We start from the raw sequence: 60,948 nt of genomic DNA on the forward strand, positions 1-60,948 counted from the left end.
CAGTGGTGGTGGTGGTGGTGGTGCAGCATCAGGGGTCAGACATGTGATAAGAACTGTGAACTTCCATTAACAGAGCGGTCACTGTGTGAACAGGGTCACCTCGCCTGCTCACAGATATCTATGGATCTCCCCTGACAGATTGATCAGGCTCAGCGGTGTCAATGAGCTACCGGAGCCAAACAAACAGCGCTCCCACTTCTTGTGTGTAAAATTGCCCGCGAGAGAAATGTGGAAATACTGTACTGGAGGAGCGGCGGCGACCTTTGTCCGTCCGGCCGGCGAAGGTCAAACGCAGCGGTGTTACTGGAGCATCATTAGACGGGGGGGGGGGGACCGTGTAAAAGGCCACCGTCGTAATTAAGACCCGAGACCTGCGCTTAACATTGGCACACTTGGGGTCTGGAGAGTGATAAGTGCTTGATCCTGATCAATAAGATGCACGGCCCCATTGCCACTTGCAAAATCAATATTGTTTTATTTGCTGTTACAATAGGCTTGTCTGGTTGCAAATGAGGTCTGAGCTGCAGAGTTACTTTGGAAGTGGAGACCTGAGCTGAGACTTCTGCCCCCAGTCCTCTTTAATGAATAGGCCAATAAGTGGCTGCACTGGTGACCTCGCCGCTCGCATGCCTGCGGGAACCCTGCAGGAGAAATCCCCAGCGGTGGATGTCATTATCTTTACGTACACACGGTCGAATCTGCATGCAGCCTCCTCAAATTGACAATTTTCCCCAGTATATTTGTTTATTAGTGCAGTGTTCGGCATCGCGGCGCACAGCTGGAGTGATACGAGCGATGGGAGATTTATTTTTTTTTTTTTTAATGTCAGGGTGGAAAAACAATGTCACCTTCTAACCGCAGCGATTAAGGTCTCTCATGTTAATTCCTTCTGACGCGAGGCCGTCTCCAATATAATGGAGCACATTGCAGCCATTAATCCTCCTCGTATGTTCCATAGATACAGAGGTGGGACGACTTAATCTGGATTTGGCAAACATGAACCCGAGCATTGAGCCTAATTGTCACGATGGAGCAAAAGATGGGGGTGGGGGGGGTGGGTACTGGAGCGATGATTTATAAGATAGGATTCAGCGGAGTTATGGATAGAGAGCGGGGCAGTTAGGGGGGGAAAAGGTCTAGAATAGAAAGGTCATTAATAGACTCAACGAATCCATTCATTCAGACAAAATGTACTGTGTCCTTCCACCGGTGGAATCATAGATCATGCTGACGCTCTGGCAGATTTCACCTCCGCTCGTCGCTGTTTCATTTGGGATGATCCCGCTGACTCTTACATGTGTCGATTTCTGATTTGGCTTTGTTTTTGTTTTTTTTGTCCTGTTGTTGATGTTCAGGCTGCTGTCACGTGAGGAGCGTCGCCAGAGTTTTGTCACTAATGATTCATTAGAGCAATAAGTCCCTCGAGGCTGTGGTTTATGGTGATTTTAGCACAGCTAAAGGGGGGGGGGGGCAACCTGTGCAGCTGATGTAAAAATCACTGTCAACCGCGGCCTCAGAGATCTTAGCGAATGAATTAATGACACACTCAAACGGATGTAATGTGGTGTTGCTTTATAGAGTATTTTACAATGGTTTCAAATGAAGTTCAGTCAGTCAAGTAGTGGAACTGATTTATAATAACACCCCTGACATTACTGTTCATCAATGAATGCAAATTTCCCCTGACAGTGTTGCCGCTGTAATTTGATTTGATCCGTCAAATGTCCGTCTAAGCACTTAAGTTTATGATTTATGGTCACCGCATATGTGCGCCCCGTCGCCACCGTGCGTACTCTTGGTTGTTTGCTGGTCCTAATGTGTCGTTCTGCACTTACCCGGCCACATCCGCTGGTTGGCAACGGCAACATACACTGTAGTGTTTCTGTCAATTTGAGCCTCTGGATGCTTCCCCTCCATTTTTTGTGCCAGTGTCTGTGAGGATGCAAGCGTATTTGTTCACGTCAGCCTAATAATCAATGTAGATTCTTCCTTTTTGTAACTTTTGCCTCTTGATCTGCAGCTTCTGAGCGAGTCATGAAGGATAAAGTATTTTTGCCAGATTGATATTCGCGATGATGTTCCATTTTAGCAGCGGTGCTAAACCCCTGCGAGTGAATCTGTGAAACGCGCTCATTTTAATACCGCCACATTTCTGTGGTCATCGTCTCCTCGATTTGACCCATCCTTTGTTTATCTCAATTCAGGCAGGCAGCAGGATGTGCGCTGGAGGCTATACGAAGTCATCAATCACCGCCCGCTGTGGTCAGTGTCACTGCAACACGTAGTGGCGCTTCTGGAGAGTTCCATATTGCCCACGCGCGAGGGCTCCGTGTAGGAACAATGCAGGGCCATAAATCAGGTTTTAAAATATCATATTTGATGTAATCCCACAGATATTCAGGGAGCTAAAGCTGCTGTTCGTGGCTGACAATGAGAGGCTTTATTTTATTATGTCGGTGACTGCTGACTAATGCCGGCTCGCACTCTCACCGTGATCCAGCAAAACCAGAAAAGGATGGTCAAGGTCAAGATTATTTATATTAAAGGACATTTAAAAACAAACCCCTGTTGCCCGAAAGTAAATGCCAAATGTAGTGAGACATGCGGATTGTGTTGCAACGGTTTTATTGTTGTGTTCAACCTCTTTATGTCAGCGCGCTTGTATGTGTACCATACATGCTGTGCAGTATCTGCGGTCTGTAACCGGAGATGATATCTCCAGTATCTCACAGGTGTCGGACTCACCTTGCACTGAACTCCTGACGCGCGCCGCTCCAGGAAAAGGTCAAACACGAGACAGACGGCAGACAGACGGCTATACTGACCGGCGGCGTGTCTCATTATGAGGGGCCTCCTGTTATTCTCCAATCACTAGCATCGCCCGGTGAAATCAATAACGTTGTGCCTAAGACTCACTCCCTGAAGATTTAAACACCCCCCCCCCCCCGCTCTACATCCACACAGCCAAAAATATATTTGCCACCGCTGCTGTAACACTGCTCCTCCTCCTCCCCGACATAATTCACCTCCGCTTCACCTACTGGGCGCCATTTTGTCTCAGGGAAACAGCAGTGCTAATAAGGCTCCATAGCTCTCTGTGATTATTATCAGTGACAGGTGCGGTCAGGGACCAGTAGCTCTCTACTGCCCCTCATGTACATCAGATCCTGTAACCCACTTGCCCTACAGCTCCAACTGAAACACCCTCTTGCCCCTCTGACACACCAGTGTGCCGCGTGAACTTGTGGAGGGACGGGGACAGAGGGGGGGGGGGCAGTGCAGAGGTTAGCTGCTGCTGCTGGTACCCACAACACTGCCTGCCGCAGCCAGTCAGGCAGCCAGGCCCTCTATGGCCCTGAGGCTGTTCTGTCTGTTCAGCATCTCACTTTAACCTTCATCTAGGAAACAATAAAACAAGAACAGAGAGAAGGGAGGAGGAGAGGGAGGAGGGGAGAGAGACAGGGTGTGAATGTGTGTGTGTGTGCGTGCGTGCTCCGAGTATCTGTGTGTGGGGGGGGGAGATAGAGAGAGATGCTGTGGACATTTGACACATCTCCTTAAGCCAATGTCTACTTTATTATCTTTGGCAGTCCTTATTGGTCGCACTAATCAAGTGGAAGGCAGTAGCTCTGTGTTTGGGGGGGGCTGACACTCTGCGTGTGACAAATATATTATTAACTGGAGGGAGACGGGCGACCTTGGCCGTGTCACCTGAGGACCCCGCCGGCACTCGCTCTGCCAGCAGGAAACGACCTTCATATTAAATCCCCGCAGAGGTCAATAAACTAAATAATTCACAAAGGTTGTATGCTTTGCAATGAAATCTGCTGAAAGAAAAGAGAGATAGGGCGTCGAGAGGAGGGAGGAGAGATAGCAAATCTTTAACTTGTAAGCAGCTAAACAAGGACCAGTGTCCTTGTCAGTGTGTAGCCTCTTTATCATTGGGGGGTTGGGGGGGGGGCGGCGTTTATATGAGCATGTCAGAGGACGATGTAAATCCTGAATCTCTCTCTATTTCCTCAGTACTGTCACTCCTCAATCGATCCGTCATTCTGTGGCAGCGGTGGGGATGGTGGGGGCTGGCAACAGGGGTTGGGGAGGAGTGGAGGAGGGGGTGGGGGGTGTCAGTGTTCTCTAATAACACCATACACTTTTTTTTTTTTTTTTTTTATTAAACATAGCAGCACACGCAGTGCCATTTGTAACCACGATGACAACCCTCTAGTCCAGGGGTGTCAAACTCAAATGACCTGTGGGCCAATGAGCATCTAGTCTGGTCAAGGGGGGGCCGGACTACAGGAGAAAATCATCATCATCATCATCATCATATCGCCCGTTAAGATATTCATGGTGCTATTTCACAGAATTTCAAAGTAAGAGCGCTTGTTTTGATATACGTCACAATAAAAACAAACAAAAAAATTTTTATGTCGAGTGTAATACATTTAATAATGCGATAGTTACTTATTGTTAAGACATATTGCTAGCAAATATATTTAGTGTTATATTGTGTTTAAATGGGGGGGGGGCGCATGTGACCTCTGCTCTAGTCTAGTTCGTGAAACACTTTTGTTTCTTTATTGAATGTTATTTCCAACATAGACTTTACAGCTAAGACGTATTTAAGTAGCTTTCTTGGTTTGAAAAGTGAAGCCTAGCAAATAGGGTGGAAGTGGCAGTTAGCCACCAGGGGGCCACTTCACTGATTGCAAACTAACTGATTGAATGGAAGTATGGAGGAAAGGAGACTACTTCTCACTTGATTTACTAAATGTGTTCTTGATGAGTTACAGTCTCAATCACTAGTTCCAGGTCTTCTTCAGTCGCACATGATGATGATTGTGTGTAATATGTTCCCGTTTAGAGGAAAACAGATTTTAAAATACGCCACATATGAGTGGACGCCGGTGTGTTTGACAGCTGTAGCGCTGCCAATAGGTGCCTGGTTACAGGTGACGTCTGCTAGCTTCCAGTGTCAAAAAAGTGACGTGTCGTCAGTCAGCTTACAAATTCCAGGAGTTCATTTTGCAGCCAGAAAGACTGCTTCCATTCTTATGCACCGTTTACAGCTGTAACGCATACCTGCTCTTTGTTTGCGTCTCATCCTGTGCCTCCGTGCGGCAACACCAGACGCTGGAGGCTCCATGTTGAAAGGTTGTCCGCCCGACACAACGTCTCAGGAATGTCTCGCGTGGTACTCACTTCACGTTTGGCACGGACGTTGACTTTTTGTGTGGATTTTTGGACCCGGGGATGAAACTGTTTGATTTTCGGTGGCCCAATGTCACCGTGACCTCACGTCCATAGCATTTGCATATCTCGGGGACACGTTTGGAGAATTTAATTAAACCTGGCACTAAACGTCCACTTTGGAATCAGGGGTGAAGTGATTTGATTTTGGTGGTCAGAGATCAAGGTCAATTTGACCTCGTAAAACGTAGGAATAATTATAATTGTTTAATGTTTGGCCTCATGTAAAAAAAAAAAAAAGAAAAAACACTCTCACTCTCTTCTCGGGTAAAAAATAAAAAAGTCTGATATGATGAGGTGATGACATTTCATATCCAAAAAGGCAAAGGGCAGCTTCACTCTGACACCATATCACTTTTCCAGCCGTTACTCAGTGCCATGACTCAGAGGCAGAAGGTGAAATTGTGACCATGTTTCATACTGAACTGGTGACACTAATGTTGCACGGCCATCTCGAAACACTGGTAACTCTATAGATCCTTTGTTCTGCGAGGTCGAAGATGTATGAAAAGTGTCCATGTTTTGGACTCTCTATTGTCTAACGGCGTCCGTGTTTGAAGCACTGTGCGTCGTATCACAATCGGCTGTCCACTGTGTGTGTATTCTACGAGTCCGGGTGTAAACTGTAACTTGACTGGTTGGCAGAGGCATAAAAAGGCGAGGCGGTGTATACAGTCGTAGCCGTGTTGTGAATTTTCCCCTGAGTGATGGATGCCCTCTGTTTTGTAATAGTCCACACACAGGGTTATTCTTGTGGGCAGGAGGCAGACCCGACATAGCTAAAGGTCACGGTCAGAAAAAGAAACGCCTGTCCCTGCGTCAGTGCCAGCCGGGGACCAAGAGGGAGGCTGTGACTAATCTAATCTGTGATAAAGTCATTGGTGTCACCACCAAATGGGTGGAAATGTGTTTGCAGGAACAAAGGTTTACAAAGTATTCCACTAGATGATCAGAACTCTTTAACTTTTGGTTGATTTAGACTTTTTTTTTTTTAATCATTTTTATTGTAGTTCTATTGTTTGTTATTGTATTTTCCCCACTAATCCAAACATATAGTAACAGTATCAGCTTGTATGCACGATTATCATGCAATTGACAGACAGTGTTGGATTTTGGCTGTACCTTGCACAGTATTGAGTATTGAACGCACAATAACAAGGTGCGTTTATACCCAGTTTGATATAAAAAACAATTGTTTTCAAAAGATATATATAGTAGGGGGTCCGTGCTCCATCGCTTACCCCTGCTGTACAACATTTTAGACAAATCTGCGACATTTTCATCACACCAAGTATGTTTCTATGTACAGATCAGCGAGACTAAGCCGTTTAAACAAAGAAAGGTACACGGGACAAGGTGTGTCAACCTCTGCTACACGACAGACAACGACATCTTTAGCTGGCGGTTACTCATTCTATGTCTTTCCACTATCTATTATCTTCAAAAACATTTAATTCTTAAGTCTCCTCCTGAGTCCAAAAACTCACCAGGAAGTGTGAAGCATGCGTCGTGCTCCTAAGCCAGCGTGAGTCCAATTGAGAGTATACGGCACAGTAGTAATTTGACTCCTAAGTGCATTATCTGGGTGTGTTTCATACAATACGATACAATAGTCTCTATTTAGTCAAACAAACACAATAATTCGTTTTTTTGCTGGGAGGTAAACATACTGAGGGACATTCAGTTCATGTCACCTGACCAGTAAACAGGTCAAGTACACGCTGACCATACCACTTAGAGCTCCACGGATTATCTACTGTGTTGCACGACAGTGATTTCCATCCACCTGGTGCGTCTCTGGCAGTTTATACCATAAGAGATAAGCAGCAGTAAGGTATGCTAATGTTCCTCCATTGTCTGGAGATTAATTTCACCCTGGTTAACCTGTGGTAAATCTTCCTGTTCTGAACTGAACTGAACTGTACTGTACTGTACTATGTAACACTGCAGGTTTGTTCCCAGTCTAGATTTCATCATCTCAGTGGGGGGGGGGGGGGGGAGAAAAACACTTGCGCTGTTGCTGATCGGTTCACAGTTGTTGTTTCATTCTCACAGCATCTACACTAGTAGATTAAAAACAAAAGACAGCAGGTGAATGAGATTTCAGGATGGTGAACTCCGTGACATGAATGCAGTGTTAATTCCTGCAGCAGGTTACTTAGTATAAGCTTCATAATGTAGGCTTCTTCTTTTTTTTTTAAAGCAAAGGTCAGCAATTTGTTTACATCCTGATTCTGAACAATTAAAGGAATACTTCACTGATTAGCATTTAGCTATGTATTACTAGAATAGGGCTAGTATTTTAGAAAAATTGTGCTTTCCCACCTCAGTTTCCCCTGAGTTGAGAAATATCTTCATTGTTTTCTTTGTTACGTGTCCACCAGCGACACTTGGTCCTGTTAGCGTAAGTGTTTGCAAAGATGGCGGACACTGTTTACATTCTGGGAATGAGGTCCCTAAAAAAGTGCAGTTTCAAGCCTCGGAGCACGTAACAAAGAAAAGAATGAAGATAGAAAAAGAAAGAAATAAACCCGGTGTCTCTATCTCGCCCCCGCATTATACATGACCAGTGATTACACGGACCACATGGATCGTTAGTCTGTCACGAGCTGACCCTCGTATCTGTGCTTTTGCAGCATGTGATCCGAGAGGCAAACACAGCTGAAGCGGCGATGATAGACACCGGTGGTGATGCAGCCAACATTTTTCATTTCAATCATTTCGACGACGGACAATCAGTACGTTTACATTTTGTTTACAAAACAAAAAAAAAATGAATTATTGTGGCAGTGCGACTAAAACCAGCACTTTTAAAGACACGTGTAAACATGTTAATCCGATCTGATCTGAAATTGTACTAAATTGAATTTCTGAAAGTCGGATTAGCACACCCAGATCATGTGATTGCGCGTGGAATTACAACTACATGTAGTGTTTACATTCGGTCAAACTCAAGCTGGCCTGGGCGCTCTGCACACGCTCTGTCAACTCTAAGAATTCAATATTTTTAGTTAGTGGATGGTAGAAAGGGGTAGTGTTGTGGTTAGCACTCAGTCCTAGTGCCCTTTCTCCGTGTTCTCCGGTTTCCTCTCACAGTCAGAGGGTTAGTCCCAGGGACAGGCAGATTTGGGGATCAGGTAAATTGGACACTCTAAATTGACCGTAGGTGTGAGTGTGAGGTTGTTTGTCTCTATGTGGGCCTGTGATGGACTGGTGAACTGTCCAGGGTGTCAGCTGAGATTGGCACAGCGCCCCCCGCGACCCTCATGAGGAGGATAAAGAGGCAGAAGATGGATGGATGGAAGGATGGTAGAAAGACAAAGAATGGTTTTCGATATGCCAGCTGAATTTTGTCCGGAGGTGCAAGAAACCTGGTGAATGCCACCGATACTTCATAATGTCTCGCGTGTGGCACTTGAGGATAAATGTGTTCATACGACGGGCTATTGCATGAGGCCAAACGACTCGTGAAGGTCGGACGGTGAAGAAATATTCAAGCGCGGTGGAAACAATTTACAGTAAAAGGAAACCAACAGCACTGAGGAGATGGTCTTCACTATATGTATGCAATCCTTCATTTTAGATGCAAGAAAATCCATTACGTGTACATATGTCGGCGTGGTTGTGCGTCAGGAGTCGGAGCGGGTGATTTTCTAACCAGAGGGTTGGTGGTCTGATCGCTGTTTCCTATCCTCTCTGTGCACAAGTGTCCTTGAGCAAGACCCTGAAGCCCAAAGTGCTTGCAATGGATGTGCCAGCAGTGTGTAAATGGGTGTGAATAATGAGTGATAGAAAGTAGTGCTGCATATAGATGTGCTGCATGTGCATGTGAATGAGCGTGAATGGCAAAGCTGTAGAGTAAAGCGCTGTGTGTGTGTGTGTGTGAGCGGCTCTCAGAACTAGAAAAGACTAAATGAATAACGAGCATTTGTTATTTGAACGAAGAAAAAGACACTTTTTCTGGGTTAAACAACACTGCATAGCAGACCATGTCAGTTTGAATGCAGCAACTCTGGAGATATAGTATACTGTCCATGAAGGGATGAGCCCAGGTGGAGCCGCGGCACTCTCCTGGCAAACCTATGCTCGCTGTATTCACACAACGTGAGACATTTCACTGGTGGGAAATCTTTGATACGGCTCGAAAAGTAGTCTCCGCTGCCGCCTTCGCGTCTCGCTCTTCTGCCTTTGAGGCATTACAGCGGCGGATCACACACCATCAGTGCTATCGCTGCTCGTCAAGCGGGAACAATCGCGTCTTGAGAAATAACACAAACTGCCTGCTGCTCAAAGATCAGACATGAGACGATGACACGCATATCAGGAGTTCTGGCTGTGTTTTCGCGGCGGTGGAGAATAAAAGGGGGGGGGAATAAAGTTTTACCTAAGGTGCAGCGAAATGGGGGATTTAGTGTGAATTCAAGTGCTGTAGAAGAAAGGGGAGAGAGAGGGAGAGAGGGATGGATGGAGGAGGGAAGAGTGAGACTGGCAGGGGGAGGGAGGGGATGAGAAGGATAGACTTTAACTGTCTGAAGGACAAAGCTACTGACCCGCGGATCATTCAGAGGATTGCCTTTCAGTTTCAGAGCAAGGTCAGGCTGCTTATTTTACCTCGGTGTTTTCGCTAATCTGTTTTTTGTGTCACACAAACAAACGCTGAGGCCGTGTACACACGCACGCACACGCAGACACACACAGAGACATTGAAACTAAGCCTTCCCATACTGCCCTGAAATAATAACAGCCTGTGTAGGCTTTGCCATCAATAAACGTTAGATGTGCTGGCTTTGTGTCATACATGAGTATCACGCCGCCTCGTTACCTGCCGTGAATTTGAATCGTTGGAAGAGGGTCATCACAGACTACACGTGTTCTGAGGTGTTTTTCAAGTGTGCGCGCATCAACGCTTTGATCTATTGTTAGATATAATGAGCTAAAATCAGACACTCTCTCTCTCTCTGCTATTGACAGGACTTAAGGGGGCTGTGACGGTGGTTGTCGGTTGGCAGCTCATTAGGAGCCACACTACATTTATGTCAACACATTTAGTGACGATCAGCGGGGGGATGCTGGGAAGCGGTGGCCGTCCCGCGGGACCCACCAGCATCTGTGGAGGAGATGCACCAATAGGTGTATAGTAGCTCCGGCACTCGACTGAAACACAATAACACCGAAGAGTGATGGTTTGGACTAACTCGGTGGCCTACTGTGGGTTCTGCTGCGTGTCATGTGTCATTTACAAGCGTGCCTTTACTGGGTCACAGCTTTAAAGTGTTTCTCACAGTTTTTATTTCACATTATATAATCACTTATTACGACCATTGTTTAATTCCGTTGTCATTGTGTGAAGCACTTTCTTAGTAAAAGTGTGATATCAGTGAAGTCGTGAGAGTGGAGTAATCTGCAGCCACTGTGTGTGTGTGTGTGTGTGATAGTACATGTGGTGATTGTGTACACACAGTGTGGGTTAAAGTGCCCCAGCAGCGTGTTCTATGCTGATCTGATAATGAGGGAGCAGTGTCAATAGAATGTACGGCCCGTGGGAATGGCTGCTGGTGGATGGGGTGGAAGAAGAAGGCAATGAGCCCAGGGACACTGAGCTGTGTTTTCACTGTCCTCACTCATCATCACGTCTGTGTGTGTGTAGCAGGGGGGGGGCCCAGTAAGGTGCCTCTGTCCCTGATATCTGACACTTTCACTCAGCCCCAGCTGTGTCCTGGCAGTGAAACCTCAGCCCAGCAAAGCGTTTCATCCTGTTTAAAACCAGGAATGGACAAAACCAGTTCATACTAGTGCTATTAACGGCGTTAACACGTCAATTTTTTTTATCGCAAGATTAACGTTCTTTTTGGACGTTCTTACCCCGAACCGTAGTAAGGAGACCACCGAAGACCACCTAGCTCCTTTAGCTCGGATTAGCTCATTACGGCAACGACACATTAAACCACGGGACGTGGTTCGCGTTGAAGAACGGCGAGTTAACTATGACATTAACGTGATTAATCACGATAAAATATTTTAATCGTTTGACAGCACTAGTTCGTATACATATCATAATTATATCAAAATGTAAGAATGTTTTTAAAACTACCGCTACGTGCAACAACAACAGCAGCAGCAGCAGCAGCACGTCTGTGACTCATTGTGCTTGCAAATGGACTGAATGAGTGTGTTAGCAGAGCCATAAACCACAAGGTGAAAGAGTAATTGGATCGGCCAAACATAAGTTATAAAACCTCATACAAGAAGACAGCGTGTCAGCCGAGTGTCAGTGAGAAAACTCTGGTTACATGTGTAAACCGAGAGGCCCAGCACTGATAGCTGTGGATGGCTATATGATCACACACGCACACACACACACACACACACACACACACGCACGCACGCTTACATGTACAAACACAATGAAAGTATCGGTGTCGCTTTGAACTTTACCGGGTCAATATGGGCCAAAAAAAATATGGATGCCTTTAATGTGTGACAAGTGGATGAAAGAGGAAGACCCATGAAAGAGAGACAGGAGGGGGTGGTGCAGGCAGTGCTATAAAAACATTGCGTGTTGTGTTGGCAGGCGTTCCAGTCAAATCCCTCAGCAGTTCAGAGCTTTTTTTTTTTTTTTTTTTTTTTCTCTTCTTCAATGCCCCGCCTTTGCCATCTGATATTCAAATGCAGAGGAAACTGGAGGAGAGCTCCACCCAGACCACCCGCAGAATCATCAGGGATTAGTCAAAGAGCACCAACTAGGTCAACAAGATGCAGGGCCAGAGCATGTTACAAGGGGACGTAAAGCAACTCATCCACACAGGAGCCGGCCTAGTCTTGCCTGTGATCCAGTTCCTCACGTGAACTCTCTCTCTCTCTCTCTCTCCCTCCCTCCCTCCCTCTCCCTCACTCACTCTCTGCTCTCACACATGGGTGGCGGCGCTTACGCAGTGACCTGTTTTCCCACTTTGACAGTTATCCAAAAACAACTTGGAAATTCCACTTGATTTTTTTTTTTTTTGCTATTTCAGAGCGAGCGTGTATGGGTTCAGCATTAGAAGCAAGGACAGGTGAAGGGAGACGTAAACATTCCCACCGCTGTCAGCCGCCGACGCACAATTGATTCTCTGGCCCGACGTTTGCTTTTCTGATGAAATGAACAGTGCTTATAACAAGAGAACGTTGTGTCCTTTTTCACTTCTGAACTAGTGCTGTCAAACGATTAAAATATTTAATCGCGATTAATCGCATTAATGTCATAGTTAACTCGCAATTAATCGCACGTTTTTTATCTATTCTAAATGTCTCTTGATTTCTTTCTGTCCCATTATTTTTTTCTCATTTTAATGCTCTTATCAACATAGAGAAGTGGATCAGCTGGCTTTGTGCAAATGTTTTTTTTATTGAGACGCACAATAATAAGAGAGGCTGTGTATCAGCCTGCAGTGCTGTGAATAAAGTGCCGTTCTTTAACGCAGACCGAGTCCCGTAGTTCAAGGTGTTGTTGCTGTAACAAGCTAATCCGAGCTAAAGGAGCTAGCGGTCTTCAGAGGTCTCCTTACTATAGTTCGGGGGTCTGCCAGCTTGGTTGCGTTGGATACAGAGAGCCCGCTTGGAGGCGGAGAAGCGCACAGCGCTAGCCATCCACTCAAAATGTTACGCTAGCCTACTACTCTTTGGCCGGCTCGCAAGCCCAAACAAGTGTGTGACACGTGCCTGTTGTTTTGTTTCCAGTCTAGCTAGATGAAAAAACTGTAAAAAAATATTTGCTAGGTCAAAAAGAACATTAATCTCACAATAAAAAATGGGTTTGCTTTAACGCCGCTAATGGCGCGTTTAACTGACAGCACTATTCTAAACTTTTACGTGTCGTGTGAGTTCAGGTCATGTAAGCTATCGAATGCCGTCTCTGCGGTTTCGCACCGAAACAAAAGCATGATGCCTTGGAGTTTGTTTGTGGTTTTTTTTTGTGTCTTGGAACCGTAGGGTTGTTTATGAAGCCTATTTCTCTCTGTACCAGTAGCAGACTGTTGAAACTGTTGAATGGGAAAGCAGACACCATCCCCATTGTGAGGCTAACATCATGATATCCCTTCACTGTGTGCTGCGCTGAGCGTGGATCCTTTCAGGCAGCTCACTGGCTCTGCGGAGAAACTCAACACGGAGCTGTTGCACTAAATAACACAGACATACCTGAACAGTGACCGTAGTATCAACTGTCTGGGCATCAATACCCCAGAAGACATTTGTCAGTCTCCCATGCATGGTGACCTCAGTCGGATATAGTGTTGCCACCTGGAGCACTTTTCCCGGCTGTGCAAATTAAAATAAGTCCCAGAATGAACTTTATTGTGAGGTTGGTGGAAGAAAAAAAAAAGTAAGAAATAATGTGACGATGAGGAGATGGGGGTCATTGTGTGTAGTACTTTCAGCACCTTGTGACGGTGGCAGCTGTGACTTTCGTGTATCTCCTCTCTGAGCGCAGCGCTGCGCCGTAGCCGGAGTTATCTCTCTTGTCGATCAGACACAGTTTCATCTCCCTGACACACTTCAAGGACAAAAGTGGAATATTTACCGAGATGACAGAAACGGCTGCTTAGCATGTCTGCCATAATCCACTCATAATCACTCTTGTCTTGTTTATTTTGAACAGAGGTCACGAGGTTTTTCCTCGCCGTCCGTAGTTTGTTGCACCAATAAAGACAGTTTCCCCGCGTTAATGAGTAATCCGCCCATCATAAGGCCAGTGTTGAGGCTGTTCGGGAAACTGACCTTGTTGAAATTGCTTCAATGGTTAAATGCAGATTATAATTTCGCCCATGGTTTACGCCACAGAGTAATTTAATTGGACTTAACGCTTACATGTGAACGTAAACAAGACTATGGATAACAAGATGGTAACGACTATTTACTGAGTCCACATTAAAGCTACAGTAGGCAGATTGATTGGTGAGGTCATTAAAGGGGCAACAGACAATTTTCCTATCCCTAGTCGTTCCTATGTGGTCACTGTTGTAAAGAAGCAGCAGTAGCAAGACTCCTGTAAGGATACAGGGTCTTTCCACCCATCTTGTGGTGTTATGTCATAATTATCCTCCTCAGCTGATTGTGCGATTTCTCCAAGGCTGTAAATAGAACCGAGATCACTGATCACATTTTTATAAATGGACTCTGTGCCTACACCAGCAGTTAGAGTCAATCATTTTAACTAGAAGTTGATTTTTTTACAACGCACAAGACATTGTGGTGAATGTGACAGACGATTGAACTATTGATTTAACAACAGCATGTGGCCTCTGCAAGGTTTTATTCAACGCCTCATCTGGTTCCTCCGCGGGCACGCTTCTTTTTTTTTTCCCGTCAAACCTTCCTTGCAGCTGTATACGTGGGGAATGTCACAACCACCCAATACTCATTCCAGTTCAAAGGTCACAGTGTGGTGTGACTTCCAGCGGGCCCTCCCACTGCAGCTCGCACCTGCCTCCTCCCCAAGAGGGCACTCCTTCACTCCGAAACCTTGGGAGAAGACCGTGGCTGAAATTTGGGGAGCAGAGGTCGAAGGTATCGGGGGGTTAATGTCTCCTGACACTGCGTCTCCCTCCCTCAGAGACAATCAGAGGCATCTGAATGTGAACTCTCTTCTGTTTGCACGGCTCAGCCAGGAGAAAACCCTGCTGCACAGCTGACCTTTGCCCACGCAATCATATGTTTTCTATTTCTCTTCAACTAGAAATATTCAGCGGAGAACCGAGTGACTGTACAGAGGAATGATTTTAAAAGAGGGCCGGGGGTCAGTTAACTTTATTCCCGGATGTGGAGGCACGGATCAAATCTGCATATCCATACCCATCTTTAGACATGAATGATAATCTGTAAGCACTCGTACTAAAGCGTGAGGTGAATTGAAAATTGATTGCCTGTATTATAATATGATAATATGAAAATATGATATAATACTTTCACGTTCCCAGCGTTGTCTGGTCACTTTTGAAAAGATGGAGTGGATATAAACAAGGATTGTTTTCCCTAAAACCTGGTGTTTTCTACACCTGCACGACTTTATTTTGTGCATCGACTCTGTTCCTGTTCACACAATGGTGCCGACTCTGTTTTGAAAGGCTGTGTTTGAGTCTAGATGGGGAGAAAAGCAGATCTCTGACAATGATGAAGTAATACTAATAATGGTGTGTGTGTGTGTGTGTGTGCGCACGAATGACTAATTCTAAACGCTAATTTGACTGTTGTTCTGTCATTTAGAAACACAATGGAAATCACCCGATATGCGTCTACGTCCTTTTGGATACTTCCTTTTTCTGCGAAGATAACAAAGCAATGTTTAGAGGCAACCCAATAGGAACATGGTGTTATTTTCCTATTACCATTCCTTTGTGCCTTGATTTTTAACATTTGTGATCATGACAAATCTGAGCCAAAAAGTTGTCTATTTCAGCCACAGTTAAAGAAAAGAGGCAGTATTTTTACATCAGTGTTTCACACAATGTGCAGTATACATCTTGACAGTTGCAGATTTGTATGTATATGACTATATATATACAGTATATGGGGTTTTGTTTACCACACACCTAGGTAAACCTGCCATTTCAAGAAGCACTGTATGGATTATTTAAATGAATCACGGCTTGATATATGCAAATCTTAAGTAAACGGCTTGAAAAGCTTCTGCTAATTTCTTTGGCAACCCCCCATCTGTGGGTCCTGGCCCCTGGAAAGACAGTTTTATACCTTAAGATATGACATGTGTGTCTTGGATAATGTCTTTCACTTGTCCTCTCTCACTTAAAAATGTATCTGCACTTTCCCTCGATTTGATTATTTTGCAAAAAATCCTCTTGGGAAAAAAAAGAGATCCTAACCCAGTCCCATTTTTACACACTCGGTGCGACATAGTGTTAACGGGATTGTAAAAAGTCGTCTTGTAAAACATCAGTCTGTGTACTCATGATGTTTTTTTTTAACGCTTGTTGACCTTTCCCTCTTATAATGTGCCACACTTTTTCCATTGACTTTACTCCTTTTGTCCCTGGCTACAGCTGCACCGAGCCCAACGCTGCGACCAGCACGTTAACATCTGTATTCAAGCATCTTTCCTTCGCTCCCGGGCGAAATCTGTTCAATAATGTACATAAATAAAGTCGTGACAAAAGGCTCTCAAAAAAAAAAGAAGAAAAAAAAAGGCCCCAGACTTTGTTTCTTAGCCACAATCTGTCCCTATACTTCAGGTCAAAGGACAGAGTTTGCTGAGCCACATTTATGTGAAAGGCTTCAAGGGTAAAGTTCAGCATGTTCTGGTTGGAGGGGGAAGGAATGAAAGGGAGGACATTGTATCTCCATTTATGTGGCGTCCGGGGGGTCAGAGTTCAAAGATTAGAGGTCACGGCGGTTCAAAGGTCACAAGTTGAGATACCATCGAAATTACCAGGCCGCTCTGCTCATCTGACTTAAGGCCGATGTTAATGGCTGAACACGTAAATAAAGTCCCGAGCAGCGCTTGTGGTGTGATTACACGACAACAATAAACACAGCGGCATCAACTTTTTATGAATAGCACTTTGGTGAGGACTTTGATCAGACTTTTAACTGCTGTTGTACTCAAAATGCAAATGGCAGGTAACACCTACTGTGAACAACAGCCTTGTAAAAGAAAACTATCCAATTTACCTGAATGACACATTGAGTGCCACCTCTGTTTATACTACTGGCAATGAACTGAATTACTGTTTAAACGCCACGCTGGGGTTACGGCAGGTTAGGAGGCATGACATGCAACTGGACCCGATAAGAGTGGCCAATAACACCGCACGATGTGACGACGGGTCAGAAGAAGGAGGAGCACCTCTCTCCCACACACACACACACACACACACACTACATGATCTATTGTGCATTTGAAAAGGGAAGCACAAAGCAGAATGGGAAGAGATGGCTGGAAATGGGTTATGTTGTTGTGTTCCCGTTCACGAGAACACTGATGTTCCCCAGGTCCTCGGAGACATTTTGTTCAAGGCCGCGTTGAGATGACAGACTGCAGGCCAGCAGACCTGATAGCATAGATCAGTGCAAGATGTCAGAAAAGAAAGAGAAGGGGGGGAGGAGTTTTTTCTTTTCTTTTCTTTGTAGAAGAATTTGGAGCACACTGTGTTCGGAGTTGCACGGCTCTAGAAACTATTTCGCCCTAACAAACCCAACGAGGAACAGACGTGGCCGCAACACTATAAGTAAATTAAGAAGTCTCTGTGAGTGCATCTGCTGTTTGTGAATGACACCCCGCTTCACACTTTAGTGACACATTCTCACCTGGGAGCTGCCTCGGTGCCTTGTTCAAGGGCACCTCCAAGACATTTATGTTGTTCATTTTCTCCACTTGGACTCTGTGCCGCTAAGGCCCACAGTAAATCTCTGCCACCGAGGCAGATATATTCTTTTAACGCTCATATTCTGGACCCCGTCCAAGGAGAAGCCTAATGATTTGTTCACACTTTGACTTAAAAGGTTTGCTGGGGCACATCTTAGTTAATTTTGCATTTAAGATATACTTCTTTGATATCCGGAAGAGAGGTTGAGGAATTATTATTATTATGCATTAAAATTTCTCCTCTCGGTTCTGCCACTGTTTGGTGACGTGGTAAACAAAGTGTACTCTATTTGTGTCTATTCAACTTTACGCTGGCAAATCAATGGGAAAGTCTTTATTCCCAAAATCGGAATGTTTAGATAAAGGGGCACTCCACTGATTTACTACTGCACCTCTATTACCTAAGTACTTTTACATTTGCTTAGCTGGGGAAAAAAAAAGGAGATGATGAATGGAGATGCACATTTAACAATAACTAGGTGCTAGACATAGGGGATGGAAAAACAGAAAATCAGAAGTGTCCACACACCAGTCTGAACCTTTTATGACTCCCGAGGTAACATTTCATGCTCCAGTCTGAAGGAGGGCTGGGCATTGAGAAGAAAATGTCCTCCTTTTCACATCAGGCTTAGCAGAGGCTAATGTGAAGAGAGAAATAAGACATTATTTCGCTGATATGCCAGCCAATCCCTATATATAAGCACATTTAACACACTAACTAGACGTGGGTACATCAGTTAATGTACTTCCTGCTTTCTATAACTATCTGTTTGGTTTAGATTAGTTACAAACGTGTCACCGCTCATCTAAGAGGCTTCTTCAGTTTTGACTTTGTGGTGGGAACTTCCAGGTATTTAACCTCTGTGGGGTGGTTACCTGTCTAGAGAATGCAGGTTGTTCGTTCCCTATCCCAGTTTACTGATAGACGTCTTTGTAGAAGAAGAGGGGGATGGTGACGGGTGATCGGATTGGCAATTGGATCTAGATGTGGACACCAGGGGGCCAAGGTGTGAAGGGTCATTATTTGCGTTTGTGTGAGTGTCGAAGTCTCCCGGGTGAAAACGACTTGAAACTAGGTGAGGGGGGTCAACGACCCGTATTGTTTAGCATAACAACACCATCATGTAGCCGCTAAACGACCACAAAAGTGCTGCTAGTACTGCTAGACGAATTTCAGACTTCACTAAACGTTACTCGCTAACATTTTAGCGCTGCTGCTGTCCTTAAGCCTGTGGTATACTTCCACGCACATGCCGCCATGCTGAAGTGCGCGTCGCATATCGCGGACCCTGGTATACTCGCACTTCAGGGTCCTGTAGTATCCCACTTCACCATCGGATGGCAGTACATGTCGATGAAGGGAATAGGACGCGTCCCTAACAAAGGAATACAATGCTCCAGCTCCACATCTGGTTTCAGCTGGTTTGAGGGTCCCCAGGCTCACTGACAGTATTTGGTATTGAACAGTTACGCGTCTTCAATATTAGATATTACAGAGGATAGTTGAAAAAAGTAAATACAAAGTCGAAATTGTGGAATGGCTTTAAGACGTCTGTATACAGCAGTAGCGGCGTCATCACACGGCACCGTGTTTCAGACTCATGGACTCTCAACTTCTTTTTTTAATGTTCAGGATATGTGTGGCTTCTATTTTGTTCACGTATGATAAAGTAGCAGGCGTACAACTGGGGTTTATCAAGTTTGAGTATTGCTTATGTTAAATAAATGGCCAGCAATTGTTGAACATCCCCAAATATGTGTGGCTGTGTGTGTTTGAGTAGCCTGAACTGTTATGTGGACATTTCTTGTTTTGTTAGCTGGTCAGAGCCATTGTCTTTTTGCTTCTGTGGTCCAGGCCTGATGTTAAAAATAAATCTCCGATTGCAAGCCAAGTAAACTTTGATCATAGTATCGGGGTTAGAAAACTTCTCCCAGAAACACACAAAACATTACACAACAATCTTGTTATTACTTCCTGTTTTAACAATAAAGGACTATCCCGGCTTGTGGTTCTGTTCTGGGGTTTTTGCAACGGTGACGATAAAGGAGGCAATTAGTTGTGGCCCTGAGCTGAGAGGGAGTTCCTGGGAACTGCTTGATTTTTAGTTAATAGTATAAATTACAGTGAATGCACCTGGTGTGATCATCTGCTGCTGTGGCCCATCTGCTTCAAGGGCCGATGAGCTGTGCGCTCAGATACCGTCTTCTGTATAGATTGGTTTTAATGAGTGATTATTTGAGTTTATGTTGTTTTTATATTCTAATCAAACCAGTCTGGTCACTCTCCTCTGACCTTTCGCAGCAACAAGGCATTTTCTCCCAGAGAACTCCTTCTTATTGGATATTTTCTCCATCTCGCCCAGTTTTAACTCTGTAAACCCTTGAGATGTTCAGGGGGTTGAAGCTCATGTGCCCCCCCCCCCCACCAGATTATTAGAGTTTGACTCCCCTGCTCTGAATACTCCTCAAACAACAATGCATTCAGGGAACTGAAACGCTTGAGTGCTATTACTGTGAAAGAGGAACAGGACGCGTTGTGTTTGTGACATATGGGAAGGATATAGATGCAGAAATGGTTTTAAAAGATCATTTTAAAGGTCTGCGTTGCTGTGAGATGAGTGCCGCTTTCTTAAAAAAATATTGTCTGTAGGTCTGTTTCCAAAAAAAGCCTTCAGGCTCAATGTTCGGATGATCTTATTAGTTAACATTTGTGCCTAAATGAAAAGGCTTTCCATGAACCCGGCCTTGCTTTGTTTCTATATAATGCCATGTTTCCATCATGGTACGGTTCGGTTTGGAATGATAAAGACCTGGGTCAAGCTTGCGTTTCGACTGAGAACAGTACCTTTATGCGGGGTTTGGGCTGGGCCCGATGGCCGCATAGCACGACGACGACGACAACAACAAACGGCGGCATAGGCTTCTATGGGATATTTAGACAGATCGCAAGGGAGTTGCGCTTTTCTGTCACCCAATCAGCTTACTATTGTGGGTGGAGCAATTACTTTGGTACTATTTCAAATGGAAAGGGGGGGACACAAAATAAAATAATATTATAAAATATATATCAGGGGTTTCAAACTCATATGAGTTAGAAGGGGGCCAGTCAAGTAAAAAAAAGAGTCTAACTGTGTAGGGGTGAGCGATATTAGCTTAATATTAACTTAAAGTTTTGATATAGTAATAACATTTGTGACGCTATTTTTCATAATTTCAAAATAAAGGCGTTTGTTTTGATGCGTAAGGATACATAATTCAGAAAAAAACAAACATATTTATTATGACAGAAATTGAATATATAAAAATCACATTTGATTGACATCATTGGCAGCAGAATGTGAGTTTAAGATCTTGGGCTAATATGATTTAGTGTTGGGCCCCCTGGAGCCTCAAACTCTTTTTGGTCGCCCCTGTTTACAGTTGAGTTATAAATAAAGCGCGCACAGACAGTTGAGTAAGGGTAACAAATGCACATTAAAGCGCGTTTTAATACATTAATGAATGTATTATTAGTGTGCAGTGGGAGTGAGTGAGTGAGTGAGTGAATGAGTGAGCGAGTGAGTGAGTGAGTGGGTCTTGTTCCTTTAAGGGTGGTGTCAGCGGCAGCAGAGGAGGAGCAGTGTGGCTGTCTCCGCTCACTTCTCCACAGCACGGCACAGCACAGCTCAGCAGAGCAGACTCCGAGAATAAACAATTCACACAGACCGACTACACGCTGCTGCCGCCGCCGCTGCCGCTGCGCACCTAAACCCGAGCTCCTAAAAGACGAGGCGTCTATTATTTTTGTTGTTGTTGTTTTCGGACTAACACATCGATTCGTATGTATGTTTTTTTTTTTCCTCCAAGTATCATTGTCAAAGGCTGCGTCGCCGCTTCTGTTTCGCTGCCTGAGGTGTCAAGACTAGATGCGACCGTTTTCAATGGATTTGCCTGTCGAATAATAACGATGCGTCTCTCCGGCTGACTGTGGGGTGGACAACGCAGGTAGGCGCTCCACACACACACACACACACACAGACACACACACTGCCATTTTATCACTATAATATTGTATTATGATGAGCTAGTGGTGGTGAACTGGAATCGGGTGGTTTACATACAGGGCGCGGTGTCGATGACTGTATTTGCGTGTTTTTGTCGCGTGTGTGGAAGACTGTGTGTGTGTGTGATGAGGCGCATATGGATATAGCGCCGAAAACGCTGGATAAAGAAGATCGAGGGGTAATAAAACGTGTGCGTGCGTGCGCGCGCGTGCAGTTACAGCCTTCTGATTCAATTCAGCAATAACAGCCTCTCTGTGTGTGTGTCTGTCTGTGTGTGTGTGTGTGTTGACATCATGACCAGCACATTAGGCCCACAATAGACGTATTTCTCCAATTTGTCAATGGTTAATTCATCACCAGGAGAGAAATAACAAGAGCCCGAACTGAGACCATTCTGCTACTATTTCCTTGCTGCTGCTGCTGCGTTTCATGTGTCACAGCTGTGTGAATGAATGCTGCCACCATTTCATGTCAACACACACACACACACACAGACCTACACATACACACACAGGCAGTTCCGCCACAGAAGTTGTAATGTAATGTCAGAACACTTGATCTCATTGAGTCGTCAGACTGTTAGCACCACCAATGGGAGACCCTTCACAGTTGCACTATTGTGTGAGTCACTGCTGATTGAGTCCTGCACCCTTTAAAGACCTTGAGGTGGGTTTTTGAGTGGGACCCAAGGCCTTGAGAAGATTGAGCAGCTCCTACTGTACTGTACGTTGAGCCTGAGTCATCAGAAGGCTTGCAGAGGTGTTAAATTATAGCTTTGTCCTGGATGCATTAGTCTACTTAATGAGAAATCTCCACAGCTGCCAAGAAATACTTCCCTGCAAGGTTTTCATTCTTATTTTTCCTGCTTTTTTTTTTTTAACCTCTTTTCGGAGGTTAAATTGATTGAAACTGGGATTATTGCCTGAGACAGTCTCAAAAATTTGTCTTGCATGCATTAGTATATTCCCCCGTAGTGTCATTTTCATGATTTCGCATTGCATAACCACTCAAGCGGGGGCAGCGAAAGTGGCACTAAGCTCCCAGAGTACGTCCTGTAAATACAGTTTAAGGGGAGAATGGTTAAAATGTTACAGAGCAATGTTGCTACAACAGGCCTATAACATCGTCAGTATCAAGGTAACATTTGGCCCTTAAATGCACTCCAAAAAGCCATGGTATGGATTCAATGGCTTAGTTAATGATCCCCATTAATGGTCATTTTGTTTTGCCTCGTTACCCAAATAGGGGAGAAAAAAAAAATCTGGTCCTTCTCAGCTTCACTCCAGTGAGTGGATTCAAATGCAGCTGGTTGAATTTGGTCGCTTGCAGCCTGTCACATCACCATGTCGTCATGTGTGATACGTTTTGAAAGGGTTGTTTTTCAGCCACATGGGCCTTTCTGAATGGGCCTGTGTGTGTGTGTGTGTGTGTGTGTGTGTGTGTAGGTGTTCCTTTTTCCGGAAATGTCTCATTGCTCTGTTGGACTTTGGAGCAGCACGGAGGCAAAAGGTCAGGGACTGAAGTTTGCTGCAAGTTACAGGAAAGAGGGCAAAGTCCATCTTCAGTTTATGTTATAAAAGGGCAGTTTACAAAGAGGGCTGCTGTAAGTAGACTGAACACGAAAAGTATTTAGCATAGAAAACTTTTTTAAAGCCTTCTAAACACTGTGTGTGTCTGGGGGTCTGCCTTTTTAGCCTTTTCTTTGTTAAGCATTTAAGCTGCTTAATTATTTGACCTGAACTTTCACAAGATGTTCAAGGTAGCTCAGCGTGTCCTCTGTTGCCATAGATAAGTAAAACCTCCACATTTATAGCCTTAACTTTTAAAAGGTGCACCTCAGAAGTCGGCGTGTGTCGGCGGGGCATGAGACTCAAAATAATTATTGGATGCTTCTTGATTTGCCTCTGTCGTCTCTGCTGTTGTCCAGGGTGCTGCTGTTGAGTGATGTGCAGTAAGCGTGCAACAGAACCAGAGGACATTCAAATGGCCAAATGCAAATGAAGCTGCCGAGCAGTCACAAGAGTGGACTCTGCACTCTTCACTCTTTGTCCCCCCCCCCGGCTGCTGCCTTTCATCTGCTGCAAATCTTATCGTGCCATCGAAACACCACAGCTGCCGTAAGAAAGTGGCATGTTTTGATGCGCGTGTTTCCCCGCGCAGGTGATGCTCCGCTCGTCCCCTCCTCTTGCACATGTGTGTGTGTGTGTGATGTTTTTCCACTCGTTGCAGTAGTCAGCGACTTTGCTTTCTCCTCTAAATAATTTGATGTAATAGTATATTTTTATACAGGACGATGCCACAGATACGGGAGCACATGCCCGGGCACTTATCTCTGCTAACAGCCTCTCTAACTGCCGTCACCGTGCCAACTCTGGGCCCACTGTTTGTAAATCTGTCAGTCACAATAGCAAAGACACACACAAACAGACACACGGGAAGAGGGAAAAATTGAGGGTGGCATGGTGCTTTTTGATTGCCGAGATACTCTGCGAATAAACAAACTAATGTGCAATCTAGCAGAACAAGTGTCATGCATTTACTGCAGAGGTTTTGATTTATTATAGACCTGGGAGCTGCCCAGCACTTGTGTTGTTGGCCACTGAACATTGTTCAAGGGCACTTTGACAGTAGATGTTGAAGAAGAGAGGTGCATTTCTCATCCACTTACTGGCCTGCACTTTGTCAGTCCACCAAGGAATCAAACCTGAGACCCATTGGCCACAAGCTCATTCCTCTAATTGTCCCGGGGCTCTGTAATATCTGTGCAGAGCATGCATTAAGCCAAATCACTTTATTGTTCTTTTTACTGTTTGTTTATCCGGGAGACACTTTCTGCTAATGACAATACTCAGTGCCACAGCGGCGAAGATTTACGCCGCCACAATCGTGCCGTAAATCTCCTCGCCGGGGGCCTAAGACGTATATCAGTTACAGCGACGAGGCAAAAGCACAAAAGTACAAGATGTTGAATTTAGCGTCTTACTATTGAAGAGAACGTTGCCCACCCGTGACTCTGCGCCTCCTCCGCAGTTCTTATCTGTCGAAGGATTTCACGATCGCGCGATGTTACGTCTCTATATCACAACAATAAGCTAAGATGAAGAGAATGTCGAGGCTTTAGTCTGAAGTCTGATCATAAATTAGTCAGCGGCGATGATACACTTAAAAAAAACAACAACACGGAAATCACTTTGTTATCTATGTGTATGATTGATTTATTTTTATGGATTAATCCTGGGATTATTTAGCAAAGAACATTTAACAATCCTATTTTTGTTTATTATATTGAAAAAATAAAACTGAAACTGATTCCTTGACTCTCACAACAGCTGGTGATCAAGGTATTAGTTGATGATGAACTGATTGTGGCCGCTCTATTGAGAATATTAAAGGTGCAGCATTTAAGTGCACTCAGACGTAATTATTCCACCTGAAAGTTAATTTGACAACGTCCGATGACCTGTTACATGTATTTAATATTCAGTTTATGTGTTATTTGTATGTATTTAAGAGCAGCGCAGTGCAGACGGACCATTGGTGTGATTTAATTTCGATTTAAGTGCGGCAATTTGTTCTTAAATCGGTCAAAGATATTCTGTGTTGTTTATCAGCCCCGTTTTCTAAAGATTGTGTCGGCATTGGCTGTAAAAAACAACAACAACAACAACACATCAGAATAGTGTGTCATTATATACGTTACCCGCTAAATGAAACCACTTTTGAAAACCCAGCACAACAAATGTTGGGGCTCCGCAACAAAGATCCCTTGTGTGGGCAGTTTGAGATTCTCCCCCACTGAACGCCGGGCTCTTAGTGTGGAGGCTCTCGCAGTTATAGCAGCACTGTCTCATTCAGAGGCAATCACTCCAGCTCCTGTTGGTGCTTCTGTCATAAACAGAAGGCAGCCAAAGTCAATGGGACTCATTTTGATGACGAGGCAGGAACGGCTAAATGCGCCTTTACAGCCATCGCTCGCGTATGCACGAGGAAGAAAGATGGACGCCTGAGAGCTACACTGAGCCCGAGCTCATCTGTTGAATGACTCCCCCCTCCCACCGCCGTCACCCTCACCTCCAGCTCTCCACTCCTCTGCCTCCGCGCTTCACCTTGGCCTCGGCGCAATGACAGGCCCCTCAATTATCTCCACCGATTGATCGCCGCTGATTGCAATTACTGTGAATTATTTAAACTTCACTGAAAGCTGCTCATGAAACGGGGAGGAGGAGGAGGTGGTGGTGGTGGTGGTGGTGGTGGGGGCAAAGCCACCGAAAGAGGAAAGATAGCGCGCGTTGCCCACGTGAAGCATCGGCCTGCTCGGAAAACAACAGCTGTGAGAAGCCTAATTGTGACGATCAGTGAAGCAGAGCCGGGTAACGGCATCAAGCTACTTTGCGCCGTGGTAATGGAGCCGCCAGCTCAACGGCGACTCGCTTCTGTCGCTCTCTCTCTCTGATTCGATAAGTAAAGACTGAGGAGATGTAGCATGGAGCAGGACACCTCCTGGGTGATGTGAGAGGGGCTGACTCTTCTCCTGGCCAGACTGGTGGTCACAGCAGAGGAGCCGAGTGGAACCGACTTCCTTCCTTTCGCCCCCTCCCTCCCTCCCTCCCTCTCTCTCTTGCTCCTGTAGCAGAGCTGCTGCCCCAGGCTGTGGAGGTGCAGTAGGACACTTTCTCCACCATTGTGGTGAGCACGCTGCCAGGATGCTGCAGTCAGACGAGAGAGGAAGGTCTCTGCTTGTTGCCACAAGCAGGCCAATGTCACACGAGTGGGTGGGGGGGAATGAGGACAGACAGTCGTAGATCGGAGGCATGCTCGGCCTGCGCGTGCACACACCTTGTTTTATTTACGGCGAGAGGATAGTGATGGCGGGCGCCTCTCTGCATATTTCGGTGCTGTTGTGTTTGAATTGTTGAGTCGCAGCAGCCAGAAGACGCTGGTAATTAAGTCTGATAATGCAGTTGTTGATCCCAAAGATCACAGTAAACACGGATCGCTCCACGCCTCGGTCAAACACACGCCAGACTGTGTACCAAACGCTACCTGCGCTGCCTCGAAATGCGTCTTTGCGCGCGTCCCTTAGCGCGGTCTAAGAAGCCTAAGGGTTGAAGGCTAGAACAAGCGGGTCAGCGCGGCCGGAGACGGAGGTCGGCTGTTATTCAGCCGTGTCTTATTTTAACCAGGTTATGTGGCAGGAGTGCAGGGCAGACGCTGGGGCTAAGTGAAAATGCCACTCATTCCTGAAGAGTCCCTGGCCTCGTCAAGGTTAGTGGCTTGTCTTTGTAAGTTGAGGGATTGATGCATGAGCCTGTCTGGCGCTGAATTCAAAGTCCAAGGCTGTCACAGGCAGCAGCTCTCTCTCTCTCTCTCTCTCACCCCTTCCTACCTTCCCACTCTCCCTCCCTCCCTCCCTCCCCTTGCAGGCTATCACAAGGCCCCGTCCTTCCCAACTTCTTAGCAGCCTGTCCTTTTGGGAACCTTGAGCAGCCTAGGCAAGGACACAGCGTCTGGTGCAGTAAGCCTGTGCAGAGGGGGAGGCTTTACGTAACACTCTGCTTTAAACATGGGTGCATGACTTCTCTGACATGGAGCGGTGCAGAGCTGCACAGCTCAGAGCACATGCCCCCCCCCCCCCCCCGTCCGCCCCTGATAAGGAGGGGGCAGAGAAATCCCTGCAACTTAATTATATCTTTCTCTTTTAAAAGCTTTCTTTTGAAATTAAATTTTCCCAGGCAATTAACTAAAGAGGAGTTTTCAGAATTTATGAATGAATGATGGATATATTGCACAGGACGACAGGGAGGGAGGAGAGGGAGGAGAGGGTGGCAGTGGGAGATGCATATGCAGTATATGTTTCGAGGTTGAGTCCCTGAGATTTATTTCCATAGCACACACACACACACACACACACAGAAAGGGTGAAGTTTGGGGGAAATTCAGGCGTCATTAAACTTTGTACCTATGAGCTGCTTCTGTGTGCCACCAGCACAGCAACACTTCAGAGTGCAGACGACACCATTTCACTGTCGATGTTTGGGCAATTTTATTTTTATTTTTTTTTCCTCCGTGCAAATGCAGCGAACACTCACATTCTTTCACATCACTTGGCTCCGCAGGATATGTGGAAAATGCAAGAGTCGGGGGTTTCCCCGCTTCCTCATTCATTCACACTTGCGTCTTATAGGAGTTGGATATAACGCGCTGAATGGTGTTATGTGCCGCACTCCCCCTCAACCCCACCCCCCACAAATCCTTTTTTGGCTGGAACTGTAATTGTGTAACTTTTTGGCTTCTAGTGATGAGCTGAATTGTTGCTGGGCAACAAGGGACCTGTGCGGGTGGCTGTGGAGAGTTGGAGCTGCGCGGGCTCACATAGATCTGTGGCACATTACGTGGGCATTCAATAGGAAGGAATTTCAGTGAATCCCCATGGAAACGCCTTATTTTATTCAGATTAGTCAAAGGTTGTCGCTTGTGTAAAATCAATTAGTGTCTGCTGAGATTCACAAAGAGCTGTCGTGTAATGACTCTGACATTTCAGATCTCGTTTTATTTTTTTTACATGTATATATATATATATTTGTCAATGAATGAATGTATAAGAAATAATATCTCCTGACTGCGAATGTGGCTAAATAAGTAGCACACATCATCCGAATCAGAGAAAATGAATGTACTCCCACACAGCCGAGGAGGGAACGAGGACAGCTGGCAAAATTCCAAACCCCTTCTCTCCCTGAAAGTGGTCTCTTGAATTTCTGAAACATGCCGTCCTTTCGCGAACCTCCAGCCCACTTGTAAATCCATTAGCGAGGTGGCGTTATTCAGTACATCCTCACTAGAGCAGACTAAACAGACCGAAAGACTGTGGTTCAGAAGTGCAGCTGTCTCATAACTGTGTTAGAAGGCTCCCAGAGAGCAGAAAAGGCCATTTGAGAGAAGATGTAGCGCGCTGGGCTGATGACTTGAGGCAGCCGTATGACCTATTACTTAGGGAAAATGGACCGGTGACCAGAAGATTGCTGGCTCATACTCCGCTCACCCTCTGCCCTTGAGCAAAGGCAATTAACCTGGATTTTTCCAGTAAATATTCGGCTGTGGAAGTGGGAAGAGATGCACGCGAGTGATAATTGTGTAAGTGACTTTGAATAAAAGTGTCCACTAAGCAGGGAGATTAATACGACTAATGGAATCATAGCGCTTGTTTTTGGAGTTATAGTGGAAGCAGAACATGGGCAGGAACATGCAGACACGCCTGCTCCCACCCACCCGTCCTTGTGCGCTCTTTAAACACACAGACGACTTCTCTCTTTTGCTTTGGCATTAAGGCTAGGGCACGACCTTGACCTGATTGCACAGGAGGCTTTTTAAGTAACTCTCCAGAAGGAGATCCAATCATGTGACACCCCTTCACCCATCCTCACCCCCCTCAGTCCTCCTCTCCCGACCTTGTATGTCTATTCGGACGAGGGGGTGGAGACACTCGCCACATGCAGCCGCAGGGACTGTCACTCAATTGGTCATTCACTCCCAAGGTCAGAGAGGGGTCGAGGTCGTGTCGGAGCAAGCGGGGCAGCTCCGGTGATCCCCGGCCCTCGTCTGAATTTGGGAATCGCCCGCCCCCGCTGTGACGAGCGGAGCAGGTTTAGTCATCTGTTCAGTTCTCAATCACCGGTACCAGCATATGTCAGGGAGCGGTTGCTTCATGTCCACAGTGATTCATGTCCAGGGTGAGCTCGCCGCATGGACTCGTGTTATTGCAGTTGCCTTCACTCACTCCCTACAGCTGCCCCGCTGTTAAAAACCACACTGGCTCACAGTCTCCCCCTTTTAGCGTAAGCTCCTGAGTATTTCCATGCTAGAACGTCAACATTTCGGCCCCCTGGATGTGTTTACCATATGGCAGGATTTGTTTAGACTGCATTTGTACGCGCAAGTTAACGAGATTTAAGTTTTTTTTTTAGGATATTTAGGTCTGCTTTGAGGATATTTGGACACAGCCTTGTGTGATTGTTTCCATTCAGCACATTATGAGTTCTCCGTCTAGGGCTAGTGAAAGACAAGAACGTCCTCAAATGTCTTGGAGGAGCACAGCGATCGTTCAGCTGCGTTCTCTTCAATGTTACTTTTATTTCTGAACTAATGACCAGCTATGATTCATCCTGTGTTTTTTTTCCAGTCAACTTCTTTTTCTTTCAACTTTGTTATTTTTGTTGCCGTCATCGCCTCAGGCTAAACTTCTTCTTGTAGATATGAGTCAAATAGTTGTGAGGAATAGTAGCGGGACAGGCTAATGTCTATTTTGTGCACATTTTGAATGCAACAGCAGATTGATTTTAAAATGAACAAAAGAAACCAACATTTTGTCAAAGCGTAGCTATATATTTTTTAAACCGGAAGCACAAACAACTCAATCCGATGACTTGTGAAGCTCTTTTACAAACTGTTACGAATATGCTACTGGCGACTATATGAAGAAGCTCAGGGACTAATTTCCCCTGTCTTCTTTCCACAGAAATCTGCTCTTTCTCTTTCTGTTCTCCATCTGGAGCCAAGTGTCACAAATCCTCCTAAGAGGTGCTTCCTCACTTGTTAGAACGCAGGCCGAGACATACCATGTTCGGCAGCTTTGATAAAAAGAAACTCATCATGTGGTGGAGGGCGTGAGGCGTCACACGACACTGTTGCGTCGGTTGCTACAGGCCACAATTTGTCTGGATGAAAGGACTGAGGCTTTAGGAAGAAAAGAGCAAAGACGAGCATATGTTTCCCTGTATCTGCTCCATGTATATACACATATGTGTGTGTATATATATATATATATATATATATATATATATATATATATATATATATATATACATACATACACATATATACATATATATGTATACATATACACATATGTATATATATATACATACATACACATATATACATATATATGTATACATATACACATATGTATATATGTGTGTGTATATATATATATACATTACATATATACATATATGTGTATGTGTATATATGTATATATATATATACACGTGTGTATATATATACATATATGTATATATGTGTATGTATGTGTATATGTGTGTATATATGTATACATATATATATGTATATATATATATATATATATATATACCTTAGCAATCTTAGCAATATATATTGCTTTATTTTCCCAGCTTCTCAAATGTGAATGTTTTGTTTTTGTTTATTCCTCTGACTGCAAACTCAATGTCTTTCAGATTTGTGGACAAAACTTGACATTTGAGTTCTGTACAACACCAATCAGCACTTTATGGACAAAGCAACTGAAAATAATAGTTTGTTGCGTCTCTAAATGAATGTACGCCTGCTCCTGTGTTAATCAATCATTCTTGGATACAGACTCCCCACCTGGAGACACCTGTAGCTCACACAGTGGAGCAGCGTACAGTAGGGCGAACCTGTCGCTTCATGTTTTTATATGTATTCCGCCCCCGGTTGTCTGAGGTGCACCTTTTGTGTTACGTCAATAGAACGCACCCCGGCACAAGTGCTGCTAACTTATGTGCAAGTTAAGCCTTGTTTGGATAATAAAAGGGTAACAGGAGCCGCAGTAAAACTTGTATAACATGTATGATTTCACACCTGAGAGTAGCACACAGTGTGCTTGTGTAACTGTGTTTACATGTCCGTGGCTGGCCCTGGCACCAGAGCCAGACGCATGTGGTTTATCCGGGGCCGTCTTTCTCTCTAAGCCACCTTTCCTTCCATTCAGCGTTGACCTTGGTGCTTACGAGGAGGCAGGGCTTGACCTACATCCAAACCCTGTTTAACTGGAACTGGAACCTCTACCAGCAATGGAGATATTATACTCTCTTCTCTGTTGTTGTTGTTGTTGTTTGTATTTCCGCTGTTTTCTGCATGTTGGAAAGTGGAGCTTTACTGTATGACTGGTCTCCGAGGCACCGCCATGTCTGTGTGCATGTGTGCACTAGGTCAGCACTGGCACACAGGGGCTTAGTTAGCGTCATGCTGGTGAGAGTTTAGCGCCAGATAAATCCTCCTCTGGTTTTTTTTTTTTTTTTTTTTTTTTTCCCCCGAGTGTCAAACTGTGGCCGATGCAAATGAGTACACATGTGGAAAAACACACGCACAGTCAGTCGGCAGCATCTGGAGAGGCTAATGTTCTTGTATTGTGTGACACCGGGCTGCTAGCATAAGTCACGCTAATGTCCAAAGAGCTTTTCTGACAGGCTTTATTTAAGTAAATTTAAACACTGTACTCTCGCAAGTCGTGTGTGTGCTGTGGCATTAGAAAAGCCCTGGAAGTGTAAAATCATTACAATGCACAGAGAGTGGATTACTTCTGCTGCCGCCGCTGCTGCTGCTGTAAAAAAAAAGTGCTAGCGCATTATAGATGAAGTAGAATACTTAAGTTCCATAAAGACTGATTTATATTCTTATTGCTCGGCTTAAAGAAACTTAGAGTCAGGCAACATTTTTTGAAATGAATGCTTCGGCGAAAGGTTACAGTCACGTCCACCGTAACCGCTCACGATATACTTCTATTTAATTGTGTCTATAAATGTGTGAGGCGAAGAGGAAGAGATTTAAAGTCACTCTTACCTTAGATTTTTCCATCAAAATAACAAAAAAAAAGAGTCATTTCATATATTTGATCCATTTTGTACAGTCTTTTTTTTTCAAATTCATAGAAATGCGTCATCTGTGACGTCATCAGCTTCGCCCCGTCTCTGCTCTAACTTCAAAGGCAAACTGCCCTATGAAATATTGGCTGATACTAGTCTCTTGTTTTGTTTCTTCATTTTTATTATTGTGTATGTATTTGTCCCTCGTGGATTGCTGCGTGCGGCGCGTCCTCCCAGTGTCCTCCCAGTAAAGTGCAGTCACACAGGTAAAGACAAAACGACGACAGTTCCCGTGATCCTGACGTCACAACGTAAGAGAAAGAGCAGCTGGAGAATGTGTCCAGACGCATCGCGTGACAAAATATGATGGCGACGCGATATAAGACTGTCTGTACTTTGTCATTTTTTGTCTTTCAACGCGCACAAAGCGACATAATATAAATCAGGCTCGAGTCTCCATGGAAAGACAAAGTGATTTTTAAAAGGTAATGATTAAGTGTCGCTTTCATTCCGACATACAGCCACTGGAGCTATACAAAGGTTGCTAAGCAACACCGAGGCACCACCAGGATGAGTGATGAGTGATAATCTTTGGTGGGCACACTAATATTCAAATGAGTAGTCAAAGGTGTGCATTGATTAGTCTTTTCACAGTGTGTACAAACGGGAAGCCGACACCGATACAAAGGGCACTGCGGAATGAACGATCAGTTCTGTAAATGGATGAATGAATGAATGAATGAAACTCCAAGGAGCGGCGTGCCTGGCGGAGGGAGAGGGATTACAAACGCGACGCACGAGCGAGCCGCGGCTTAATGAAGGGACGGGCTTTGCATGAGAACGCCGTGGCGTGATCTGAGAGATATCATGAGGTTGTCCTGTCCCACGCAGAGGCACTCGAAAGGGGTCGGTGTCATGCTACCCAGGCATTAGAGCAGCTCCCGGGCTCAGTTAGCCCCCGTAATATCTCCACGAGCCAAGAAATGCTCGTAATTTTTCTGGCTGCGTGACATGTCATAGCTCCGTGGGTGTTGGATTACTGCAGAAAGAAGTGTGTACGTCTGTGTTTAAATAAGGCAGAGTATCCCATTTAGCATTCTAAGTAAGACATGGTATAATGGCCGGCCAACTAGAAGAGGAGATGTAGAGGGGGGGTGCGCAGTGTTTAACCTCAGGAACATTTGTTGTATCAAGGCGTGGGAGGCTTTTTTTTTCTTTCTGCCAAACATACAACAGGCCAGCTGATAAAGGTCGCCTGTATTCCAAAGGCCACAGGAAAGTGTTGCCAGAATTCAGGTTTTCATCACAGAGAAAATCTCTCAGTCTGTTTTGTTTTTTTTTAAACTTCCCGTCTTCCTTTGTTTTCCCCTCTCTATCTCGCTCCCTTTTACTGTCTCCCTTGATCATGCTCGGCAGAACTCCTTGCACGATCTTAGGGAGGGGAGGGGAAAAAAAAGTGGGTCAGGGCGACCTATTTTTTTTTTTTTTTCTTTCTTTCTTTTTCTCCACAGTTCATAGAGGCAGAGGGTGGCAGTGTTATCGTCAGTTAGACGAGGCGCAGGGCCTGATGGGGAGGCAGGGCCTTGTCGCGCGACGCAGCCACTCAGAACTGGGTCAGCAGCAGAGGCTACGTCTTGTAAACGGCTTGTCATACTGGGGAGAAAAGCTGCAAATGAACCATAGATTATACGCCCCAAGCTGAGTACTGAGGTCTCTCCGCACTCCCCAGCCCCTCACACTTCAAAAAACACACGCACATATAAGCCGCACTGTAGTGCAGGAGTCTCTGATGCACTGCCACCTTCTATGAGTTCCTCTCCTCCCCTCTCAGTCTCTGGTAATAGCGTTTGATTACTGCAGTCAGTCCTGACAAGCTCAAAGCCCCTCGCCACACTTGCTTTAAAGGCTCTTTTTCGCAATTCTTTTTCCTCTTTAACACGCGGGCGCTGTTTTCTAAATATAGCTCGCTTTCTGCCAGATTTGCTTAACTTTATTCAGGTCAGGTTATTTACTGTATGAGGTTCATCGGTGGTTTAGAAATGAGCAATAGCACCGATGCTGCTGTTGTCATGACGAGGAGGATGCGGTGACCTGTGCATGTGAACGGCTCCGTTAGATGTGATCAGATAATTTGCTCGTGTCAGATTTTAAGAGATATTATTATCATTTCTGGCAAATGAAAAAAAGTATTCCGTCAGTTTTATTAGCACTTGTAATGCCCCTCAGAGCCTAATAATTATATAGCTTAGTTAGCTTAGTCGCCATGGTTCTCAAACTGTGGTACATGTACCACCAGTGTCACACAGGCTTCCTCTGGTGGTACTTGGAGGAGAATCAGAAATACTGGAGCTGAAATTAAACAAATAACAAAATAATAATAATAATAATGTATTAATCCACTTATGACCATCATGATTATCAGGCCTAGATTTACTTAACAAAAAATGTTCAATGAGTGATTGTTTCTGACCCTTTTTCCAAGATAGCTTTCACTTTCGATATCTGGCAGTTATTCCACCGTTTAGGAATTACGCTACTGAGAAGCTGACGTCACGTGGAAGTTCTGGGGGCTGCCGTCACGACAATTTGCTCGATTTCTCTGCTTTCCAGGAGTTTTTGAATTTTGTACGTCCCACAAACGGTCTAGGAGTTATGCTCACGAGGACCTACTCACGCCAAATCCTGTCGGCGGCGACAGGTCGGTAACGGAAGGGTTAAATAATAATAATGAGAGTCGCCCTTATCTCTCACTCCATCTTAATCTAATTACTCTATACCAGATGTGAGGAAGAGGAGGAGGAGGAGGAGGAGGAGGAGGATGATGAGAGAGCAAATGATCCTTTTTGGGAATAAATCCGTCTCCTGTGAAAAGTCGTAGAAACGTGCGATTAATTGCGATTTATCGCAAGTTAACTATGACATTAATGCGATGAATAGTGATTAAATATTTGAATCGTTTGACAGCACTATTAAATATATTATCTGTATGAACAGGACACTGCAAGCCGCCCTATGTCATTTTCTTTCCCCAGGTCCCCGTTCTATATGGGGGCCCCCACAATCTCCTGGAACATCCCTGCTCATTCTGGTGAACTTGTCACTGGATGTGAACTAGATCCATGATAAACACCTCCTCAGAGCCACACTTAGTGCTGATGTAATTCTGCTCCTGTTGATGTTTGGCTAAAGTCCATCAAGCCGAGGGGAGGATGTAATCCACACCCACCGTACATATGTATATATATATATATATATATATATATATATATATATATATATATATATATACTGTATATGTATTTTTTTTTTTTTTAAATATTGATTTCACATTGGCCCCTTGTCAATGCTAATTGTGTCACACCTTTGTGTCTTTTTTTACCATGTCCTGGACAGAAGAGGATAAACTCAGGTGGCTGATCTCCTTATAGCAAATAATTGCTGTGAGAGAATTACTGTAAGAGCACATTGCTGCTTATGGAGCCATGCAACTTCTCACTCATATTTCACTATGTGGAACAAATCTGTCCATAATGATTCTCCCAGGACACTGCGGTGCCTCTACAACCAAGTCTGCTTTTTTTGGCTCTTTTGCGGGAGGGTGGCAACTATAGTGGGTCTAAATATTTCAACGCTGCCATCGCCCACCCCTAATATAAAAACTACATTTTTTTTTGTTTTCTTCTACAGGGAAAGGGATTTCACATCAAATAAACACAAGGATTCATTAGAGTTTGTGTCTTTTTTTTTTGTTTTTTTCCCCTTGCCCTATATCAGTCGGGGCTAATGCTAATCACGTTGGTTTCGCTCTGTGTAAAAACAGTCTTATTAGCCAAGGTGTCACACTAACAAACACAACATAATATCCCGAGGTGGGGCTAAACATGGGAGGAGATCGGATTAGCAGCAAGACTCTGGTTAGTGTGTGTGTGTGTACCCGGCTCTCCTTTATTGCCACAGCTCCCATCCCAAACGTATGCCACTGCCAGGCTGCAGACCTGTCTAATGTTATTCTTAGCCTCAGAACCTCATGTCTCTGTGCAAAAGCCCCTTAACGCTAATTGAGGAGACTGGTCATAGCTCATGGAGCTCAATAACAACCTCCGAGGGGCCGTATACGCGTACGTGTCGCCGTCTGCGTGTGTGTGTGTGTGTGTGTGTGTGTGTGAAGCATGCTGAGCGGTAAACCGGTCGTAACCAGTACTCGGCCACACCAGCCAGTGTTTTTTGTTGTTTTTTTTTGGTGACAGGGAGCCACCACAGTGCCTTTAGCAGATGGTTTCCAGCAGGCCTGCATATGACATGTGATAACATTACAGTTTTCAAAGGTCAGGCATGAAGGGAAGCAGCAGGAGGGCAAGGCACAGCCTCTGACTATCCAATAATACACACACGCCCTGTATGTTGTGTGTTCAACGTCACAGTGTGTCGTTTCTGCTGCTTGATCACAACGGTAACAAAAGAGCTCGTGTGGGATCATCATCAATGTTGTCTCGTGTTCTTGAGTGTTGTCTCGAAATGATGAATCGTTTATTAAGAGCTTGCTGAATTAATCGACAACTATTTTGATAATTGAATAATTGGTTTGAAGCTTTATTTCATGATTAAAACAAGATTTCTGACAGATGAATCGATTATGAAAATCATTGTTAGTTGCAGCTCTAGTGCAGAATATTTTGTTCCTTACTCTGATCTGATGTTATATAGGAGGTTTTTTTCCCCCCTGGAAAAGGAAGTTGTCATTGAACGGCAATTAAAATAAAACAGTCTATTAACTTGTAGAATACAAACACACATTTCTGTGTCTCGTATCGTTTTTAGACATTTTAACGTGGAAATGTTACATATTACAGAAAGAGCAAACATTGCACACGCTGCCTCTTATTGATATAGATACTTACTGTAGTACTTAGACCTCGGTGGCCTGTGTTTACACTTGCAGAAAGGGTGGCGCACTATTTACAGATACAGCCCTGCTTTGTGCTTTTACAGTAGGCCGTTGTCAGCGCTCACAAAAAGAGCAAAGTTTGACGGTGCGCAGTCAGACTTTGGACCATGGACCATGGACCGCGCACAGTGTTTACTTTGGAAAATGAAGAGGTCTTCGTTGGGGCCGAGTAGGTCAGCATCGGCCTGTCAAAACACCGGGGCCCCCGAGGCACCACCCCTCTCTTTAAGCCAGAGAGCCCGCGATTGGCCCCGGTAAGCTGACCCTCATCCTTTTGAGCGTAGGCAGGGATATTTGTTTTGAAGCTACAGGTCACTGTGTGCCAGTGGCTCAGCGCAGAGCCCGGGGAGGGAGAAACAGTCTGGAATTTCCCTGCACGTAAACAACACCTCTGCTGTGCATGGCATCCCGTCACACAGGTGTATTCCGTAACGCAACTGCCCCCACCGCCACCTCTACCCCCTTTTCCTGAAATGGCACGATACCATTGCATGAAGGAGGAGGAGGAGTAGGAGGAGGAGGAGGAGGTGGTGTAAAAATAAATCCACGAAGGCCGGTCAGACATTTTGAAATTCTGTTTCTATCTCAGTCTGATAGAGAGGTTAAAGATACAGCATCCTGATAAATCTCTTCCCACCAGGGGGAACAGATAAGGAGGGGCGTAGATTGAATAAGAGCTGAGGAGAAAAGGGGGTGGATATTTGGGGATGGGGGGGTAAGAGGATGACTGAGATGTCTATCAGGCCTCGTGAAGGTTTCTCTTTTTTCTTTTTTTTCTTTCTGTCTTGCAGATCCAGTTCAAGGGCGCCTGCAGGCGAGGCAGCTCTCGCTCTTGCCGTGCCAACACTGCTGCTCAAGGTCATATGAGCCAGCCCTGTGACATTAAAGAGGAACAGGAAAAGGGGAACTGTGCAGGAGGGGGAGCAGAAAAGCCATCAACCACAGACATGCACACAAACACAGAATGGAGTTGTAAGGAGGAAGGAAAAAAGGTAGCCTTCAACTCTTTTCCCGAGACTTTCTGCACTGGCGTCTGGGTCTACAGTGTGTTTTGTGAGGGCAAGAGCTTTTTAAGGGCAGTAATGAGAGTGTCTTATTCTCTCTGCACCGAGCCAAGAGATGCTTGGCTAACTGCTCTGTAGTTGTCAGCCACACATACAGGCGGCGTTTGTATATGTGTGTGTGTGTGTGTGAGGGGAGAGGAAGATAGAAGAGAGAAGAGTCACAGTGATAAACCTCCGGGGAGGGAGCTAGAGAGTGGGGAAACAGGGTTTTAGAGTTATTTAAAGGGACAGCGAACCAAAAGCAAATGACTCGTGAGTTTGGACTTTTCCTGCAAAGAGCACCTGATGCTGTGCAGGTGAACCTCCAGCGGGTCCCCGCGGCAACAGAGACTGTAACTGATATTAACGCATTTACCAAGAGTTATAATAATGTCAAGCCCTTAAATCTGTTTTCCTCTACACACCCACAGATTCCTGGCGTCAACATTTTAACACCTGTGTTATTTCACACACGCACACACACACACACACACACTGGCTTTGTCTACTCTAATGGAGTTTCTGTGTCTCACAAGCAGAGACGAGAGTCTTAAGAAGTCTTAGTTGTCCGGCTTAAATTGCAATAAATCAAATTTCTCAGTAACACACACACACACACACACACACACACTGAGATATTCAATTGGCGGGTTGAAATCCCCACTGCATGTACACGTTCATCCGTGTACAGCCACACTTCACGCTCACGGGCTTTGACCCAGAAACACAAGAAGAAGACGCCAGTACACAGAAGAATAAGAAGAAGAAGGCAATGTGAGAAAAAACATGGCAAATCCAGGCCAGTGCTTTTGTCTGACTCGTGAAGAGAGAGTGTATTCATGCTCCCTCTGCTTAAATAATGACTTATTTTGAAGTTAATGGATGTCAGAGAGACGCGGCTAAATAAGTTGTCTGTTTGGTTTGTGACCTAATAGGTCAACGGGAAAGTGCCCGTCGCCACCTAGTGTAGCGGAGTTTGTGCTCGTTGTGTTGTGTTCCTGATATTCACCAGTTAACATGAACAGGCTCATGAACAGGTAGATTTCCAGATGACAAGGAACATATTTTTTGGGGGTGAGGGGCTAGAGGAAGTGCGCCGCCCACTGTCCAAATTTGGTCTGAGCAGCAGGTTTATCGTACATGCACGAACATCGGTACACATGTGTAGAAGGTTGGGGTGAAGAAAAAATCATGACCATGATCCAAACCCAACAGGAAGGGCTTTTTTTTAATAGCAATTTTGCACCAATGGTATTTGTACGAACTTGTCCTAGAGTTTTAATTAGATTTTGGTTCTCTTCTGGGTTCTGGTTTTAACGGCGGTAGAGCGGCAATACAAACCCAAAAGCTGCATGTGTAGTCTGTGGAGAGATGCGCCAAATCACCTGCTGTGTTTATGAAATGTCATTATCACAAACCTGACCCCTTCGCCTGGTGTCATTCAGCTGTCGGGAGTGTAGATAACAGAGCGCGACGCACTTGCTCGTCCACTTTTTTGTTTACATTGTCGTCATGTGTTCGCCGGTCAATCAGGTATCGGCTTTCAGCGCTCGTTGCACCGTGGTTGGCTGCACACTGAGAACATTGTCTTGTCCTACACGGATACACACAGGGTGACAGGGTGTGCATGGAGGGTAGCGGGGCGGTGGTGGGACCGATCAAAGGTGACCTGACCTGGATCGCTCGCTCTCGCTGACCCCAACCGCCCTAGGACTGGGAGTTTTAAAAAAGTTTGAATGTATCATAATAGTTTATAACCAAAGCTTAGAAATAACCCACTCATCTATGAGAATAATTGCAAAGTGATTGTTAAGGAGGATGATTTTGCTTCTCTGGAACGGAACTCGGAGCCCGACTATCATCTTAATTCCCTTGTAGATGTAAATGTAAAGGCAGTCTTGCCGTCCAAGCTGCTAATGGAGCCGCGATCGGGCTATGCATCACTATGACATCATAGATTACAATCTTTAGACTTTGGGAGCACTTTAGGTACTTTCACAGACAGTCCTGGAAGAACGGAGAGAAAAGACCTGGCTGACAAAACACTGAGTCATAATAATAACAATCTCCGCGCAGGGTGGAGTCGCACTCTGATCCAGCCTGACAGATATTTCAGGAATATTCCCACGGGGACGAGGAGTGCGCACGTCTGTGGGAATTTCGCTGTGAGTTTAATGAACTTAATGTGAGTTTCCCTCGTCTAAGGGTGAATCACAACTTCCCGTTTGTTGCATTGTTGCAAGGAATAGACGTCAGTCTTTCATCTTTTTGCAGAGGAGCGTTGATTTAAATGCTCGAGTTCTTGTTTCTAGCTAAAAACACATGTGAATAAAAAAAAAAGGCTTTATCATGAATTCATGAAATAAATTCACGTCATGTATCATCACAACAGTTGTCAGGTCATATTCTGGCATGTAGCACATTGAAAACAACAGGATGTCGCACAAGGCAAATAAGACAATGGTTGAACTGACTTAAATTACAATAGAAATTAAATAAAACGTTAAAGAAAAATGAGGTCGCACTAATCAATTGTGTCACATCAAAGACTCTGAGGCGACTACTTTTGGCATTATTGATCCATAATTTCATAATTACCCGTTAACCGTAACAATCGACTGTTTTTCCAGCATTTCTGCTGATAAGAACCGTCTCTAATTATCTGTTTGTCAAGGTGACACCGTACTGTCGATGCCGCAGTTCCTTTTCAGTTTAGGGTAAGCAATTTTTAATCATATTATGATGTATGGATAAACAGTTTATCATAGAAATAAAAAAAGTCTAAATAAGAAATAGAAATAAAAGAAATAAATAAAGTTCTGTGACTCTCCGGGCAGAAATGAAGGCCGACCGCAGGAATTGGCGACTGTGATGTAATTATTACATTTTAATTGAGGTTTTTCAATTGTTAACACTTGCACTCTTTTCCTCCTGAAAGTCAATACTACTACTTTCAGTGAAGAATATTTAATGTTACCCTTTTCGAGGAGTGAAATATTTTGCCCGTGAAATCCAAATTTGGTGACTTCTGCTACATTTTAATGACACTAATCCATCATTTATCCTCCTTTTAAAACGTTTCAGGTTATTTACAGTGAAAGTGTGAAGGTGAATCAGGAATTAGACGATAAAGAATGAGACATTTGTTCATTTGTTTGGTTCCTCAAAGAAGTGCAAGTGGGCTGATTGTCACATGGAGGTGTGTGTGAGAGAGAGGGAGGAGGGAGAGGGGGAGGGAGCTGCACAGGCAGGAAGATGAATGAATGGAACCAAACGTTTTCAGTTTTCAGTTTCACCCACACACACACACACACACACACATCAAAAAAGAAAATCCACAGCGACAGAACAAACCAAAACGTACGCAGATCAGAACGTGTTCTTTTTTTTTCCCTCCTTTATCTCATGCGCGAGTTAGCGTGAGCACGCGTGTCTTGAGTCGTACTTTGTATGAATGTGTGTGTGTGCTTGGAGTGCACCGGCACTCAAAATGAGGCGTTGCCAATTCGTCTCATCTTGGTCCGTGTTGTTGTTGTCGTGGGCAACTGAGGTGCATGTGTGGAACACATGGACAGTGGGTTTGATGCTCTTTTTAGATCTTAATGCGTCATGGACCCTGGAGTCATGCCTGTGTGTGTGTGTGTGTAAACTCACACGTAGACAGAGTAGACAGCATTAGTCCATAGGAAACTGTACTTTCTCCTCAGACGGGATTTAGAAGGATAAGTGTCCCTCACTCCTGGGACGCGCCGCAGTCCTCCTTGTGACCAAAGCTGGATTTGAAGCTCCGGTGAACCTCCGTGAACTTTGACATTTAAGGTGGAACCGAGGAAGAGAGAGAGAGAGCGTCTCCACTCAGTATTTAAAAACACACACTGTACCTCAGCTTCCCTCCCCTCCCCTCCCCCCGCTTACCAGGATGTTCGATCACACCTGTTCCATCACCCGGCTGGCATGGCACCATTTTGACTCTTGCTTTTGATTAAAGGAAAAAGCATTTAGACTAAACAATCAATAGGTACAGGCTTGAGCCGCGGATCGCTCTAGCATAAATCTTCTGGGTGCCTGAGCTGGAGTCGTCCCTGTATCATTTTTGCTGATTAGTTTTCCCATTACTCCAAACAGATGTGTTCGCTGGTGATGAATGATCCAATTATGGGATATTTGTCACCCATTTGATATCTGCTGCTCGTCTGGGACAGTAGAGAATTCCAGCGTTGGTGCTAACCCTCCGGTCCTCGGTCCACTCAGCCTGGGTACATTCTGACCTAGCGTTTGAATTCTTTGGGCGGCACGTGGAGTTTTTTTCTGTCTCCAGTAGCGCCCCCCGCTCTTTTCTCCCTGATCATCTCATCAGTCTTGTGCTTCCAGATTAGAGGGGGTACGCAACTGAATACTCAGCACTCCTTTCATTGTGAGATAAGAACAGTTGCCCTGTCATAAAATTTCATTTAACTACCGTGTCCTCAAAAGTCTATACACCCTGCTGCTGCTGCTGCTGCTGCTGCTGCCCCCCCCTCCTGCTGACATGCTTCAGATAGTAGTCATACATGTCTAAACTGTAGTTGACCCCCAACCACACACACACACAAGTATGTGCAGCTATTCTTCTCAGGACTCTGCATTGACTTCCATTCATTTGGGCAGCCTGAAGCATTCTCACCCACCTGAACCACAACCAGTTAATGCCTAATATGCCACAATTCAAAAATCATAACCCTAAACTTAACCGCTTCCTCAGATAATGAGGTTCTGCCTCATTGGGACCAGGTTTTAAGTCCCCATGAGGACGACTGGTCCCGACAAGGTCAGTGTTTAATCCAGAGATGGTCCTCAAGAGGCAACAAATACAAGTGCGCGCACACACCAAAACAATACAGACACTCAGCTGAAAGGATTCATGTAAACCCCTGATCCCCCCCACCCCTCTGTCTGTGGACAGTAGACTGATTCTGCAGCCTCCCTCCCTTCTCCTCTTGCTCTCTCCTGCTCTGCCGAGCTCTGTGTATATACGTGTGTGCGTGTGTGTGTGTGTATGTGTGTGTGTGTGACAGCTGCCTAATTGGGCATTCTCCCCTCGTCGGAGCGCTGCCTCTCCTCTCCTCTCCTCTCCTCTCCTCTCCTCTCCTCTCCTCTCTCTCCTCCAGCCTGGGCCGGGGCTGCTGACGAATGGCAGCGGATTACAGATGAGGACACGGTGACCCGCCTGACCTTGCTGCACAGCCGCGGGGGGGAGGGAGGGAGGGAGAGGGAAGAGAGGGAGAGAGACAGAGTGCTAGGGGTGGGGCGGACAGGGTGCTAGGACTGCAGAGGGGCGGAGCGGGCGTGGGCGGCGGCAGTGGGCATCGGTGATTTTGGGGGAGGGGGGGGGGGGGGGGGGGGGGGGGGGGGTGGCGTCTCCTCGCTCGGGTCAGCAGAGGATGAGGTCGCACGAAGGTGGACGGGGTATTACACTGGGTGGGGGTGTGTGTGTGTGTGGGTGGGTGGGTGGGGGGGGGGGTTAGCCAGGTGGCGGTGCAGACAGGCAGGTGGACGCGGGCAAGTGATCAGGCAAATGACAAGAGTGTCACATGACAGTGCTCCCCTCCCCTCCTTCACCCGTGTCAGTATGTCAAGGGCACAAGCCCCCGCTGGCAACCGCCACTGCGGCATTTCCCCCCCGCCACACACACACACACACACATTTATTTATATATTTACTTCCCTCACTTCCTCCTCCTCCTTTTCTTCTTCTCCTTTCTTTTTTATACCTTTTTTAGCTGTGTTTTTTTTTTATGTGTCTGTCAGATGAGCCGCTCTTCTATATGACTGCTGGCTTCCCTCCACACACACTCACACACACACACACACACACCACCCCCCCGGGCCACGACGTGGTCGGTCAAACGGAGGCGGCACATTCCTTGACTGTGGTGAATTTTAATTTCCGTGCGCACTATAGATATTTCCACGCCCCCTCCCACCGCCACCACCACCCCACTCCACCTTCCCGCTGTGCGTGTGAGACTGCCAAGGTGAGGTTGTGTCCTCTTGTTAAGAGCGATTAATGGCACTCGTTATGTACATAATGAAACATCCTACTGATGCATAGGGTGGTGTTGTCTCTTTCTCTCCTCCTATGTGTCATATGCACACACACACACACACAGACTGACTGCATGTGTATGGTGTAACATTGAGGACACTTTGTTACAGCCTCCAGGCAACTCCAGAATGTGTTTGATATGATGTGGGCAGAGAGAGAGAGCATGCCCCCCGCGCACCCCCCCCCCCCCCCCCCCACCACACACACACACACTGGTAAACCGTCTCACCAAATGAAAAACGAACAGGAATTAAGAGCCTGTCAATTCACAGTCCCTCGTTTTTTTAGATGCACAAAAACACTGCGGTTCCCTGCGTGACATGTGTTCTGAGGGATAGAGATGGGTGGCTCTCCACCGAGTCCTGTTTTGACTGGCAGAGTAAATTTAGATCTAATCTTCTTGTGTGTGTGTGTGTGTGTGTGTGTGTGTTCTTTTATAGCCCGAGAATGTTCACCTAACGTATCGGCTTTTAAGTTGACCTTGTTGTGTTGTTTGCTCGTACGGAGGCTCGTGTATATATATGTGTGCATTTCTAGGACGAGACGCTGCTGGCTCCCCTATAGGGTTTTTTTTTTTTTTTTTTTTTTTTCTGACCTCATGTGTGCTGCTTTCCCCGTGCGTGCGTGCGACATAGTGTGTGTGTGTGTGTGTGTGTGCGCTAAGACCATTCAGTGCCTGAGTCAAGCTGTGCAAGCTCTTTTAATCCCACGCCCCGGTGCACGTAGGCTTGATTAGTGGCAGCAGTTATCTGTGCAGAAGACAGGCCGCCCTCCTTTAGCATTTGGTCAGGTCTGGGGCACTGGGAGGTGGTGGTGGGGGGTGGAGGGGGTGTCAAGTCATGAGAAAGGTGAACGACGAAGGAGAAAAGAAGACGGAGAGGGGGAGGAGGAGGAGGAGGTATGGCGAGGACGAGGGAAAGAGGGGAGGGCGGAAGCCTGATTAGTATTCTAAAGGAGCACTCCTGTCAGTAGAGCAAATTGATTACTGCACTTTACCTGTATCAGCCTCCACAGCGAAGGATGACAAGGTACGGAGGCATGATGTGTGTCTGCGTTCACCTCCCAACCACAGCAGAAGAGACGTGTTAGTGTTTGGCTTAGTGCTGGTTTTCACTTTTTTCTTTTTTTTTTTCCTCTCTTACTCTGTTGAGCTCTTTTTCACTGCTTCTACCACTGGCTCTTTTTTTTCTTTTTTTTTCTTCCTCCCTCTCCCTCTGTCCTCTCGATCTCCTTCATTGACAGTGAAGTAATAGGCCAGTTGCAGTTGGGTGCTGGCCTTGTCTATCTCTCTCCGTGTGATTTAATAGTCAGTGGCTGACTGAGGGAACACAGGCTCGTTTCCTGCGCGCTCTGGCCCTGTGCTCATCTACATCTAGAAATGCAATTAGCGTGTTTCTCGAACAGCAACCTGATCAATTGTAAAGCTTATTATTAATTTATTTATTCTCCAAATCTTTGTCAATATTATAATAGACTCTATGCACGGAAATACAAGCCAACTCCTTCACGTCCAGTCAGGTGTCGCTAAGGGGAAACGTGGACTTTTTTATTTTTTAGCCCTGAGGGATTCAACATGGCCTAAAATTATGTAAATATCCGTGTGGTGAGGGGACAATAGCAGAGCACGGCTGCGTCCCCTCTGTGCACAGCCTCCGCTAAATACTATAATTAGTCACTAAATACTCTCGGTAACTTCTGCAGACGCCGACTGTAGAGCATACTAGAGAAACGCTCAGGCTGGCTTATTGAAAACCAGAAAATTGACCGTTTTTGGTCTTCAGGCTCCAGATCCCTGCTGTTTTTTTCATTTCAGCTGCTTAATGTACATCCACTGTTAGGCTTTTCTTATCAGAGCTAATCTGCATCCGTGCTACTCCAGCTGAATTACATGACGATTCCATGTTTTCGATGAACATATGAAGATTTAGTGACCAAGCAGCATTTATCAAGTATTTAAGTTGAGCTGCAACTAAGGCGTATTTCCATAGTCGATTAATCTGTCCATTATTTTCTCGATTAATCGTTCGGTCCATAAAAAATCAGAAAACTTTAAAAAACGTCTTGTTTTGTCCACAAACCAAAATTATTCACTTTCAATGATTTCTTTGTTATCTTGAGCAAAGAAATGAAGAAAATACTCACATTTAAGAAGTGGAAAATCTTGTTTTAATCATGAAAAAGGCTTCAAACCAATTAATGGATTATCAAAATAGTTGTTGATTAATTTAGTAATGGACTAATAATCGATGAATTGTTTCAGCTCTGTATTTAAGAACACATCGGGCAGTGTTTAATACTTGGCTGATTAACCCAAACCTTATAGCACATCAGTAGTGAACACACATAAGCCTGAGCCCTGATCAGAGCCAGTCAGAAGCGTTTCTATATATCCAGTCCTGTCGTTTCCAAACTTAAGATAGTGTGGACAACAGGTACAACCCTATCAGATGTCGTAATGTGTCTGGAGCGTCCGTCGTGGACATGATTACGTCTGGTCAGGTCAGAGCAATTATTGACTTGAATACAAAGCCTCAGTTTATCGGAGCCTCCGCTTTTGTCGCCGACGACTCAAGCAAACGGCTTCACCTTCCCAGGGCCAGAACAATCCCTTTTTTCTTTTTTTTGACTGTGAAATTTACCACCACAAGCATTTTAAATTTTAAATTCAGCGCTTGTCGCCGGGGCCTGGCCCAAATCATGAACCCTTCATTCACTGGCAGAATATGTCCACTGTAAGTTAATTAGGCACAGTGTTATCTAATCCACCGGCTTCAAAGGAGGAGGTGGAGATCTCTGCACTTGATTCTAAACACGGGTACTGTGACCTTAAGAGACGCGGAGCCCCGTAGGGGTCGCAAGACCGGGCATGTTCCTGATGACGTCTATGATGTGTCTATGCTCCATTGTGTTTTCAACTTACACTGTTAAACTCAAGTTTGACTTTTAAAAATCATAGTTGCAGCATCTGCCAGAAAAGAAATGGCAAATTAGATATTTTTCCTAAACTCGTTCACCCCTAACATGAACGGTATGAGAGTGTAGCTCCCCCCCCCACCCACACACACACACACCCACACACACACACACTCTGCACTTACCTTGCATTAGATATTGTGACGTTTATATGATCGCCTTGCAGAATATCCATTTTTGCAGACGTGCTGTAATCTTATCACAGGACATTTATTGCACAGATGTAGTAATAATTTAGTAGATGGATTAGTGGAAACTTGTAGAAGTGTTGTGTAATCACCGTGTGTCATTGCACCGTCCCCGTACCAGTGCGGGTAACGTTAGCCGAGAGCACAGAACTATCGCTAATATACTATTTATATACATTTTAATTATATATTATATAAATAATAACTAATAATGTTGGATACACGCGTGATAAATAAAAATGCAGCATTTGAATTGGGGCGACTACCTTGACTTCAAAATATACAGCCTAGAAGTGCATCACATATTATATAATCCAGCAGAGGACAGAAGACATTTTTCTCTCAAATGGACGATACAAATAAACTGAACTGTCACAAATGTGTGGACTCAGCATCACACACACAAACACAAACACACACACACACACGCGTATCTATCTTCACATTTGTCACTCTTTAACAGTGAGTCAAGTGAGATGACTCACTCCATGAAAAACAACGTTGTTCAGGTCCACAGTGTGAAAAATATGTGTGATGACACAACCAACAACGTTGTAACAATGCATTGTAACCCCAACACTAATTGAATTATACCCTAACATACAGTAAAAGTCTTGGCTCATATCTAAAGTCTAAAGCCGTATGCTGGCTTAATTGTCGCTATCCTCCTTCACCTTTGTTGCCATTTCTATCCTCGTGACCGCACTCAAAAACAAAGGCATTGATAAGGAAGTGTTGTCATGTTACTCCATGGTAAACGTGTCATAAGTGTCTCAGATAGGGATCATGCGGAGGGGCTTTTTGTCCATATCAGCACAACCACTTAAACTGTACCCAATGACAATCTCATATTTCATATACCTTACATTGTCTTTATTGCCCCAGTGGACAAAATAGGATAGTTATCAGCAGCTAAAGCTGCGTTCAGACAGGGGGATTTTTGTGTTTATGACCTGGCGAGTTTTTTTTTTTTTTTTGAAACGCCGCATCCTCTGCTTTTAGAACGGGAAACTTGACGACGGGCGGAAAAGTCGTTTGAAACTTTCCCGCGATCCCATTTGAAAGCACCATCATTTACACCACTTGTTTCTCGCAGTGAACCAGGGGTATTAACAACATCATCATCGCTGTGTAACGTTAACTCAAAGCGCCCCCCTTTTGTCTGCCGTATTCTTCGGTCGTGTCCAGGTTGTGTAACAACACACTGCAAGGTGGTTCAAGGTCCTTTGGGGTGATGGGGGGCGACGAGCATATTGTTTCTTGTTTCATCAGTGTTATCTAAAACCCTTACATTGTGTGCAAGTATTGTCAGCAGCGGTTACTCATTTTGTTCTTTTCTAGCAATGTTGCTTTTAATAGGCTGTGTACCTAATCCTCCCAAGAGTTGCAGTTCACACGGATTCATTTGTCGCTTTGCTCCTGCAGCTTGTTGCACCCCTTCATTTATTTAAGTGTCGCTGGATCACAAGGCAGCCGATAGATTATTGCCCCGTCTTGCAAAATGGAGTCGTTTGCCAGGCGTCCCCGCACCGACAGCTCTGAAAACCTTCATTCAAAAGTTGGTGGTGATCATTAACCTGGATGCTAATTTTCCGATTTGGGGACTGCCAGAAGTGTTGTAGACGGTGCGATGCTGTTTTTGTGAAGCACTAATCTTACTGAAATCCCCAGTTAATCGGCATGTACTTGGCACCGACCTGCTAACTGGATTGGCACAGCTGGGAGAGTTTTCACCCCTAAAAGTTTGCACGTCATTTATTTTATGCGCGACTGAGTTAAATGTGTGTCCAATGGATTTCTTCTATTGTGTGACCGAATAAGTCTCACTTGTTGTTTTTTGATGCTCCTAATGGCACGTCGTCCCTTCACAACCAATTGTACCTCGTAATATCATTCTCCTGCCTCACTGAGGGCAAACATTAGAATGATTTAAAAACCATAAAGTAGGTCATCGGGACCATTACAGACGGCAAAATGGTAGCACAAGTATGTCCCAACCCCCCCCACACACACACACACTAAAATCTCTGTCGCACACATTATTACTGCAAACCATCCCAAATTACTCACAGTAAAAAGGAACGAAAAGACAAGGTACTCTTTTAACCCAATAAAGACAGACATCTTGCTGACTCACGGCAATGGGCTTCTTAAGGCCGATGCCAAGGATATTATGGGAATGATTCATTAAAGGCCAAGGTTTCTGGCTGGTTTTATCCAGCTTTCAGGGCAGCCTGACAGTGGGACATTTGATCTCAATTGCAAAGTGGCCCATTTCCCTCCGACATCATCACTGCAGTCTTGTTTCAAGAGCCCGGCTCTGCCTTTTGGCATGCTGACCATAGGGCAATCAGCTCAAATAGTTCCTATTTGCAGCCCCAGTGTTTACTTTTAAATGGAAAACGCGCTGTTGTTTGCAGGAGGGAAATGAGCGCCGTTTTTTTGGACAGACGATGTAAGCAGAAGATTACCTCGGAGCCCAGTAGAAATGAATCAGGTATAGATTGATGACAGCCACGGCTCATTAAGAAAGAATGTGTGTGTGTGTGTGTTTAATTGATGCACTAATTCTCAGCCACTCAGGAAATGGCCCTTGGGCGGGTCTTCCAAATGGCACACAAATATTTACTATGGACACAAACACTTTTAGCGAGCACATGCAAGCCTGCGCATCAGCAACGGGGAAAGAGTGTGATACAGTGCAGTGATATCATTGCTGCACTGGCGAGTTTGTGCCGTGTCCTCCACCAGTCAGCTGGGCTCTGGACCACTTAGATGAGTCATCAGTGTGCACAGATTCTTCCTCGCGCTCCTTTTTTTTGCGACTGTACTGATGAGTACAGATAAGGTTCAGACCCGCCCCCCCCTGTCCAAGGCCACATGCAGGCCACGAACTTAAGCACTCTACTCTCATTTTTGTTTTTCCGAGACTGAAATGTTCACATTCAAGTCAAGTCAAGTCATTGCACACACACGGACTGTCCCTCGCAGGATGGCTGTTTCCTCAACGGAGGGCTTGTGCTACTTTAACACAAGAGGTCCAGCATTCATGTATCACATTTCCTTTATGTGGGGGAACATCCATGGGTGTTTGTGCACACATGGGGGCGTGTGTGCTTTGCATGGCTTGTTTGGTCAGCGCATCCTAAGAAGTGGGTCAGAGTGCCCTAGTTCTCATTGTGTGGGCATGCTTGCGCCTGTGTATTGCCTTTCAGTGTTATTTTGTCCTGATTGACTTATCTGCAAAAAGAAAGAAAAAAAAATCTTGCTGCAGCTTCCCTGCTGTTTAGTGGCGTGTTATTTTCTTGTTTATCTCTCTCAAGGTGAACTAGGAGCTTTTAATTCAACTTTCCTCTGGCGCACTCATCCACTTGTGGACGGCCTGGAACAACTGCATTTGGTCAGGTAGCTTATGTTTTGTCTTATTTAATCACGTCAGGGCATATTGAGTTTACAAATAGCGGTCACGCCGCATGTGTAAGTGAGCTACCCCGTTGAGTATGTGCAGCAGGGCCGGGCTGCAGATTACATGATATAATAGTGTTTAGGCATTGCCTCTCCTTTTAAATTCCTTTAACCTTGACTCCCCTTAAATGCAGGGAGAACACATCTGCCAGGCTGGTGTCAGACATTAGTAATACACACCGCTTGGGCAGCATTGTCACTTTTTATTAACGCCCAGAGCTTTGCATGGACACCAGCTGTTGCATCAAGTGGAAAAGCCTTAGCGGTATAAATGACCTTGACTTTAACTGCCGCTCCTTTGGCTCTTCCCTTTTTTTTTTTAATTCTTTTGTTTGGTCTCATACATTTTAAATCACCTAAATGGATTACCATTCCTGACAATGAAGGTCATTTAGGGACTCACTTTTTTTTTTTTTAAGATTGAAAAAGAAAGTACCGGCAAGCGCGTTCATGACTAGGTGATGGGAGGCGGTTTAATCTGGAGGTCACTGTAGGAAATGAGGGTCATATTTTTTGGATATGATCACCGGCACTTCCGTATTTTTATGTCGGCCGTTTGGTAATTCTGTGTGTCTTCAAAAGAGTGACTGGCAGTGACCTTTCCTGTTCTCTGTGTCTTCTCCGTAAAAGGGAAGCGTGAAATGGATGACTTGACCGGCCTGAGGAAGATGAAGCTTTCACCTCCCCCCCTCCCCGTCGCCTGCCCTCCACTCTCACTCTCATGTACATGGCTGACTGTAGGGCTAAAAATCACTTTAGAATGGTGCCTGTTCCGTCATTGGCTGACATTGTCAAGGATAATGGATAATCACCACAGAAACAGTCGAGCAGCTCATTGGTGCCGTAATGTCCCACAGTGGGGAGGTGCGTGGAGGGGGGGAGGGTTGTAGGTCAGACTTTTTGGGTGCCACCACCAACGAGATGACATGTTAACAGATGTGTAAGGTCATTTCCAATGTATACTCTTGGGGAGATAATGTAATAGTAATGCACACATCACACACTCTGGGAGGGGAAAGACGGAGAGCCGTGAGCTTTAGGTGCTCGCTGTAGAGGACAGCTTTCCCTATATTAAGGTCATTTATTTGTTCACAGAGCTCTGTCATTGAGAAGAACACTTTTTTTTTTCTTTCTTGCTCTCGCCACTGCAGGACTTTTTAACACTACTCCTGTCATTGCGTGTCCCTCAAGAGCCCCGAGCTCTTTGTTTAAAGAGTAATTCATGCTTTGCGTGACATAGCGAGCGGAGTCACTCTGTTGTAAACTAATATAATGCAGTGTCATAATGTCCCCGTGCAGCCATGTCTGCTCTGTGCTGAAGTTTCTCTGGGCAAAACAGAGACAAGGTCAACTGTAATTCCAAAGGTTTACTGCCAGAGCTGGGAGATTAAGAGAATTTCCCATGTTGAAAGCGTGTCAGTGTGTTTATTCCTTTTTACATTATTTTCCCTCTCACTAACACCGTATCACTGCATATTTGTGACTGTGCCGAACTACATGTTTACTGTGTTTATTAGACGTGGCGTTACAGGGAATTCTGTTATAATTAAGCTCCCTGGTGGGAAAATAGCCCTAATCCTGAGCATCTAAGATTAGCATGACAGCAGACGTCAGATGGTCCAGTGTGACCAGGGTGGCTTTTATTGCTGTCAGATTTAGGTCAGCAGCCTAAAGATGGCCTTGAACTGTAACTGATGCCGTACGAGCTCTTAAGTTATCCCAACCAATACATTTCTAGGTAAACTAAATAACCTTTATACTTATAGCCTCGATGTTCCTAACAGCTACCCAGATGCACAAAACAACCTAAATCCAGCGTCAAAATCCCAGTTCATTTTCAAGGTGGCATTAGAATCGGTGCTTTGTTGCCCTTTCTGTCATGACAACCTGTGGACCTTGGCCATAGGGATGGATTTCAGCCTGACTGGAAGCCTGCTGCCTTGTTGTTTTTGGCCCTTGCTACTGTTCTCTGTGAGGTATTTAGTCTGGCGGCTGCGTGGGTTGCAATGGCCTTTCGTCATAATCAAGGGCTGCCATCCTGTTATGTGACCTGCGATGTCGGTCCACTCAGCGGACACCAAAGGTGAGGACGGCATTGGGAAAGGACATGGACAGCAGCTGAGGCGAGGTTGAAACTCCGTATTAATTAACCTTTATGGGATGTGGCCGGGACTGTCGGAGGTGTCCTGTATCCACGGAAACCATGCTGACAGGGTTCAGAGCAGAGGTCTCCCAGGGCAGCCGTGCTGACACTGTCATGGCAATTGGCACAATGCTCACCCCAGTGTCACTGGCTCTGGCCTCCTGACAGTGGTGTGGTGTGACAGGTGCACCTGATCCTTAAGCCACCGTTACTCCTCAATACACTCACATTTAAACATGCACACTTGCTTGACAGTCATGTGCAGCTTGTCTGATGGCTACATTTCTGCTTTGATTTTCTCCACTGCCTTTGTTCAATATGTGTAAATACAGTTCATGTTGTGCTCTCATCTTCTGATTTAAAAAAAACCAAAAACTATTTAGCCTCCAAAGAGCTAATCGTAGAAAAGAATTCACACGTGGCAAAGTGTTAATAAATGTAATGCAGTTGCTGGACTAATGTGGCTTACGTTATATCAGTCATGAACACTGTGCACATTCACATGCTTGTGTTTAATTTTAAATGCTTAAATGTTTTGTGTGTATGTGGGCGAGTGGCTTCTGCTCCATGTAGACTGAGGGTTTGATTTGTATGAGATGCTGCTTAAGTGCATAAGGAGCAGAAGGTGGTGATGGGGGGGATAATCCACTGAAATGACAAGCTGCATAAGAAATGATCATCCACAGCTCTCACAAGGCCCTTCACTTTTTAAAGACATTTCTGTGAGGGGCTTACAGCTCAGGACCTGAATGTTTTTAAGGTAGTGGTCTTGAATTTTCAATTTGGAGCCAATCAGGCCTAATCTACATTTATCGTCTGTTCAGTGGCTGTGAAAAGAGAGTGCAGAGAGGAGAAGGAGCTGTGTGCAGTCAGTCTGAAATGTTGCTAAGTAACAGAGATGGCAGACAAGGTGGTGAAATGAATGTGATATAGTGCTTTACAAATCCCTGCTTCTCACACAGTTTCTTCCTCTTTTTCTCTTTTTTTCTCTGCCCATCTCTTCCCTCTCTTCTGTTCTCTCACTCTCTCCCATAGGTCCCCCATGTGAGAGCCGCAAAGCTGAAAGGCGCCATTGACAGAACCACATCCAGGCCTAAGGAGAGATATCCCAAACATCCACAGCCACGGAATGTGTCAACATCTTTGTGGTGAAATCCCGCTGACTCCTCACTTGCTACTCACATAAGCCTGGAGCTGGGTCTTCTGGGATTCTACAGTTTTTAAAAGGCATACAACAATGCCTGGGAGGCCCCCCTGCCCCATTTTGCCTCCAAATATGACTACTGTTTTTGCACAGTGCTAACTGTGGTCACTACGAAGAGGGATCACCTTCTGGCCAGTGATTCTTTCAGCAGTGTGCATACTGTGCAATTCCTTGCCTTCTTTTTGTCATTTAGGAAGTGCATACCACTGTCTACCAGATGACCTAGTGGACATTTGTTTCCCAGTAGCTGTGCTGAACCACATCAGAGGATCTTAGTATTGAACATGACTCATGGGGAGGAGCCTGGCCCTGAGACACACAAGGATTCAGCTGTTCTAACTTATCTGGAAGGTTTACTAATGCATCCAGTGGTGGCCGGGCCTGGGGCCACGGCAAGTGGGAGGTCAGAGGCTTCCCACAGTAATCAGGAGCAAGGTGACAAAGTGGGCAGGCCCTACCAGCTGCCCAACCATGGCCCGACAGCTCCCAAGACTGGAACCAATGGTCCCACACTAGGCTCTACACAGCACCTGAAAAAGGCCCGTCTACTGCGCTCTGGGGCTTGGAATGATACAGGAAACCAGCGAACGAGTTCATCCCCAATGGAACTGAATGGCCAAGGGGGTGGCCTGCAAAATGGAGCACTAGAGGGGTCTCCTCATGCAGGTGAAAGCACCCTGTTGGCTTCACTGCTTCAGTCATTCAGCTCACGTCTTCAGAGTGTGGCAATGTCTCAGCACCCTAATAAGCCCCCCAGCGAGTGTTCCTCTCCACCCAAGGCACCACCTGCAGACAAAGACCCACCCCCTGTGTATGGGACAGCCTCAAGTCGCTTGAAGGGCCTAGTGAGAAAGGGCAAACTTCAGAATCACAGCAACACACCTTACAGTCGACGGGGACACAATCAGGAGAGACCCCCAGAATCACCTCGGTCAGCACACAGTGCCACGCCTCCTGCATCGACGGCTACTGATTCAGTGTCTTGTGCGGAGCGTCTGAAGGCGGTGGCCAACATGGTAAAAATCCGTTCCAGTCCCGCACCGTCACCCAAGCCCAGTGTAGCCTGCAGTCAACTGGCTTTGCTGCTTTCTAGTGAAGCCCATCTTCAGCAGTACTCCAGAGAGCATGCGCTCAAAGCTCAACTCTCAGGAAGGTCTGCCAGTGAAAGATTAGCTGCCATGGCAAACCAGCAGCATGGCCAGGACAAAAGACCATCAAGTGTGGGAGGGACTCTGCCTGGAGCTGTAGACACCATTAGCTCCTTAACTACTCAAAATGGAATGACGGCAACAAACACAATAACAACAACACTCTCTCGAACACCCTTGTCAAGTCCACAGAGCCCCTCTTTGCTACGTGGCCATAGCCAAAGCTCCCCGGCCACTCCCCCAAATGCTCCAAACATCACACACAGCCAACCACCTAGGGAGAAGCGAGGGTTTGACTCGCGTCCAACCCGTCCCCCCCAGACGTGCAGCAGCTTGCTCCTCCTGTTACTAAACAACCATAACAACCAGAAGCAGCTGACAAAAAATGGGCACCTGGAAGATAGCTGTGGCCTTTTGCCACCAAGCAGATCCTCTTCAGTCACATCAGACAGTGAGTGCTCTACGCAGGAGAGGAGCCTGACCAAGGACAGTAGTGATGCAGAGAGTTCCTACTCTAGTTGCTCCCCGATCGACCTGTCCATGAGAAACCGGGCCAACACACAAGACACAGGGCCCAAATCTAATATTCCCTCCTTCTCCTCCTCCTCTTCCACTTCTACCCTCTCATCTTCCACAACAGTGTTTTCCTCCACCCCAGTTTCATTCTCTCCTCAAGCTTCAACTCATCCCTCCACCTCAACTTTCTCACCATCTCCTACCGTTATCTCTTCTGTTTCCAATGCTACCTTCTCATCTTCCTCTATCTCTACCTCCTCCCTAGACAAACTAACAGAAACGTTACTAAACAAGTGGAAGCCAGAGGCATCAGGATCAACTTTGACCAGAAACAAGGAGTCTGAAATGAGCCCAGACCCAAAATCCCACCCTAAGGTCACACTTATGCAGCTGCTTCTTGAGCGCAGAAATAATGAGATGACTAACAAAGGAGTGAGTAACCACGATTCACCAGTCGATATAACTATGGCCACCATGTCTCGAAGCCAATCAAAGGGACAAGTGTCTTGGGAGGAGACCAGGACAAAAAGCCCAACAGATAGACCTGTAGCCCCAGCCCAGCCTCTCTACTCAGTTAACCGCGACCCTAGTGGTGCACTATCCCCATACTCCTATCCCTCCCCTCATGTCCAGTCCAGTCCATTGGACCTGTGTAAATCTAAAACCTTCCCTGCTGAGAAGGCCTCTGAGCCTGCCTTCAGTGCCAGTAAACTGTTGCAGAATTTGGCTCAGTGTGGCACAGCTTCTTCCTCCCCACCCATTCCCTCCAGCAAAGTACTGGGCCAGGAACCTGATGCCAGCAGGCCCCTTGCTCTATTGGAAAGGCTCAATACTCCAATCCACAGGACCTCCACCACTCCACTCTCTGACAGACCCTCAGGCAGTGGCACGCCTTTCAGTCAAAAGGAAGCCTCTCCTCCTTCTCAGATTGAGAATCTTCTGGAGAGGCGCACTGTGCTGCAACTCCTTCTTGGAACAGGCTCAGCTAGTGCAACGAGCAACCGCAAAGATAGGCCCAGTGGAAGGAGGAGTGTGGAGGTGACAGGGGGATGCTATGAGAAGAGCGCTGGTGCCTCCTTCATCTGTGACACCTCCAACGGACCCCCTTTGGATGTAAAGGTCAAAACAGAGATCACAGAGGGGGTGGGACCATCCTCTGCCATGTCTGAGGACTTAAGTGGCAGAAAGAGACCTAGTGGCTATGAGAAGAATAGTCCCCTCTCTGATTTTCAGCAGGACTTTAAAACAGAACCCCGGCCAGCAGAGGTCATTGCAAAATATGGCCTCCTGAGCCAGCTGCTTAAACAAAAGACTGCTACCTACTATACCAATGTTGCTATGCAGACTGAGTCTCAGCCCAGACAGGTTAAAGAGGAACAGAAGGAGTATCCAAGCCCCAGTCCTAAGAAGAGACGCCTCTGCTCTGATCGGACTGATAGTTTGACTAATACCAGCTGTCCAGGAGCAGTAGACAGTGTTGATACAAACATTTTTGCTTCCTCTGCTGACCCTGGCCAGCAGAGGAGTCTGAAGGAAGAGGAGGCTCCAGCCAGGAGCCCTCCAAGTGAAACCCTTGCCAGAGAGAGCCGGGGCTTCAATGTGCTCAAACAGCTGCTTCTCTCTGACAACTGCCTGAAGGAGCTGTCCCAGCATCCCCGGGGGGCCCCCAGCCCTTCCAGCCTACAGGCCAATGGCAAGGCCAATGGCAGAATTCTCAGTCAGCCTGCCCATAATCACAGCTTTGTCCACGTACCTGGATGGAACCCCCATGGCTCCCTCAACTCAGGGCTTCAGAGTAATCTAAGACCACTGCCCACGCCCCCTGCAGGTGACAGCCCTATCTGCACGCCCTGGAGCCGCCACCCAGCTCCATGGCCTGTCGCTCAAAAACGAGACCCTCCGACTCTCGTCAAGCAGGAGCCCGAGAGCCCTGTGCGATGGGGTAGTAAGGAGGAAGAGGAGGAGGAGGGTTGTGACTCGAACTTGGACTCTCCTCGGCTGTCACGTTCCAACCCCATCCTGTATTACATGTTGCAGAAGGGCAGTATTCAGCTGAGGAAAGAGATGCGAGAGCAGACAGAAGGGACACAGTCTGTGGTCAGGGTAAAAGAGGAGCCAATCAGTGACATGCATGCCTATGAACACAGTCTCAGCTCCACCCCACAATTACCCACCCACAATGACAAGCACAGCCACGAGAGCCAAGAGCTGAGCTAATCATTTGAGAACTTGTATCAACTACAGAAAAATAACAAGTGGAAAACAAGTTGACTCTTTTTTTCTTTTCTTCTTCTTCTTCTTTTTTTTTTTTGGTTTTTAAATAAACTTGCCAAATTGGTTTTATGAGACATATAACAAAGAATGCAAAACTCAAAAAACAGGTCTGTCTTAGCAAAATGTTTAATTGACACGACATAAACTACACATCTGTCTCAAGTTTTAACCTTTACCGTCGGTGATTATCATGCACTACATTTTTCATTTTGTCCCATACAAAGTCCTGCAGTTTGCCCTGGTTTTATACTGAAATGCACACATATCACTATCTACGTCTTCTTTGTAGCCGGCCCTTAAACATTTAGAGAGAACATTTCGTTTATAATGAATGACTCCAAAAATGTTTGCGCTCACTTCAGTGGACATTTAGTATTTATTTTCTCCATCAGAAAATTTTTTTGGAAAGACAAAGTCTCATTAATTTTACATAAGATTTCAGTGTCACTCTAGAGCAGTCTATTACAAGAATGTACACGACACATTCATTCAGGGGAGGACGTTGAAAATATCCGCACTGGTAAAGCTTCAGTGATGATCCGACCATGACAAATGCTTTGTCTTGCTCCCTCTAAAGATTCATGGTGTGGTGAGATAACCAATGAAGTGATAATACATCAGCGGAGGTTTGAATGGTCACAGCTCACCGTGTTTTTTTTTTTTTTTTTTGCTTTTAATTGCAATGAATTGAACTTCTAAGGCCGATATTCAACAGTGCAAATTCAGGGTAATGATGTTTGTGCAGTTATGAGCAGATGGGTCAACAGAGCATGTGTGGAGCTTACAGTTGAGCAACTGCGTGTAAACAGGTTTCTGGAGCAACAGTTAAAAGGTTGCAGTGTCTGAGAAACTTATCTCACCATCCTAAACCCACACCACCGTTTGTTTTTTTTGTTTTTGTTTTTTTTCATGCACACAAAAACTTTTGAGTGTGAAGCACATTGGCTTTTTCTTTCTATTTCACCCAGAGTTTGCACTTTTGAAGCCGAGTTCTGTCCGTTTTTTCAGAATAATTTTATGGCATGTAATTAAGAAATGTCAGTGTTGTTATCTGTTGAGAATTTGACAGTTGGTGATTTTAGTTTTTTCTTCTCTTTTTTTTTTCATCATTTCTTAACTGTTGTGGTTTATGGACATCTTTTATTTCCGTGGCCCTCTCTCTCTCTCTCTCTGTCTCTTAAACTCATAAAATGTCAAAAGAATTGCATGATAATGAAGAGAAGACCACAGGTACATCTTCTGTTTTTACATAGCGGCTGGATATGTGTACCCGCCCCGAAACAATCACCGAGACATGTTGGTGTCTTGAGGGACATCTGGTATCTAGCTCCTTATTTTCTGATTGTACTGTATTTTTTTTGTTGTTGTTTTCCACACACACACACACTGCTTTATCCATTTTAGTCTTGTGATCTTTTTAATACATATACCTATGAAGTGTGTCTCTTCGATTATTATAATACATTTTCACAACGGTTAAATATATTTGTGTAAATAGTACTTTCAGTATGAAAGATGACTATTTTGTAATGTTTAAGAAAAGATATGACCCTAGTTTTTATTGCCCTGATATGTAAATATGAATTATATGCGTACAAGTGTACATACAAAGGCAGAGGATGTTATGCCCATCTTTTTTTTGGTTGGTTTGTTCTTTGCATGTGTCTCTATGTGGTAAATGATAATCTATCCTGCGCTGTGTTGTGTAATAATGTCTGACTCCTCACTGCTGCCTGTTGCATGCAGACGCATGGGAACTACCTGTGTATCCCTACTGGTGATGGGGGGAAATGTCAAGTCTTAAAATAGGTCTTTCTTTCTTTTTTTTCTGTTTTTTTTTTTTTATCACAGAGAGCGGTTCATTTAGAATATGATCAGTCTCTAAATAACCACAGGCTGTCGAGCAAGTTGATAGAAATGTGTGAAAAATAAATGTGCATTGAATATTTTTGTGATTTTTTTTTTTTCTTTTCTTTTTTTCTGTTACTGGTTAACAAAGCTCCGTGAAGGAGCTCGAGTTGGGGGGCGGGCTGGGCGGAGGGAGGGGTGGGGATTGACGTACAATCATAGATCTGCATTGTGCATCTAAGAAATACATTTGTAGCAGCGAATATATTAAAAAAAAAAAGATGTTTCATGAAGACCTGAAACATTTCTTTTTTTTTTTTTTATGTTTTCATTTTTGGTGTTCATTTGCACTGATATCTCAAAAATAAAGTACTAAAATGCATGACCTAGTATGGATGTCTTCCTCTTTTTCTAGTTCACCGGGATCGCTGCAAACAATTCCACTACACATGTTGTTCTGCGGCTGCCATTTTGTTCTACTCTTTATTCCTGCTGTATTTTCCCATGAACTACTTCCACATACTTCACCGTACAAACTTCAGAATGTTCAGCTCAATTAGGACATTGTCACTTTAATTTTATTTAATTAGAATATTTCAAGATTTTCAGAAATATTCAATGTTTTTTGCCTATTAAAATTAATTGAAAATAGCTTCCACACACTTAAACGTAGACACTTTTTTTTAAAATATTTCATACTTTCTGAAATATTAAATTCCTTTAAAGACAAACAAACTCTATACATACGTTTTCTACTGCCTACTTTTTCCACAGACTACATACAACATAATAACGTCATTCAAATGTCAAAAATGTTCACAAAAA

At 45.2% G+C, this 60,948-nt stretch overlaps 1 protein-coding gene across 2 annotated transcripts; it reads left to right on the forward strand.

The window, feature by feature from the left end:
- The first annotated feature begins 21,200 nt into the window (after nt 1-21,200).
- Nucleotides 21,201-60,221, forward strand: nrip1b (nuclear receptor interacting protein 1b). Of its 2 annotated transcripts, XM_058627868.1 has the most exons (3): nt 21,201-21,589; nt 38,028-38,228; nt 54,169-60,221. In XM_058627868.1, the coding sequence occupies exon 3, from the start codon at nt 54,622-54,624 to the stop codon at nt 58,216-58,218; it is 3,597 nt and encodes a 1,198-aa protein (XP_058483851.1). In that variant the 5' UTR covers nt 21,201-21,589; nt 38,028-38,228; nt 54,169-54,621; the 3' UTR covers nt 58,219-60,221. The 2 variants fall into 2 exon arrangements, with proteins under 2 accessions (XP_058483851.1, XP_058483850.1); XM_058627867.1 differs by lacking the exon at nt 38,028-38,228.
- The last annotated feature ends 727 nt before the right edge of the window (nt 60,222-60,948 follow it).

This window comes from Solea solea, chromosome 4, assembly GCF_958295425.1.
Source record: "Solea solea chromosome 4, fSolSol10.1, whole genome shotgun sequence".
In the NCBI taxonomy this organism is placed as follows: Eukaryota; Metazoa; Chordata; class Actinopteri; order Pleuronectiformes; family Soleidae; genus Solea; species Solea solea.

What these genes read in the sequence shown, in the direction of transcription:
- nrip1b (XM_058627868.1), top strand. Translation starts at nt 54,622, where the DNA reads ATGACTCATGGGGAGGAGCCTGGCCCTGAGACACACAAGGATTCAGCT.